Raw genomic sequence first — 72,089 nt, 5'->3', positions numbered from 1 at the left:
CCGCGAGGACCGGGCCCGTCGTCAGATCAACGCACGGCTCAAGCAAAAGACGGATGATTTTGAGCACCTGCACCGGGACTACAAACGGCTGGAAACGGAGCATAAAGAACGGATGGCCGAGCTCCAGCAGGCAGTTGATCGGGCCGCGACGGCGATCCCCGACGAACGAGCGGAAAATACAAGACGCTTGGACGAGGCGGAGAAGGTCCGGATGGAGCTCCAGAGGCAGCAGCAGAAAGACAAAGAGAGAGTGTCAACAGTATTGCAGAAATTACAAAGCACATATCAAAGGCAATTGACGCATTACAAGGCGCATGTGGAGGACAACGTCAAAATCATCAAACAACTGAAGGAGGAACGGAAAGCAGCGGAAACCAAATCGCAATTGGGAACGAGCCGGATTCAGTCCATCCTCCGGGCATGGCTGAATCAGACAAAACACTTGATTGATGAAAGCTCCGTAAAATGGTGGACAAAGTGGGCACAAAACGCGGCGGAACTCCAGTTGCTACGGGCGGATGTGGCAAACCGGCGGAAGGAAGGAGATGATTGTTATACGTTGACTTCCGAGGACTTCACCACCATACGGGACGAGCTGGCCGACGACTTCCAAGTCCTGGCAGATGAACAGTTGGCGCAGGTCAGGCAGCTCGTAGCCCAGTTGGACGATGATAGGTTGGACGCTCAAATCCAGTTTGAAAGCTACGAGCGGTCCCGGGTGCGGGAAGAAAAAGCACGGGAAGCGGCAACGGTTAACCTTAGTGATGAGGAACCATCGCCGGCTGAGGACCAGCCGGGAACCAGTCAACCGGAGACCACTACGACGCAGGGAGCAACGACGGAGACGCCGGTGTCAGAGCCACAAACGGAGGAGCAGCCGCAGCAACCACCAATGGACCCGCCGCAGCAGACAGCAACAGAGCAACAACAACAACAACAACAACAACCACTTCCAGATGAACCATTGGAGCCTCTCAAACAAAGCATTCTGGACATTTTGGACGAAGAATAGCAAGGGTCGGTTGTGGATTCGACGTACAAGGTACTGTCCCACGGGCGTGCCATGTGTTACAGGCCGGCAAAGGAGTCCGGAGTGGGAAACGGAGAGCTAATTAAGTAGTAGGAATGTGGTTGTAATTAAGCTATGAGTGTGGACGGACGGACCGGAAACGATATGCCATTCCGGATCCGGACCGATCCCGAACAGGTGCGGATGGCACCGTTTTGTAATACAGACCGGAAACCTATTTAAAGGCCCGGATACAATGTAATAGTTAGCGGTTAATTAATGAAAGCTTAAGCGTTGTTATCTCTCTGTGTTAATTGTCGTTCTGTCATAATTGTTATATCTTACGCGTGTGTTATGAAAGACGATCATAATAAGTAACTTAACCAAGTAGGATTAAGCGTTGAAGTCTAATCCGGTGGCCGTAACACCCTTTGGTGAAGTGTCTCCCGTAGACACCCTGTGTTAGGCCATTGTCCGGCCCGAAGAGTTAACATTCGCCACCATTGTCAGTTCGGATAGCCTTCAACTTCCAACCTAACTCCCGTTCAGCTCTAATACGTATGCATATTTCTTGGAGTTAGTGTCAGTCGCTCGTATGAGCATTGAAGTACATGTTAGTACTTCTGTCAATCCTTTTGAGGACTTGTATAAAAAGTGTTCTATAGGACATTTGTATACACAGAGTGTTATTATTTTTTGAATCAAGTTTATTGTTGTTGGGATTACGGTCCCTTCGGATGGGATGGTCGGATGTCGGAGATGAATGCCGACAAGCCCGGTTTCGGTTTCGGAACCGGATGATGAAGACCCCGGCTTCGGAGCCGGATGACGAATGTACCCGGAGAGAGATCCGGATGCGGGGACATATCCGTGAATATGTTTGCTAAGGGCCCTTGAGGCTATAGTTGTAAATAGCCCCAAAGTCATATGTGTATAAATATGACTTAGGGCAAACAGTTTTAATGTAGCTACTCATTTTTCTGTTTTTCCACTCAAGAGGAGTGAAGAGAGAGCAGCCGTGAGAGAGATAGAGCGTGAGAGAGGAAGAGGTCGACGCCTCTGTGTATTTCCGCCGCCTGTGGCGAGGACAGCGAGCTCAAGGTCGTCGCCTTGCAGCTCGCCATTGTATACTTCTCTGTGCATAGTTTTGGTTCGGAGTCTGGTACTCCCGTGGTTTTTCCCATACAGGGTTTTCCACGATAAATCGTGTGTCCACTGCGTCTCCCATTTTCTGCAACAACGATTCGTGTGTTTTCCTTGGTTGTGGCCGAGAGGTGAAGTTTGGAAAGTTTCGATTATTTTTCCATCAATTTGGTATCAGAGCGGGCTGCTGCAGAAAATGGAAGGCGGCGGCAGCGGGCAGCCGGGGATGATGGTGCTGAATGCGCAGAATTACGCCGACTGGAAGATCAAGATGGAGGATCTTCTGATTGTTCGGGACCTGTACGAACCGATTGACAGGTCGGAAATACCGAAGGGGGTACTTGAGTCGGAATGGAGGCTTCTGAACCGGAAAGCCGTTGCAACCATTCGGCAATACGTCGATGTGAGCGTTCTACAACATGTGGCGAACGACATCAACGCATATGAGATGTGGCGGAAGCTATCGGGCCTCTACGAGAGGAAGAATGCGTTGAACCGGACCTCCCTGATGAGGAAGATTGTGAACCTCAAGTACCGGGACAGCGAGAGTATGGTGGAACACGTAAGCACGTTCATGGGATTCGTGAACCAGCTTGCGGCGATCAAGTTCCCGCTGGAGGATGCAATGCAAGCCATCATTCTGATGTGTACGTTGCCGGAAAGCTGGGAGAACTTGGTGGTGACTCTCAGCACCTCCTGCACGGAAGATAACTTGTCCCTACAAACGGTAAAGACAAGTATTTTGAACGAAGAAGCGCGTCGGAGAGATAAAGAACCGGCCTCCGACTCGAAGGCGCTGCTTACCGAATCGGAACGGGGAAGACAATGGAACCGGAGTCCGCAAAGACGGGAGAAGTCGGGGACCCGGTCGCAGTCAAGAGGAAGACCCACATGCTTCCACTGTGGGAAGCCGGGGCACTTCCGGAAGAATTGTCGGCATTACCGAAAGGACAACGGAGCCGACGACACCGATTCGAAGAAGTCACCGGAGAGAAACGGTGCATACCGGGGAGTCACGGACCGGAGAGGTCCGGATCGGCGAGGGCAGGACCGGAAAGGAACGACGGCACTCGCGGCAAGTGAGGAAGAAATCATGCTCATCACCGAAGAAGGTGAACTAAACATTGCCGGCGATGAGACGACCTGGGTGGTCGATTCCGGAGCATCGTTCCACCTGACCCCGGAGAGAAGATACTTCTCATCCTACACAGTCGGTGAGCATGGCTGTGTTCGGATGGGAAATGAAGGTACGTGCCGGATTGCCGGCATAGGAGACGTGTGGTTGACAACCTCGACCGGATGCAAAATGCTGCTGAAGGATGTCCGACACGTTCCGGAGGTTCGATTGAACCTGATTTCGGCCGGGAGGCTAGACGATGAAGGCTACACAGGTAGCATCCGGAACGGCGTAATGAAGTTCAGCAAGGGGAGCCTGATAGTGGCTCGGGCCCGGAAAGTCAACACACTGTACCTTATGAATGCCCGGTTGTGTCCGGAAGAGTTGAACGTGGCAGCCGACACTGCCGGTGAGCTGTGGCACAAGAGACTGTGCCACATGAGTGAGAAGGGGATGAAGAGGCTTGCAGAAGACAACCTTATTCCAGTGAAGCATGTGCACCTGGAGAAGTGCACCGATTGCCTGGCCGGTAAGCAGAACCGAACCTCCTTCCACTCAAGGCCACCGACGAGACGTAGCGCACCATTGGAGTTGGTGCACACTGATGTGTGTCAGGTAGAAACGAAGTCACATGGCGGAGCCCAATACTTCGTAACATTCATAGATGATCATAGCCGAAAACTGTGGACGGCACCGCTGAAGACAAAGGACCAAGTGTTGTGCGTCTTCAAAGAACTCCACGCGAGAGTGGAAAGGGAATCCGGCAAGAAGCTGAAAGCGATACGAGCGGACAACGGAGGGGAATACCGGGGGCAATTCGCGGAGTACTGTCGCTCGAAGGGAATCCGACTCGAGTTTACTGTGCCGAAGACGCCGGAACTGAACGGGCTGGCCGAGAGGATGAACCGGACCATAATGGAGAGGGTCCGGAGTATGCTGGCACATGCGGAATTACCCAAGGGGTTTTGGGCTGAGGCGATGTCGACGGCGACATACGTGATAAACAGATCACCCTCAGTACCTTTGGACGGAGACACGCCGCAGAGAGTGTGGACCGGTAGGGAAGTATCCTACCGGCATCTGAAGGTGTTTGGGTGTCTCGCATATGTGCATGTGGCTAAGGACCGGAGAGGAAAGCTAGATCCAAAGACCCGGCCATGCATATTCCTCGGTTACGGCGATGACGAGTTCGGCTACCGAGTATGGGACCCGGTCGACAAGAAGATATTCCGGAGTCGTGATATCATCTTCATAGAGAACAAGACACTCGCCGACTGGGAGTCGGAGAAGAAGATGAAGAGCTCCAAGTCGACCGGTGAGGATAAACTCTACGAGGAGCAGTCCCGACCGGCAAGGGACCGGTTAACACTCGAAGATCCGGCCGAAGACGGTGAAGAAACAGAACCGGCCGAAGAAGATGAAAATGATACCGGAACCGGCCCCGATCCCGAAATGGATTCGGATGAAGAAGAATCGGAAGAACCGGTTACCGAAGCTCCGGAACGGAGATATCCTCTAAGAGAGAGAAGGGCCCCCCGGAGATTTCCGGAACCAGAGCACGTGCTGCTAACCGACGAGGGGGAGCCGGAGAGCTTTGAAGAAGCGAAGCATGACACCCATAGCCGCAGGTGGCTGAGTGCCATGCAGGACGAGATGGATTCCCTGCATGAGAACCACACATATGAACTTGTGGAGTTGCCGAAAGGAAAGCGGGCACTTCGAAACAAGTGGGTGTTCAAGCTGAAACCGGGAGATGCCGGAAACCCCCCGAGATACAAAGCCAGGATCGTGGTGAAGGGGTTTCAGCAGAAGAAGGGCGTCGACTTCGACGAGATATTTGCCCCGGTAGTGAAGATGACCTCCATCCGAACGGTGCTGAGCATAGCGGCAAGCATGGACCTCGAGGTAGAACAGATGGACGTGAAGACGGCATTCCTTCACGGTGACCTCGAAGAAGAGATCTACATGCAGCAACCGGAAGGATTCGAGAAGAAAGGGAAGGAGCACCTGGTATGCCGGTTGAAGAAGAGCCTTTACGGTCTGAAGCAGGCTCCCCGGCAATGGTACCGGAAGTTCGACTCCTTCATGACCGACGAAGGGTACCTCAAAACGCAGTCCGACCACTGCGTGTTTGTGAAGAAGTTCGAAGGAGGAGACTTTCTAATACTCCTCCTGTACGTAGACGACATGCTGATCGTCGGACGGGACCAGGTCAAGATACGGATGCTGAAGAAGGCTCTTCACCGAACCTTCTCAATGAAGGACTTGGGTCCGGCGAGACAAATACTAGGGATGCACATCATTTGGGACCGGAGCAAGAAGCAGTTGTGGCTGTCACAGGAGAAGTACGTGACAAAGGTGCTCAAACGGTTCAACATGTCGGAAGCAAGACCGGTCAGATCGACCCTCCCGGCAAACTGCAAGCTGTCCAGCAAGCAAAGCCCCAAGACAAAGGCTGAGAAGGAGGACATGATGAAAGTGCCATATGCCTCTGCCGTCGGAAGCTTGATGTACGCAATGGTGTGTACAAGACCGGACATTGGATATACAGTCGGAGTGGTGAGCCGGTACATGAGCAATCCCGGCAAAGAGCATTGGAACGCGGCCAAGTGGATACTCCGATACCTGAAGGGCACGGCAAACGTGTGCCTCCGATTCGGCTCCGGTAAGCCCGAACTTGACGGCTTCACCGATTCGGATATGTCGGCTGATGCAGATACCAGCCGGTCCACATCAGGGTATGTGATGACGTATGCAGGGGGGGCTGTTTCATGGCAGTCGAGGCTGCAGAAGACGGTTGCGTTGTCAACCACGGAGGCGGAGTACATGGCGGCTGTTGAAGCCGGCAAGGAAATAATATGGATGAAGGACTTCATTAGAGAGCTCGGTATCCGGCAGGAGGAGTACCGACTCTACTGCGACAGTTAGAGTGCAATCCACCTTGCGAAGAACGCGGCCTATCACTCCCGGACGAAGCACATCCAGCGAAGATATCACTGGATCCGGGAAAGAATAGAAGACAAGGAGTTCGTGCTGACGAAGGTCCACACGGACGAGAACGGGTCGGATATGCTGACCAAGGTGCTCACACCCGACAAGCTGGAAGCATGCCGGAAGAGGATCGGATTGGAAAGACATCCCATGCCGAAGTGAAGGGGGAGTTTGTTGGGATTACGGTCCCTTCGGATGGGATGGTCGGATGTCGGAGATGAATGCCGACAAGCCCGGTTTCGGTTTCGGAACCGGATGATGAAGACCCCGGCTTCGGAGCCGGATGACGAATGTACCCGGAGAGAGATCCGGATGCGGGGACATATCCGTGAATATGTTTGCTAAGGGCCCTTGAGGCTATAGTTGTAAATAGCCCCAAAGTCATATGTGTATAAATATGACTTAGGGCAAACAGTTTTAATGTAGCTACTCATTTTTCTGTTTTTCCACTCAAGAGGAGTGAAGAGAGAGCAGCCGTGAGAGAGATAGAGCGTGAGAGAGGAAGAGGTCGACGCCTCTGTGTATTTCCGCCGCCTGTGGCGAGGACAGCGAGCTCAAGGTCGTCGCCTTGCAGCTCGCCATTGTATATTTCTCTGTGCATAGTTTTGGTTCGGAGTCTGGTACTCCCGTGGTTTTTCCCGTACAGGGTTTTCCACGATAAATCGTGTGTCCACTGCGTCTCCCATTTTCTGCAACAACGATTCGTGTGTTTTCCTTGGTTGTGGCCGAGAGGTGAAGTTTGGAAAGTTTCGATTATTTTTCCATCAATTGTTCTGCTGTCTCTCTAACTCTATCTCTCCTGTGCCATGAAGGTTTCTATTAAACCTCAGTCCTGTGTTCTGCTGTTATCCGGACTAGCCGGTTTTGTCTTAGCTTCCTCACAATATCTTTTACAAGTCTTCTACTACTTTTTCTTACACTATTTCCCTAGTTATATTTATACTTATATAACTTTAGGTATATTTACAAATATGACCTCAATAGTCACATCTGAACATAATTACAAATATGTCCATCCGGATACCTTACGGATCCGTCCGGTTCGATTACTTCCTTCACCTTGTTTGCTCTGGCTCATCCAGTTCTCATCCGGATCCCGTCCGGAGGGACCCGCTTCCCAACAAAGTGAAAAGGGAATGCATATCCTTGTTTACCAGATTCTTCTTCTAGAAGTGAAAGTATACTTAGACAAGTGTGTCGATTGCCTAGTCGGAAAGCATAATAGAGTTGCATTCCACTCGAGACCGCCAAGGAGAAGAGAAGTTGGAACTAGTACACACAGATGTGTGCTATGTAGATGCTCCATCGCATCAAGGTGGACAGTACTGCATAACATTCATTGACGACTACAATCGGAAGTTGTGGGCTTTCGTACTAAAGTCAATGGACCAAATACGGTCGTTCTTTAAGGAGTTCCAAGCTAGAGCAGAACGAGAGTCGAGTCGGAAGTTGAAGGTTGTCCGAACCGACAATGGTAGTGAATATAGAGGGCAGTTTGAAGAATACTACAAGGCCCAAGGTATTCGAATCGAATACATAGTGCCGAAGACCTTGACTTGAACGGGCTTGCAAATAGGATGAATTGGACGATTATGGAGAGAGTAAGGAGCATGTTGTCGCATGCAAAGCTGTCGAAATCATATTGGGTTGAGGCGATGTATACAATTGTTTATCTAATCAATAGGTCTCCCTCAGTACCATTGAAAGGTGATGTCCCACAGAGGGTGTGGACAGGAAAGGAATTCTCCTACTGACACCTGATGATGTTTGGATGTTTGGTGTATATGCATGTGTCTAAGAATGAAAGGTCGAAGCTCAACAGTAAGTCGAAACCATGCATATTTCTTAGGTACTCGGAGGACGGGTTCGGCTACAGGTTGTGGGACTTAATCGACAAGAAAGTAGTGAGGAGTTAGGATGTAGTCTTCTTGGAAGACAAGATGATTGAGGACTGGAAGCAACAGAAGTCGAAATCAACTTCCCAGTCGATTCCCACTACCACTGACTTAAGACCAGTCGGTTGTTCGGAGATAGCCAGTCGGCACAGCCGAATCTGAGTCGGTCGACTCGGAGCAACCGACCAATACATATGAGTCGGAATTGGAAGCCCTATTGAAGTCGATCGAGGAACACGAGTCGGAATCGGCCAACCCTGAGCAACTGATCGACATGTATGAACCTGAGCCAAGAGAAGAGTCGGTAGAGACATCCGAACCAAAGTCGACTACAGGTGGATGGAGATACCCACTTATAGAAAGGAGAGCACCGACTACGTATGCCAGTCAATACATCCTCTTGACTGATGAAGGTGAGCTTGAGTGCTATGATGCGGCCATAGCTCACAAGCACAAAGAGAAATGGATGAGTGCAATGCAAGATGAGATGGACTCCTTGCATGAGAATTACACCTACAACCTAGTTCAGGTGCCAAAAGGGAAGAGAGCACTCGGAAACAAGTGGGTCTACAAGGTAAAAACTAGAGAAGTCGAGAGCACACCTAGATATAAAGCCCGCATTGTGGTGAAGGGGTTTCAACAGAAAAAGGGTGTCGATTTTGACGAAATATTTGCATCAGTCATGAAGATGACATCCATCCGAACTGTTCTGAGCATAACTGCCAATATGGATTTGGATATTGAACAATTGAATGTCAAGACAACATTCTTGCATGGGGAGTTAGACGAGGAGATTTACATGCATCAGCCCGAAGGCTTTGAGGAGAAAGGAAAAGAGAACCTGGTGTGTCGACTGAAGAAAAGTGTGTATGGTTTGAAACAAGCTCCACGCCAATGGTACAAGAAGTTCGCATACTTCATGCTGGAACACAAGTTCCACAAAACACAGGCAGATCACTTTGTGTTCGTCAAAAGATACGATGAAGGTGACTTCTTGATTCTCCTATTATATGTGGATGACATGTTGATAGTCGAACAAGACATGAAGAGGATCGTGAGCTTGAAGAAAACATTAGGCAAGTCATTTGCCATGAAAGATCTTGGGCCAGCCAAACAGATTTTGGGGATGCACATAGTTCGGGATAGAACTAAGAAAGTGCTATGGGTGTCACAAGAGAAGTATGTGACAAAGGTCCTAGAAAGATTCAACGTGTCAGAAGCAAAGCTGGTCAATTTGGCATTGCCGACAAACTACAGGCTGAATGCCAAACAATGCCCGAAGAGCGAGAAGGAGAAGACCGAGATGAGGAAAGTACCATATGCCTCAACCGTCGGCAGTTTAATGTATGCTATGGTCTGTATGAGACTAGACATAGCATTTGTTGTGGGAGCAGTAAGCCCATACATGAGTAATCTAGGAAGAGAACATTGGGCAACTATCAAATGGATACTTAGGTACTTAAAAGGCACCTCAAAGGTATGCCTTAGGTATGGTGTCGGAAAACCTATACTCGAAGGTTTTACCAACTCGGACATGTTGAGGGATGTAGACTCAAGTCAATCCACCTTAGGGTACGTGATGACCTATGCATGGGGAGTAGTGTCGTGGTAGTCAAGATTGTAGAAGTCTGTGGCTCTATTGACCACAGAGGTAGAATATATGCCAATGGTAGAGGCCAACAAAGAGCTTATTTGGATGAAGAATTTCCTCAGTGAACTAGGAATGAAGCAAGAGAGGTTCCTACTTCACTATGATAATCAGAGTGCCATACATCTAGCCAAGAACGTTGCATATCACTCTCGGACCAAGCACATACAAAGGAGGTATCACTAATTGCGGGAAAAAGTGGATGACGGGGAATTTACCCTTGTAAAGATCTATACTGATAACAATAGATCCGATATGCTCACGAAGAACCTACCGATGGACAAACTCAGAGTCTATCGACAAGAGATAGGACTAGTTGACTCCCGATTGTTTGGCTGAGCCCATTGTTTGGATGAGCAAGAGCCGACATTCGAAGACAAGGAGTAGCCGACTGGTCCAGATGAGAGTTGACAATCAAAGACATGGAGAGTCGACAGTAGATGATACAAGTCGAAGACTAGATCGACTGGCCAACCGGATGGTTGACGACAACGCCGATTAGTTAGGCTGATAGGATAGTCGACACAGGAGTCAGCTAGTCGATTTGTCAGGCTGATAGGATAGTTGACACAGGAGTCAACTAGTCAAATCGACTAGCTGACCAATCGGTTGATTAACTGCTACTGTTATTACTATAATAATAGGAATTATAATAGTAGAGGCTACATTTGTAAATAGCCCATAAAGTGTATAAGTATAAATACACTTAGGGCAAACATAATGTGTAACATAGAGAGAGAACATAGTAGTGTTGAATAGAACATTATGACGCGTTGTAGACTGTGTGTGTGAGAAGCGCACATACACACACACACACACACAGGGGCCATAACTATGACGCCAAGAGCCCTGTGAGGCTGATACGCTCTGTGTGAAGAGTGTTGTAATCTGTTTTATCTCTGTATATTCTTTAATATAATGGATCTCTGTCCCTGTGGTTTTTTTTTCCCCGTTTAGGGTTTTCCACGTAAAATTGTGTGCACTGTACTGTGTATTTGTCCATTTTGTTGTTTTCGCATTCTGTTTGTACATTTCAGCATATCTTCCTCACTGCTTTACGATCCCATCTCATCATGGACAAGAATGTATGACTTCCTTTTGCCAACTTCACCAATCAATAGGGATTACACTTGTATATAGTTGTCCTAACACTACTAAATTAATGAATAGAAGTTAAATAAATAAATAGAATAGTATGACCACAAGATACCAAGAATGGGAAGGACTTAGACTTCCAACAACATTTCATTTTACACACACAATGACCCGATCGTAACATTTTAAATTGGTAGAGTACCATTGTTAATTATGTGTGTTGATCAATTTCAAAGGTAGGTGGTAATCCAGAAGGATATTAATTAAACAATGAGGGAGTTGTTAACATGACATTTTCTACCAAAGACCAATGGAAAGCTACTTGTGCCAAATAGAATAGTGATGATTTCAAAGTATCTTACTCGAAACTTTCCCTTTCACAACTTTCTTCTCACTAAATCCTATACTCAATAGAAATTTTAAGAAAAAATATCAAAAAAAGTAATTCTTTGAACCATGGAAGAAACCAAACGATATAATTAGACCATAATACAAAACAACAAATTGAAGGAAAATAGTTTGTTGTATTGTGATTTGTGTGAGTACACAAAACAGAAGAAATCGAAATGAAGGCCATATCAGCCTAGAGACCAGAATTAGAGGAGCTACCAAAATCGGTTGAGATTAAACAAGATTTGTACAAGTATAGTCACTAGATCAAATATGCAATCTCTGATTTCAACTACATACGATGAGAAATTTGAGAACTCTAAGGAGTCTCATATTCGTCTATGCTACCTTTACATAAACACATATCCGTGTCAAGTCTACTCGGTCTTCTTCGAACCTAATAAGATTCTTCTCCATGCAGTTGTTAAGGAATCCTTCCATTAAATGTGGCGAAGTTCTGTATTGAAACATTCGAATGTCATCACAACTAAGTAACAATGATCTAAAATGTTGTCTGATCTCCTCACGTTTGCAGTCTAGATCTGCCATTATGCAGAAATTAGGATAAATTAGCATCAATCTTCAGCCAAATTATGACTCAAAATCATCAGAATTTCAAAAAGACTTCATTAGAAGAAAACATTTATGGCTCAAGTATGACTAAATAAGGTTGTATCCTGCATGACACATATCCTTATAGACTTGTATGGCTTCACATCCACAATTATAGTGTATATCCTGAAACAAATGCACTACATGAAACATTATTTTGTTTTTGCAACTTATTAAACATTATCCTTGTAGCATAGGCATCATGATATTGAGAATACATGTCAACAAGCTCAAAATTTTCCTCTCATAAATAACTAATGAAAAAGAGCTTAATCAAGAGAAAATTGGCTCCACATCAAAATTGACAAGAAGTTCCAAGCTTCAACCTATAATTCAGATTTTGGGGACATCTAGTTGTTAGTACTTCATCCAAATAACCATTGAAACAACTCAAAAAATAATTCCACTCTTCATCGCTCATGTCGGGCAACAAAGTCATTTGGAGGGTGCAACTCGTCCAAACATGCCAAATCTTGCTAAGATTGATCACTATCGTTTGAAACTAACCCTGTGCCATGCCATCAGAACAAGTGGAAACTTAACTTTATTCACATGCTTTAGTCAGAGAGATGAGCACGTCAATAAACGATTGAAATCATTACATGGGAGAAGTCTAATTAGTAAAACTTAGATTACCTGAGAGTACATTTGCACAGTACTAGTGATGGCATACATCTTAATAGAATCTGTAAATCACATGAGTGATTATTGACAGTTATATTAGGTCAAATCAAAAAGTTGTAACACCAAGGACAATGGGAGATCCAAACCCGTGTAACTAAAGAAAATCTAGATTTTGAACCCAAATATTGAGTTTCTTAAGAAGACCCCACATAACTTTGCAAGATTTAGTAACAATAGGTGTTGAAGAACAAGAACCTGAAGTAAGATTTGAACCTGTACTTGAAAGGCACAAGTATAACTGTTCAACTATACCCAACCTTTTGGCTTGTCCCAAAATTTGAGACATGACGGTCCCTTCATGTGTTGTTTCCATCAACATTGTTGACTATGTTATTACAAGAAATAGTCCTATCAGAGAAATACCTAGTAGAGAGAATCATTAGCAGCAACGTAAACCCTAAAAACTTAAACCGTTTGCTAGGGTTTCAATTTGTGTAGTCATCTTCTCTGTTTTCCATGCCCTCGCTCACCACAAAAATAAAATTTCAAATTTCTCTTCCTAGACCACAATTTATACATATGGGTCAGAGTTGGGCTCCTCAGGCTCCTGCTTCATGTGAGTCGAACTCCTCGGCCTCTTGTTTTAGGTGAGTCGGGCTCTTCGAGCTCCCCATAAAGTGAAATTTTGAGCACTCACATTTTTTTATCCACATCGGAGGATGCAAATCGCATGCGCCCTCAGCTAAGTAACTTCCCTCACTTGCCCTCTTTAATATTTGGTAGCAGTTAGACACAAGCCATACATACATACATACATACATAAATTCATAGTACATGTCTTTCTTGTGTTGTGATAGTATTATGTATGTATGTATGCATAGAACGTAATATTCGTGTTCGTGGTAGCATTCAAACGTTTGAATACATTTGGAAATGAACATGTTGGAAAGGGGAAAAATACGTGTTCCTTTTTTTTTTACTTTTTTAACTTTTTTTTACTTCTCTCTCTCTCTCTCTCCTCCTCCTCATGAATCTTCTTTTGCTACTCATGATCAGAACGCCACTCATCCGCCATATCTTGGTGACCATGATTTCTCCCACGATTCTATTGTGTCTTCGGGTATGGCTATGGCATTCTTCTTTACAACGACTCTGCCGTCAGGCCATGGATGCAGTGATCCATGGTTTCTGCTACATCTCAGCCTCCTCAGTATAATTCATGGGGAGCGATGGGGAGATCTGGGCAGTAGGTGTGGCTCATGATCGTGGAGAGGATGAGGGAGGAGATCCTTAGAGCTAGGGACATGCTCAGAGCCAACATTAATCTCAAGAACACCGTGATGATGAGCAAGAAGAACAAAAGCTTGATCCACCATGTCGACGAGAATCAGATGAATCATAGTCATGGTGATCCTCATAATCAGATGAATGATAATCATAGACCATGGTGATCCTCAAAAACAAAATCAGAATCAGAGTCATCACGATGATGGCGATGATCAGAAAAATATGAAGAATCCGAGGACGACGAAGAGAAGGAAGTGAATGGTCTTGGGAATACTGCCATAGAAGTTGAAGCTTTAGCTCATAACACTTGCCACTCTCTTGCTCTGTCCCCCTCTTTCTCTCTCTTTCTAATGTTTAGTATTTTAAGCATTTCTAAAGTATTAAAACTACCTGCCACTCTCTTGCTCTGTCTCCCTCTTTTTCTCTCTTTCTAATGTTTAGTACTTTAATAATTTCTAAAGTATTGAAACCTATTATATGTGATTCAATCAATACCATTCTTATGTATCCAATCCAACGTTAAGATGATTTACCATACACGTATTATTGAATCATTCGCGAATGCGAATGCACGTATGATAAGAATGGTTCATTCTATGTATGTATGTATATGTTTTGTGGACAATAAGAGGAGGATGTTATGTGAAATCGCCCGCCCCCTCTACCTCCTTAACTCTCTTGGAGACTAGACTAGACTAGACTAGACTAGACTGCTCTGCTCCTTCCGAAACAGGGAAGGAGAGGGGAGGGTCTCTGCTTTGATTTTTCTGTATGTGTGTCATTCACATGACGCTGGTTTAGAGCGTTGAAGAGAAAGAGCATCTTCGCAGAGAGCAGCAGAGCTCATCTCATGGACAAGCGTATGGTTGCTGGGGGCTTCATAATCCTTTGGGCCGCAGCTCTTCAGGTAGGGCATAGCCAGAGCCATGCATTCATATACAGACATACATTTTACATGCATGCAGATATACGCACGTGCATAACGCTACACACACATTACATATACATTCACATACATACTTGTGCACACGCACCATAGTCACATATACATAGATTACATAACCAGACAGTAACAATGCATATATATATATATATATATATATACACACACACACGTGCACATCTCTCAGAGTTCCTGGAAAGAGTGAATTTTTCTTTTGAATAAGAAGATAAATTTAGGTGCACTTTGATGTATGGCGTGAGAGAGAATAGTCAATTTGAATGTGTGGAAAACTTATTGCACATATGTTTATTTGTTCATTTATTAAGAATGAAATCTGGTACTTAAGATTGGTCAGACAATATTTGGGCCATTAAAAGAAAAACAAAGGACTCTGAGTACACATCAACCTTAACTGAGCCATCTAACAAAAATAAAGGACTCTGAACATAAAGCAATAAGGCCTCTGTGCGTTTGGAGTCCACTATTTCTGTTTGATGGCCCAAATATTATCTAACTATTAAACTTTCTGAGAGCTGTAATGGCTACGCCCAAAGTCAAACCTCGATCGGAACCACTCCCATGCTGCACACATAATGGAGTTTATTGATGGAGTTAAAGCCTGTTAATTGGATATTCTTGAACTCCCACGCTGCACACATGATGTGTGGAATGCCTTGTCTTCAAATGTCTCGTGATCCACCTACATAGGACATGACCCTGATCCTTCACCCGAACTTCCAAGTTCCTGGGTAATAGAATGGGCCAGGTACAATGTTCAACATGCTGTTAAAGACACAATTATTATTTATCGATGATTTCCCTATGTCATAGTTCATCATCCATTTAGGTTGGATTTTCGTAGAAAAATGGGGAAATTAAAACATGGGGAGTTGGATGCCATCATGCCTGTGCAGTGTCAACAATGATTTCTGAAAGATTTGCTATACGATTAGAGCCATTTTAAGAAAACAACACTGGGCTGTTAATACTGGACACTAGAAACAGAGAGAAAAGGATGGAGACATTGATGCAAATGAACATGGTCAATGCAAACCACGTTCAAAGAAATTTATGACTGAGAGCTGAGCTCCCAATCTATATTAGAGATGAGGTACAACAGATACAACATCAGGAGCTCCGTAAGAAACTGAGTGTACAAGTCTCTGAACTGCCAACAAGAAACCATGTGAATGGGCTGTGGGGATACAAACTGAAATGAACATACATGAGGAGTGAGAGAAGAGATGGATGAAAGACTGACAAAGGGGGGAGAAATAGTTATAAATAGGTCATAACTTGGTTTTAGGCCACCCAAGTTAAGGACAACTATATGGGTGTAGGTTTTCATCTAAACATATCGAAATGAGGGTGTTCAGTTGCAGGCCAACCTAACTCCTACTCGATTGGTCATGGAAATTGTCTTCTGGGATGTAAATACTCCTATTAAAGTATTATGTGTGGAGTAAATATCAACACCAGGTGTAATTTTATTTTGAAAATGAGGCCATGCTGAAGATGAAAACTGCATGTTAACCAATAGATTCTGTTCCATTACCCTAGACAAACAATTCAATCCTATCTGGTCAGCGGATGCTATCATATAAAAGGTTGCAAGAAAATTGCAAGTATTGGAAGCTATTAACATTGCTTACACATGTTAGCAGTCTTGACGTAGATCTAAGTAAGCATGCATGCTTGACTCGGGCCCTATGTCCCAGCCATCATGCTTATGCAACACAATTTTTGGACTCGATCACCTTTACCAACCTTCAGATAGAAGAATCAGTTATTCACATGCTTTAAATATAAATTTACAACTACCTTAATCCTAGGGGTAATCAAATCAGTAATCTTTTCCCCAGAAAATAGCAGTATATGAGTTGTGATTTTATTTGTCTTTTGTGTCTTTCCTATTCCTTTACTATTAGTAGTGTTAAATTTTCAATCTTTAAGTGCATCCAAGCTAGAGTTTATGCACGCCCCATCACTCGAGGTATGCTCTACGATTATTTACATTGGTGTGCTCATTGCACACGCCAAGGACTCAGTAAGCACAAATAATTCGGCGAATTTATATGTTAAGAACCTGTAAAGAAGGCTCCATTCATGAACTATTAAGGATGGAGTGGCCTGTGAAGAAGTGCATTGTGTTGGGGATAAAGGCCACAAGGACTCCTATTTTAGTATATTTTGACCCTTCCATGTGAAAGCTCTCTTTGAGACCTCTCTAGACATTCTAGACATACTTTTACTTTATCTTTGGTCCCCTTTTAAGGGGTTATAGACATTTACATTATTTTTATAACTTTTGGTCATTGGCCATGTGTGAACATGCGAAAATGACCTAAAAGTTACTTATGAATAATAATGAGATAGGGACTTTAGCGGCTAGAGTTTCCTCTCCATTTTTGTGAACAGTTTTCTCTACTTTCTTTCTCCGCACACAATAGCCCACTCCCTTTGTGTTTTGGATCTGACCATGCCATCACATCATCTCTCTTTCAAATGGTAATAGAGCAAGAGAGTTTCATCGTGAAGAATTTCTATCTCATCAAGTGATTGTGCACATAACATTAGATGATTTTACCTTTTTTGGTGATTTTTTTTTTAAACTGTTAAGTGCAAACATGACTACTACATCATTTAATCTCAAGAGCTTCTTTGAGATCAAGAGATTTGAAGGCAGTGGTTTTAATTTATGGAAAGAGTGTTGGGTTCTTGCTTTAAATCCCAAAAAACTTACCCACTTTAGGGTTATGAGAGTATATATAGACAGGGGGAAAAAGCCTCCTAAAGAGGGAAAAAATGCCCCTGTTGTCCGAAATGTGTTCACACATCATTGTCCTAAGTGTGTTCACACATCACTGTCCTAAGTGTGTTCACACACATCACTATCCTAAGTGTGTTCACACAGCACTGTCCTAAGTGTGTTCACACACATCACTACCGAAATATGTCAACAAATCCCCCTTGGGAGTGATGCGGTGAACATGGAGCTAGCACTCATGGCTAAGCAAGGGCCAAGCTATGTGGATAGAGATCAATCCACAAATGGAAGTAGGCCTAAAGCTTTGCGGAAAGCTTCAAACTTCTCCCTAGGCAGAGCCTTTGTGAAGGGGTTTGCAATGTTCTCTTGCGTGGGCACATAAGCCAAACTGATCTCTCTGGCGGAGAACCTTTCCCTGACATATTGATAATGCACCTCAATGTGCTTAGTGCGAGCATGGAACACAGGGTTCCTCGCAATTGCCATTGCGCTTTGACTGTCAGTGAAGATGGTGGTGGTAGAAGACTGACCAACACCCAAATCAGCTTAAAGGCATCTGAGCCACACACACTCAATTGTAGCTGTGAAAGCTGCCCTATACTCAGCCTCACAACTAGAAGTGGCCACAGTAGGCTGCTTCTTGCTCAACCAAGATATGCATGAGCTACCAAGCATGAAGCAAAAACCACTTGTGGACACACGAGTGTCATAACAACCAGCCCAATCAGAGTCAGAAAAAGCATGCGGGTCTGGCGGTAGTGTTCCCCCCTTGGGATAAAACAACCCTAGTGACCGGGTACCACTCAAGTAGTGAAAGATGCGCTTAACTTCCTGCCAATGCTTAACTCCTGGGTAATGCATAAACCTGCTCATCGGAGAGACAGCAAACTGAATATCAGGTCGGGTTATGCATAAATAAATCAAGCATCCAACTGCTTGCTGATAGAGAACAGCATCAAATGCATCTCCAGCATCATGAAGGCTCAAACGTAAACTTGTCTCCATGGGAGTGGCAATAGGTTTACAGTCTTCAAGGCCAAAACGCTGCAATGATATGTCAATGTATTTTGATTGACACAAAGCTATTCCACCATCAACTTGCATAAATTGAATGCCCAAATAATGATGCAAATGCCCCAAATCTGACATCTCAAAAGAGGCATGCAAATCAGCCTTAAAGTCAGCAATATGCTTCTCATTGGGACCAATGAGCAACATATCATCGACATACACAACCATGATCAGAAATATATCATCAACATGCTTAACATATAAGGTGCTTTCAGTTGGACTATTCTCAAACCCAAATGCAATCAAATAGGCATGTATCTTTTCATACCAAGAACGTGGTGCTTGCTTCAAACCATATAATGCCTTTCTCAACCTGCACACTTTGTGTTCATGCCCTTTCTGCACAAAACCACGGGGCTGGGATACATACACTTTCTCATGAAGATCACCATTTAGAAATGTTGTTTTAATGTCCAACTGATGTACATTCCAACCATGATGAGCTGCAATTGCACAGATGCTACGAATAGTAGTCATACGGCAGGTGGGCGCAAAGGTCTCATAAAAATCAATGCCTTTTTCTTGGGCATAACCTTTCGCAACAAGCCTAGCCTTATACCTGTCAATTGTTCCATCAAGTTTATGCTTTAGCTTATATACCCACTTAGTGCCAATAGCCTTCTTGCCAGGAGCCAAGTCACATAAAGACCATGTACCAGTCTTCATAATAGCATCATATTCTAATTGCATAGCAGCCATCCAATTTTCTGAATTTTGTGCTTCATTTCAAAAGAAACAAGCTCATTCTCATCGCAAAGACTAGAGGCAGCCATATCATAACAATCTGATGCAAAAGAAGCACTATGATAACCTGAATGAGTACGATATGAGAAAGGAAAGTCCAATTTACTGTCTTGCAAAGTCTGCAACAGCCATTTAGGCACAGTTTTTGCCTCCTCTATATCAGCCCTCTCATTAATAAGTGCGTCATGTAAGTCTGCATCAGAAATAGAATGATCTACATCAGAAATGGAATGATCTGCATCATTATGAGTAGCTTCCAAAGGCTGAGAAGGTGCCTCAAGTGGGCCAACACTTAACTGTCCACTTGTAAACAGAGGCAACAAAGTGTCATACACATCTCTGGAGCTAACTGATGTCTCCTTCGTACATGAAAGAAGTGGCTGAATTGCATCCTCCACAAAAACAACATCATGGCTAACCAAAATGCGTTTAGATTGTGGATGATATAGACAATAGCCTTTACTTTCAGAACTGTATCCTACAAAAATACATTTCACTGCTTTATCCAATTTTTCGCATTGTTGTTTAGGCACTAATGCATATGCCAAACAACCAAAAACACGCAGATGAGCAACAGATGGCTTTTGGCCATGCCAAGCTCCAATGAAGTGAAGAAATTGCGCTGCGAGGTAATATGTTTGGTTGCCCCACTATCGAAGTACCAAACATCTGATTGTACAACAGACATACATTGTTCAAGTGAAGATGGGTCAAAACTGCAAATAGTAGTAAATGCCCTTTCTTCATTCTGCACAAGATTTGCAAACTTTTTTCTTTGCCTCTTTTGCAGCCAAATTTGGACAGTTCTTTATAATTTTATTTTATTTTATTTTTCTTAGTATAGTTTATGCTCCTTTGTATATAATTCTCTCTCTCTCTCTGTGCGTTTAGGGTTTAGGCTTTGTCTCTGTCTCTGCGTTTTCTGCAATGTATGTCCTCTACATTTTCTGCAATGCCTGATCCTCTGCGTTCTTTGCCAAATCTGATTCCCTGCATTTTCCACCAAATCTATTCCTCTGTGTTTTCTGGCCAATAGAAACTCGAGTAAAAGAGCATGGAAAATGTTTAATGAGAGGCAACCCACCACACAACTGACCTCACCTCAGGTGTGGCATGAATATGCAAAGGTTCTATATGATATCCCAGGGCAACCTCCTCTTCCCCACCCGAATGCCTCACGCCCACATGAATCAACCTTCTTTACACCACAAAATGTAAGAAATGCCATTGATCAACTACAATTTGGGAAGGCCCAAGATCATGATGGATTGGTGGGTGAGCACTTTATCTATGCACACGACACCTTGCTTCCATTGCTAGCACACATCTTTAATTGAGCCATGTGTGAAGGTTTACCTACTATATGGACTCAGCATACCATTGTGCTAATTCTCAAAAGTGGAGACCCCATGATGCCAAGCAACTATAGGACAATCATGATTGGCCATTAATTGGCTAAACTATATGGGTCGATTCTAGAATCAGAATTGAGTATATGGGCAGAGCAAAATGGCTGCCGTTCAGTTGGACAGGCAGGCTTTCGGAAGGGGTTCACAACTTTGGATCACATATTCACCCTCTGGGCCCTTATTGAGGAGGGCAGAGCCCAGAATAAGAGGATTTATTGCTGCTTTGTGGATTTCCAAAAAGGTGGAATACACACGCTCCTGCACATACCTAGGAGTAACATTTACAGGACCTAGGCTCTCCTTATAGGAGGCTGCTTGTGCCCGACTTTCTCGTGGATATGCAGCCCTTGGTGCTCTCGAGAGACAATGTGCACATCTGCAGTTCCAAGAGCCACGGACTAAGCTATGGTTATTTGATACACTTGTCACACCAACTCTTCTCTATGGAGTAGAAACGTGGGGACCGAGTCTTAACAAGGCAAATCATTGGAAAGATTTAGAGAGACCTTTAGTGTCAATGATTGCTCGCATGATAAGGAGCAAAGCATCGGTGCCCCACGATATAATCCGGGCAGAGATGGGAGCAGCACCCATAATAACCGAGCCATTGTTCTGATCAGTGACATTAACGTCTTTGGGAGCTACCTAAACGAAGGTACCCAAGGTTGGCACTTATGCCATCAAGACAACTAGCTGAAAATGGAGACACTCATTGTTGGTATGCTGAAATGCAGCAATGGTTCGAGTCACATGGCATGAGTATAAATGCACTACCGCCGTTCCAATATAGTTTGGACTGTCCCCACCTAAATATGACCAAAGTGGAAAAGAATAGAGTGATCCGGACTGATATTATTAACTTGGAAAACAAGATAACATGGATCAGCCCCAAAATACCACTTGGTACAAAGATGGCCCACTATAAGACGCACTTCTTACATACATTGGAGGATGGATTCGTCATCAGGCCACCTTATATGGACATACATCTATTCTATGTGCTGCATAGTGTGATAGGGCAGCTACGAACTTCATCACATCAGCTACAGATTGAGTTAGGCAGATATACACGACTACCTCTAGAAGAGAGAATTTGCTAATTATGTCATCAAGGAGTGGAATTTGAGGAACACTATGTTTGTCATTGTAGTGTCTTTTATGAAATTAGAGGGAGATACCATTGCCTCTTTAAACAAGGCTTTGGCCCACTACGCAAGGTAATGGAATATGAAGACCAACGATGCCTAGGATTTTTCTTGCTAGAGCTCAAGAGACATCGGGAAAAGTTGTTGAAGAATACAGCCACACAAGCTCATCCACAAAGAACAATCACAACTTTCTTTAGCCCCATCACACTCCTACTATTCCTATAAGTTCATCACGGGATACACAAATGGGCTCCAGACCAGGGCATAACAAAGGGGTTACAATTGATCGGGCAATAGCAATTTGCCGTGCACGAAGGCCCCGCCCCCATGGACCACGACCTCGACACCCTTGTCATCGACAGATAAAAGCCATTATCTCCCGCCATCGTAGGTGCGTCCCTCGCTTCGGAGACATTTCCATTCTGGATCAACCTATGCTAGAGATCTTTCGAAGACAAAAGCTACAATATACCTAACTTGAGAATCTCACATGTGCCAAAAACCAGATTCCCTCATTTCTTCTCTTTTCGTCTTATTTACTTTTATATTTACTCTGTAGTACTTATTTTATTTTGATTTGTTCTCAAAGACGAGACAACACTCAAGATGTAATCTCTTATTTGGCTTATAGGCCATTTTGGCCTCTTAAAAGACGTTAATATATCTTTCTTTCTTTCTTTCTAGTTCACTTATCACATGCATACACACTAAATTCTTGATTATTTTGGTCCAGTTCTGTGAAGAAAAGATTTCTTTTTCTTTTTACTTGTTATGCTCTGCTTTGTGGGGGTATGTAGATGTACATGTATTCTTTTCTAATGTGATACTTGTATGCAGGCACATATAATGTGGTTGCAACAACAGGATAGTTTCAAGGAGAAATTTCGGATGAATGATGATGATGGAAAATAAGATATATAAAACAACTTCCTTATTTATTAACGGATATTGCATCCAATAATGTATTGTAACCATTTTTCTACAGAGTGAGAATGGGCTTATCATACATTTCAATGTCTATTTAGTACTCTTTGGATTTGACTGAACTTCGTTGATCTAAGTAATATACGACCAATCGTTTTCTTCATACTCTCCAAGGAGTACTGGTTTCAGGCTATAAATATTTTTTTGTTTTTATATTTCTTTCTGTTTTATTGTCCCTGTTCATCATATTAACATCAGATTATCCTGTTTGGCTTGTATCGAAAACTAATTCCGGGTTAGTGATGCCTAATTCTATGGTAATGTAGTGAGTTTGGAATTTATATGCCATATCATTTTTGTAGATTTAGATGCCTATAAATCAAGATGTATGTGGAAAAACATTGCAATCTTGCATGTAAGAAGATGATGTGGAGCATTAAAAAACCTGTCAGTGGTACTGTCATCTTCAATCAAATTGGAATAGTGTCAACTTCATCAAAATTGGGATACCCGAACATATGGTGAGGGGTGATAATATTTATTTGCTGACTCTGACTGTGTAACTTTAGCTTGCAACAACAAAAAAAAGACGTGGTGTGCCAAGTGATTGGGTAGAAGTTATGCTAAGGCCCTGGGGAGGAAACTGCAATCCATCTCTCAACACAAACATTGTTCATGCATTCAAACTAGTGTCTTGGGTCCTGATATGCTTTGAAATTATGTATGTTACTTGTGAGAGGTTACAAAGTAGTCCTAGCATTTGGCTGGGTGAATGCTGTGTAGACATGTTCATGCCTCAATGGTCATTTAAGAAATTGTATATGTCATTGCTGTCAATTTAGTGGTCATTAGGAAGATCTATGTATACATTGTAGATGATATTTGTCATTGGGAAATGAATAGTTGTTTTTTTGAAGATGGGTATTGAAATCCAACATGCCAATCCTCATCTATATCACATTTGAGTATTTGTATGGTGTTAGGTAAAAGAAAAATTGAAATTGGAAGTAATACATATGAGTGCTTAAGTATGTTATTGTACTATGGACTTGGTTAAACGATAGTGTTATTTCTGAATGTTGTACAATTCAAATTGCAGTCCAAGTATAGAGGTGTTGGTCATGTGGCTATATTATCCATAAACTTACTATGGTGCAAATCAGACTTATTCTTTTTTCAAAAATTTAAAGAACCTTAATAAACTTGTCTAATATAAAAACAAGCATCAACTCAATAGGGGGCACCTAAGATTAGGCATCGACAATTGATCAAGAGTACAAATACTTGCTTGCTTGCAAAGACAAAAAACAAAAACATGTCTTCTTTTATGTAGTTAAGGCTTGATCTAAGACATCCAATCTTGTCGAAGCTATGTCATACATCAAGGTGTGTTGTTGGGGATCCACTTTCAGTTTACCAAGTCAAGTTTGGTCTATTTATCTACAAGGAATCGAATTTTCATAAACTTTGAACCATTCAATGTTGGAAAGTGTGCATCCATGATGTCAAACAAAAATACAATCCCTTGTATGAGGTATGAAGGAAAAATGTTTTAGAATCTAGAAGTTCCAAACTATTGTTATCCATGATGTCAATGCCCCACTATTATCTTGACTTTGGTTTATTATGTTGATGCCTAATCTTAGATGGCCCCTATTTTGTGTTAGATAAATCAATGATCAGCCCCAAGTTGTAAATCTATCCCCATATGTGCTCTTAGAGTGCACATTTTGTGATAGCGCCCCAAATGAGGAGCGGCTAGTGTGCAATTAGACCATATGGGTCGATAAGGTGTTAATCTAGGAAATCGTAGATGCGTAGGACACAATGTATTTAGGAAAGAGAGAAATAGGTAATAGGATTAGCTAATTAAGTAAACTAGAATATTTTGTGGGCAAGTTGCGATGTACTTAGTCTTGAAGTATGTGCCATTGACTTCAAGATAAGTACTATCTAGGACTAGCCTATATCTAGGGAGTTGGGTCATATTAAATGACAAGTCAGTTGATAGAAAAGGAATATCTCCACTACTATCAACTGACTTGCACATTTAATGTTATACTCAGACCAAACATAGAATATAATCCACTTTCTTACACAGTGGTTGGATTGATCATCAGTCCCCACTAATTTTGTAGTGTGCTGGTCCAGATCCCATCTAAGCTCTAAGGTCTGAGCACATGGGTGAACTACCATTATGAGCTACTCTCATATGTAATTGAAGTTTTGTTTTCATATATCCATCTCTATGGTTGTAACTCTATACACCTATCTAATTGATTCCCAATATTTCTATTGACTTCGGTTTATTGTCTTGATGCCTAATCTTAGATGCCCCCTATTTTGGTCATATATTTTTAGTTATGTTTTGCCAAATTTTACATGCTCTATATGGAATCAACAGAAAAAAGTCACGTGGACTTTACCTTGTCATTTAGATGGATGTACATTCATTCTTCTGCCATATGCTCTAAAATAAAATGCTACTTAGATATCTTTTTCTAAGATCATCTAGTTAGGTGTTCTCCATTCATTGCAAACAAGAGAGAGGGGGGAGGATGTAGAGCTTGGTTGGAGTCAGATTTAAAATGTGGGTTTTCACCCGTTTTGGACCAGATTCATCTCAGCCACTATGTTGGACAAACGCCAAAACCATTTGGGCCATTATGTTGTAAATTAGGGCATCATTGACTACAAAAAAGTAGTCATCCTTTTAATTGGTTTTCTCTTAAGGAGCTAAAAGCCTTAGTATCTTATGGTAATTACTACCTTATATATTGGAACCTATAGTACAATTGGAGTATGCAAAATGGATTTTTATTTGATTCTTCATGGAGTAAGGTAAAAAGAAAACTGATTTGGGAGTTGAGGTTTGGGCACACCATGTCCTCAAATAGTCCCTTCTATGTCAACCAATATTAGATTGCATCAATAGGGTTTAACTTGGCATTATACTCTCATTATTATTATAGGTACATCGAGGGTTTTGTTTTAAGGCTTGCTTTAATATCAGTACTTAAAAGAGTCTTAGATTGCATTAATAGGGCTAAACTTAGCATAAGACTTTCATTATTATTATAGGTACATCAAGGGTTTTTGTGTTTGGATGCTTTAAAATACAGTACTTAAAAGAGAGAGACTCATTATTAATATAGGTACATGAAGGTTTTTGTGTTTGGATGCTTTAAAACAGGGTACTTAAAAGAGATAAACTCATTATTATTATAGGTACATCAAGGGTTTTTGTGTTTGGATGCTTTAAAATACAGTACTTAAAAGAGAGAGAGACTCGTTATTATTATAGGTACATCAAGGGTTTTTGTGTTTCGATGCTTTAAAATGCAGTACTTAAAAGAGTCTTGGATTGCATTAATAGGGTTTAAATTGGCATAAGACCCTCACTATTATTACAGGTTCGTAAGTGTATTTGCATTTCAATGCTTTAATGTACAGTACTTAAAAAGAGTTTCCACAGAACTTTTTGGCATAACTTTTTATTTATTGATTTTCTCAATCTCGATTATACACAAGTAGGATACAACAATGACATCACCAGAATTATTATGATACAACAAAATACCAAATAACAAACTTCATAAAACTATCTGCTGGTCTCATACACAGGTGTCCAGTGACATCCATAAAACTTTACAGCTTATTAGCCTGTCAACATACATTCAACTAATGGTTATTAGCCTTGACAATGAGCACGCATGTAAACAAGTTACATTATCAGCAAAGTTTTCCTAGTATTGCCCATAAAGCCCATAAAATGAGGATCTATTGCTGCATTCTGAACTTCCTCAAAGCCAGTACCAAGTTCTTGGCTCATGTTGACTCCATAGACTAGACCTTGGTTTTGGGGTCAATCAGAACTAGGATTTTTACGAGTCTAGTGTCAGTTAGAATGTGTCTCCAACCAAATGTTCCCTCTAACATAGGACAACTGGCCTGAATTCACTCTTTTGCCATTTATATTGATGTGATCTCTCATGAACCCAAACTCCTCATATAGGGATTCTCATGCCCATATTACAACCTATTGCGGATGTTATTGTGCTAATTTCATATACTGCAAAATTATACAATACAATCTGGATGCTTTTACAGAATGGCGCCTAAGCTACATCAGATAGGTAGCATTGTTCTTATAATGAGACCAATTAACTAAATCTCAAGGAGATTTATCTGTATCCAGCAGGGTGAGAAAATGCACAAAATGCACCCATGGAGACAATGATCTATACATGGATATGAAAGAATAAAAAATTAATGAAGAAAGGAATCACATTCTAGAAAGAAAGATTGGACAGTACATCTAGGTAAGGTCATGGTGTAACACCAAGCAAGCGTGGGTAATATATTAGCTTCCGTACCTTGAGCTTTTATTCTTTTCCAGCTTGTGTATTGCCCTTGATCGACCCTCCAATCCACGTTACAGGTCAATAAAAAACAGACAAGTGGAATCTCAATTATGACCAGCCAAATAGCAAATATTGTGCACAGATGCCTCCCGTTATTCTCATCACCCATGCATCTATAAATCAAGGTCATTATCACCAGACACAAAGGTGCTTTACTCGATTCAGAGACCTGTCCATCTTGCACCAGCCCAAGTTGGAGATCTTTTGAAGGCAGGGTTCAGTTCATCTAAGCTCACAACATAGCTAAGAGAAATGTACATTTTTCTCAAGAACATGGAATGTCTGTATATTGTGGATATACATTAGGCAGTTTTATATCCGGATCTATTTTAGTTTATTATCCAAGATGAAAGAACATTTTATAATGTAATATCTTGTTAGAGATGCTAACAAATCTTTCTACTACAGAGGCAACCTATTGTTTTGAGAAGCTAAATTATTTGATGATGAAAACATGTAATCTCTTGTTAGAGATGCTAACAAATCTTTCTACTACAGAGGCAACCTATTGTTTTGAGAAGCTAAATTATTTGATGATGAAAACATGTAATCTCTTGTTAGAGATGCTAACAAATCTTTCTACTACAGAGGCAACCTATTGTTTTGAGAAGCTAAATTATTTGATGATGAAAACATGTAATCTCTTGTTAGAGATGCTAACAAATCTTTCTACTACAGAGGCAACATATTGTTTTGAGAAGCTAAATTATTTGATGATGAAAAACATATTATACAATCTCAGAGTTGAAGCTCCACTCCACCTACCAATTCCAATCTATTTCACCCAATAAATAAGAGAAGATTGGTCCTACACTAGTTTAAAACCGAGAGGATAAATAATCTGAGCTAGCATTTGACATTACGAACCTGCATGCCAATCAAGCTCGTCTATTTATATGATATGCTTTTTATGTCAAGACCTTCCTGCACCAGCTACCATAGAAAAATCCAAACTGTCCCTGGTCGAATCTCTATTTTCATCTTGGTTTTTCCTATTGTTGGATCTCCCAAGAGATGACCTAGATGTCATTCCTCCTTGTGGTGTTCCCAACCCATGGACACCTGGCCTTGATGGTGACCACCAATTATCCGAGTTCACGCCTCTAGCACTCATACTTCCATCATTCCCACTGGAACCATCCAATTGAAGACTAATGGAATGAGTTCTGTTTGCAAGTATCTCTTCTTGATTTCCTTTGTATCCTTGTAGATCTCTCTTATTAATTGCAGTCTGTTCAGGCTCGCAGCTTGATGAAGGCTGGCCATGTTGCCATGCCTCTAGAGAACAAGAAGAAATTGTTTGTCGAGTGTGGTGTATTCCAACTCTAGTGTGATCATCTGTAAACATTGAACTGTCAGTTCCATCATTCACTCTATAAGGTAGATTACTTTCCTCTCCAAGTGTATTGGGCAAAGGTTCATTTCTCAAGTGGCCATGTGTGTTGGGCACCTGCTCTCTATCCAGGTAATCATCTTTATTATGTACATTTGCATGGAGGTTCCCAAAGCTTTTTTCTTGTTGCATACTTCTGCTGCTATGCTTCCTGTTAATAATCTGAGGTCCGGAAAATTCAGAATCATAAACAGGGTCATGGAGCGTGCTGAAGTCATCAGAGATGACCAATGGTGGATTTTTTGGTTCCTTGAATTCAGTCTTTGGTATTTCCTTTAGCCCTCTATTGTAATCAAATGACCTCTTTTCAGACGGGTTTTGAATTTCCTTTAAGCCTGAAGACGATTGATGAAAAACGTAATTTGACGGTTGATTTCCTGTCATTCGTGGAGTCTTGGGTTGACAATCAGAATTGATACTCCTAAATCTCGGTGAAAGTGGTTTATACTCTTGTGGAGTGTCATAGGAATCTTTGGATGCATTAAATCGATAGAATTTCTGGGCAGAAATTATTTTAGGCTGAACTGGACTTCGATGTTGATCACATGTGTCCAAACATTGATTTACATTAAATGTTCCTTCTGGACTTCTTCCTTTCTGGTCAAACTTGCTCCCTGTTCTCATAGAAGAACAATCTGTTAAGGTTCTACCTGGAATGGTACTTCTTTGTTCAAGAGAAACATTACTAGGGAAAGCATTTACAAGTAGCTTTTGGTTCTCACTGGTAATCCTCAATGCATCAGGCATGCCACCACCAGAACGCCTCCAAGTCGCTTGCAATTCTTCCTCTTCATCCTCTTCATCTTCAGAAGAGGATGTGTGAGGCTGTATTTCATTGTTTGATATCTTAGGTGATTTAGGCTTCAAGACATATGTATTTCCTCTATCTGAATGTGGCCCATAAGGGTTCTTCTCATTCGAAGGATCACATTGGAGATTTGTCGATGATTTTTTACTTGTGTAACTACAAGATACCCTCGGCGGAGAATGGTATCCTACTCCTGAAAAACTTTTCCTAAACTCAGTGCCTTGCATCATGTTATTTTGGTCATCATGAGAGTTTTTTCCATATTTTGTCAATTCAGGCATCTCTATACCTCGATTAGTAAGAGAACTGTCATCAATTGAATGCCGTACATTACAAGAGGGTCCATATTCATCGCTTTTTGGCCATTTTCTGCCTGTTTGGCTGATAGAGACCTTGTTAGATACTATCCCATCCCCATTGAGGAGCTCTCTTTCTTTCTCTCTATCCCATCGCAAATCTTTCTCTTTTGAAATCCAAGAAGTCTTGCTTTTCTTATTTTTCTCAATATTGCCCCTCTTGATATTGCCGACCATATTCTCCATTTCATCCAATGCGTTCTCAAGGTACATCATGGCTTTGGATTGCTTAGTTCTACAGCATTGAGAATAGTCAAATCTCCTTACTTCTTTGTTGTTCTCTTTCTGTTGCAGTCCAAATCTTCCTTGCCTTTGAAATGGTGCCTCATATTGTACTCCCCGAGGAGATTTGATGGTATCTGCCGTGTTCTTAATTTCACTCAAGCTTTCTAATACATCACATCTTGACTCTTGGCCATATGTTCCATCCTGATCAATTTCTCCTGAAGGTCCAGACAGTTTGCTTCCATCAAATTGGTCCTGATTTGTCATATCAGTTTGATATTCTATTTTGTTATTAGATCTTGTTTCTGGCTGCTTCTCTCCCTCTTTTCTAAGAGAATCTAACCAGTCAACTGCTTGCTTTGTATGACTAATTGAAGTTCCAAGTGCTTCCACCCATGAATGGAACTCTTCCTGTAAAAATACATAAACATGTCTTTATGGTGGCACTTAGCAGAAGCAAATTATGGACAAATAATAAAAGCACTACACACTGGGGTTTCTGGAATAAGAGACATTGTTTTTGAACCAGGTGCCAAAATCTGGAATTCTTGTTCCTCCGGTAGCATCTGCACACATCAAACAAAATCTTCACTCCAAAAGCTTATAGGAAAACTCACAATTTTCCATGAATTGATACCAACTCTTTGATAAATTTATAGAGGTACATTTCAATGATCTTAACTTACTCGAACAGTTGCTCCAAGTACTGAGGTTACATACCGCACATGTTTTCCCTTTATATTATAACTCTGAAAATCATGAACGTGATTAAAATTAGAGGAGCAGAATTGGTTTCGTTAACATTAAAAAAGGGATTATGCAAGCCTTACGGGATGCTTTAAAGCACAATTCTGAGGTTATCTTTTAATGTACTTTCTCTAATTAAGGGGTTATGCAAACCTTGAAAACGAACAGTTTTCCAGGAACAAGGATAATGTAACGCTCATCCAATCTATTTTGATTGACAGCTTTTCGCTTAACTTTCCCATGCTTGATGATGCTGTTATCCTAAAGAAAAGCAACATTTTCAGTTTGATGTGCCGATTCCAGTGAAGCTGAGAATATTAGTTGTTGATAAGTTCTTACCAGTCCAATTATGCCTTTCTCTTTACCAATTTGAACAACATCATCAACAGGTATTGATTTTATGATGCACTGTGAGAATGTAACTACTAGCTTTTAGTTCCATCATGCTACAATAGGAAATGCACATACATGCACGAGAACTAAACAGCTTTCTTCATATTGTATATGCAGGATAAATCTCTTTGACACAGATTGAAACTTTTGATTTGCTGAAATCCAAAATGCAAATTAATCGAGAGGGTAGAATATTACATCTAAAAGGTGCTGGATGCAGTACTTCTCTGCAATATTTTGAGCGACAATCTCCCAGTGATCAGAACTGGCAAAAACAAACTTTCGTAAGCAGTAAAATCCAGACTGTTTTAATCATTTTTACTTTTTGCCAATTGGATGGAAGAATTACTTGAATTTCAGTGCCAAGCTGCAACCTTCGGAACTGCCGAAATCACCATGCTTGTTGAAGGATGAAAATGTTTGTGACTGTAAAGCAGACCATCTTATGATTATACATATGCAACAAATAAAAATCCAAAGTTAAATCTACATGCTTTTCACATATAAATGTACATAGAAATACAAGCAAAACTGTTCCACCAATATAGAGAAATCCACGTTTGTTATCAATCCTAATCATATAGTTAATCAAACATTGACCTCAGTTGATTAACAAATAGAAGGTAGAGGATTAGCTCACCAGCAAACTATGAACCCTGAGCTGAGGCCACCCTGCCGGTCGGAGCATCCCATATTACACCCAAAGGCAACGAGCAAGTTCATGGGGCTTGGGATCACAATAGGATATAGCCAATCGCCACTGATGTTGTAGAAAAGGAGCATCCTTTAAAATAGAACTGAGAGAGTAGAATGATCAAGAGTAAAAATTTTGTGCTTCCAGAGAGGCTACAGGGACTAACCTTTTATATATCCAATCCCAAGTCAAGACCACATGCTAAACAGCCAATCTCTTAGCTTCTTATAATTTCATATTGCCCTCCCTTTCCACATATAATTCCATGATGAATTCACAATAGACTGTCCCAACCATATGCTGCTAAATGACCCTATCTCTAGCCTCTTAATAACTCATACGGCCTCCCTTATATGCATATGCTAAATGAGCATATCTCTTAGTAGTTCCTACAGTTTAAATATGTATATGCTCATAACAATAAAGTTCCAAAAAGAAATGCATTTAATCTTTCTTTATTATCTTTTCATCCAGAACATACAGTGAATGGCCTCTCTCTAACTTTCTTTACAAATCCTACTGCCTGGTTGTATATATTTATGTTCCTGTTCTCATTATTCAAACCTAAAAGGGAGAACTATGACAAGATAAAACAATTTTTCATTGTTCAGGTGTAAAAAGGAAGAAAATAAATGTAGCAATTTTATCCTTTTTATACAAGCTTCATATATAATAAATGAGACATAGCCATTATTTCAATGTTCACAATGTAGAAAGGAAGAAAAGACATGTCAAAAGTTTTTCATTACTCACAAGTTTAAGAAAGAAAAACAAAAGAAATGTAACAATGTTATCATCAGAATACAAGATACGTAAAAAAATTCATCATTGTCCACATGGAAAAAAAAATCAGAAGTAAAAATTATATTGTTCATATGAAGAAAGGATGAAAACAAGCATAGCATACCAGCAAAATTCTGTCTCTATCTTGAAGAAAGAACGTCTCCATTGGGAAATCCACTTCCAGGATACCATGTCTCCATTCTCCTTTATGCTAAACAAAAAGTCATGAGTCAGAAGGAACGCCAAGCAAAACCCTACTTCACAGACGAAATTACACTTTATAGTTATTTTATATGCATTTATCGATTGACTACATGTTTTCTATTAATTTCATATACATTTTACTGGACAACTATTCAAGCAAAATTTCTACAACTTTCTTATTCATGTATACACGTTTACCTCAAAAACAATTTGAAATTCTGTTAATTCTGTGTAGGAACTATTCAAACATTTCCTGTCATTTTTCTGTTCATTTCACAAACTTTATTTTCCTCACAAACTATCCAGAAACGTTTCCTTTCCATCTTATATGGAAATTACTGAAAATGATTATCTATAGTTCATATGTACAAACAATTCAAGACGTTTTGTCTACTCTTTTACATTCGCTTACATGACAAACAATTCAAACGTTTTGCTTCTGTTCGTATAAATATACAGTTAACTGGAAGTACTTTCGAAAACAAGCCTCTCTGTAATCATATATTTCATCATATTACGATAATAATCAGTGATAGATGAAAAGAATACCTTAGATCCTTCAGGGAGGAGAGAGTTGCGATAATCCGACCTGCTAGTATAAGAGACCTGAAATGAGAAGAGCTGAGGAACACTTAATACAGGAGGATCTGGAGGTACGTCCATATAGAGTAGAATATCTTCCTCTTCTTCTTCTTCTTCTTCTTCTTCTTCTTCTTCTTCTTCTTCTTCTCAATGTTTCTGAGGAGAATTTTAAGAGCAGCCTATGAACTTGCGTGTAAGAAGACGAGATACATCGCGAAAAGAAGGAAGAGAAACAGCGGGAAAGAGAAGGAGAGGGAGATGGCGATGGAGCATGTCTGAGACGGAGACAGAGACGGAAGACAACGGCAGACAATTCTGAACGCCGTTTTGCATCTCTCTATCTCCCTTACGAACAACCCCCCCCCCGTACACACATGCACATGCACACGCACACGCACACACAGTGTGTGTGTGTTGGGGGGGGGGGGGGGGGGGGGGTTCAATACATACACACCTCCGTCTTTCCCTTTCTCTTCATTTCATGTTGGAGGGTGACTGATTATGTTTTTCTTTTTCTTTTTGGGGGTGGGGGAGGGGAGAGGAGAGTCTCTCATGTCATGTTGGTAGCACAACCGAACACATATACATACATCTGTAACAAACACACCATCATGGGAAAGACACCGTGGAAGTGGCTTCCTCGCATGAATCGAGTATTAGACATGTTGCAGCATTTCATTGTACTACATACATAACATGTGTTTATGACACGTGTGTTGACCAACCAGATGCAAATATATACATAGGGGGTGTGACTATGGATGGATGGAACTTTCCAATGTGATGGACTTGTGGGCCCCCTCGTTGGCTCATCATCGTTGCCCACTTGGTGGCCTACTTTGCTCGGAGAAAGGGAAAGAGAAAGGGGGCATTTTCAGTATTAAGGGGAATCAACCTCTTTCGATAAATAAATGATCACTGTTAAATTAAAGGGCTCATTTAGTGTATCCACCTATGTAAACATCATGTAATATAATCTCTAGAGAATGAAAGTTGTCTAACTCAGTTGTGGAGTTTGAATCACGACAGTCTAACAACATCCATTATGTTCTTATTCTACGAGAAAAACAATTTATTATAGTTACCAAATGTTTTTGTGGGTTGTGAAGGAGAATGACAATCACGAGATGTAAGTTGCCATTGATTATAGGGCCACTCTTTGGTCGACCACACTTCTTATTGGTGAGAGTGGGAAGTCGATTAGGAACTAGACAAGAGAGAAAGATTGTCGTTACTTGGTGCAGTGGCATTTGGTGCTCGCTCTTGGTCACACAAGTTGCCAACATTGAGTTAACACCTCCTTACTTAATGATTACGTAATTACTTAATTAATAATACACAAGGAGGGAGCTTGACACAAATACGCAACAAATAAGCCCTCTTCTCCTCTTTTCATAGAGAAAGAAAGAGGCACCTTTTTCGGCATTAAATACTTATGTTCCATTTATGCTTTGAAATAAAAATAGGTAATAGTTCCTTAATACGAGCTAACAAATATTCAAACCCTACACCTCTTGTACATAGTCAATTAATATCTATTCATATATGTATAGTTATTTATGTTTTTGTGGCTATGGATGGGCCCCCCTTTTGCCCACCCCATCAAGACAAAGCCCGACAAAGAAAGCACAAGCATTGTGAACTCCATTTTTCTACCCCTTGAGTCATTTTTTCTGACTACCATACCACCTACAATTGTAGACTTTCACTCAATTCTCCTTCCATTCAAGCAACACTCTCATGCAAGTCATCCCCGAAGTTGAGCTTTGCGCCTTTGTATTGGTGATATGACACATTGTTTGGCATTAGTCATTTGATGCGTGATCGTGTTATGGTTGGTCTAGAATGTTTGCTAGAACGTCTTATATGTTGCCTTGAGATCTCTTAAACAAGAGTGATTTATTCTTCTACAAGGGATTGTGTGGTTTTTGCCTCCACGACAACAAAACACGCCTATAGATCGATGGAGTTCTTCCTCTCATTGATGTTATTGGGCCAGGGATTCGGACCAGCATATACCATATTGAGCTACTAACTTAACTAACCTTAGTGATTAACACATACACTCACTCCATCTCATCTTCAATCTCTTAATGAATAGAAGATAGTATCAATAAACATAGAAGAAGTTTAAAGAACATAACACCATTTCTTATTATCAAAGACGTTTTGGCACACATACAAGAGTCAAGTGATTATGGTTGATGAGCTTGACTAATAGTAGCTCATCAACCCTAATCGCTCTTAAACTCTAATGAAAGATTAAGAAGAGAGAGAGAGCGCGCACTCTATTACACTAAGTGAAAGGAGATATCCAAGAATGGAGAAAAACTATAAAGGTCACTAAAGGGTCACTTTTATAGCTTTTTACAATGGGGTTGGGTTCCTTTCACATTAGGATGCACATTATTAGAGAAACTTATATTCTCGAGATTGGGTTTACAATGGAGCATTGTTAAAGGGCTCCAAACTAGATGTCAACAAAATGCCTTACACATTGGATGATCGCAAAAATATAATATAAAAGCATATTTAAGTTGGCATCAATAGTTTGGCTAGTTCATAAGTTGAGTGACATAAAACTTGAGATAATGAAAGGAATCATGAAATGATTGGCTTAATATGAAAGAGAAATCGGTAAGTAAAAACATTGTTGCAATAAGGCAAATGCAAATGATCATATTCTTCTTGTATCTAATCAAATCCAAAGTCGCATAAGAAGCTTGTGGGATCCATAGAACTACAATTACAATCGTACATTATGTGGCAAGTTCCATAGGGCTATCTCATTGAAAGACAAACCGGCCGTTTTGCATCACATTTCCATTGTTGAGGAAGAAGAGAAAGAGGATGTTGCGCATATTGGCATGTGCCTATGTTGTAATTCCCAAGTATGATTGTTAAGGGCCATGGAAGGTAAGGCTTGAGGGCTGTCATATATGATACATAAAGGCAATATGCTAAGGTTAACATTGCTTACAACTCATATCTCTTTAGCCCATGAAATCTATGGATGTAAGAAATTACTATAATATCAAGAGGAAAACAAAAATTGATAAAAAAAATAAGAATTCAATCTCGAAGGGTTTATAACTAATAGAAAGGGTTGTGTATCCGACAAGAGGATTCCATCTTTGTCATTTCTAATCCTATTTCAGAATTTAGGGCCACTTCAAGCAAGCTAGTGGTACTAGCTATGTTTTTGGTTTGTATGTGAATATTGCTATATATCTAGCATTGACCATCCATCTTCTCATATATTTCTATTTTGTATGATACCTACTACATTTTATATGTTTCTTTTTTTTTTCCAAAAAACATTTTGTATGTTTCTTATCAATTTGGTTTCCATTCTTCATTTGTCTAAAGAAATACATCCTTATTTAGACCAACCACTCATTCTTTCCCTCAACATATTGGAAGGCTAGAAATTTATTCAAAATTTTTCCTAATCAATGAATTTTCATAAGACTACACGTTTATCCATGATGGTATTGCTCTATGAACACATAAAATGAAGTTTTTCTCCATTACTCAATAGCTGAATCACCCAATAACGCTTTTACTTAGAAATAGATACCCACAAAGAGAATCTAATTGGCATGTTCAAAATTTGAATGTCTATTCAAGTGTTTCCTCAACGGTAACCAATATCTGACAAACGAAAATGCATTTGGCATATACCTAGATTTCTGCATGAAATGAGAAAGACAAATAAAAGAAATGTTCAACTTAGTCAAATTTAATGAAAGAGACTAGTCAATAAGTGGTTTCTTATGTCCATTAGCATATCCTGCGGCTCGACCCTGGACATGTGAAGGAAACTATTGGGTTAGCGTGTGTAGGGGCAGAGGGAATTTCTAGTGGAGCAGTGAAATGCGTAGTGATCAGAAAAAAAAACCAAAGGCAGGAAGAAAAAACAAGATATAGTCTCAAGGAAAATAGATTTGAAAAAGAATATCACAATTCAGTAATGAATACAACACAAATAGCTGCTTCCTTTTTATCAACTGGCTTACAAACCTCGAAAGAGTTATTGATACTTAATTTTCCTTTACAATGAAGGGGCTTTTCTCATATGAAAAAAAAACTCTTCAAAGAAAAAAGCAACTGGTGATTTGCATCCGGTCACAACGCATAAAACCTTGTGACAGCACAAAAGTCCATATGTTACAAATATCAAATAGGCCCCTTTTTGCTAATACAAGGCAAGCCATATAATTGAGATCATCACTCCAGGAAACGCAAAAATCACCCTGCAGGATTAAACCAAACTCCCTCCAAAGACACATCAGAGAGCAGAAAATCTTCAGCTCCTGTCACACTAGTGTTTGTTAGCAAAGTTATTCCTAGCATATATATAGTTTCGTAATAGTCATCAGGAAAATTCCAAAGCAATTTTGTTTTCCAAAATACACTCAAATTTTGCTTCGTATTCTCAAATGCCCGCACAGTTTTGTTATTTTCCCAAATGCCCCTGGTTAACACCCCTTCAAGCAGTTATATGCTCTATTAGACCAGTTACACTGTCAATTCACCCACTCTCCAATTATGTGTGCAATTTTAGCAGTGTCGATTCTTCCATTGTTTTATCTCTTTAGGGACACTTGGGAGATAACAAAAACTTAGGGGCATTTATGGAAATAAAAAGAAATTTTCCCAAATAGTAATGTCAGTTATAAGTACACATACCCAGTAGATCATCATATCCCTCCGTAAATGATGATAATTCTGTAAGAAGCGGTGGAGAAAATGGCCGTACAAATTCACCACTGAGGCTTTCAGATCCAATTTCAGCTTTTGCTTCAGAGACTGATATAGCAGGAGTCTTGTTTAAAAAACCATTGGAGTTAAGTGATTTGCTGGATGGCTTGGAACTTCTTTGCTGAAGATCCTGGACATCAATACTTTTATGATCTTGTTCTCTAGCTAGTGTATCTGGTAAAGACTTGCCATGATATTCATTATACTCCTGTGGGGTCCTAGGAGACAGTTTTCTAGCAGTGCTTTTTACTGAATTTGAGGCTAAATGTCCGTTTGTAAGCATATCACCTGACAGTATTGGAGTGAAAAAATGTTCCGTGCCATGATCATTTCTTTCGGTTATTATCTCCTCAACCGGGTGCCTACTTGCTGATAAGGCAGCAATATGAACAGCTTGTCTCAAGGATGTAAGATTATCTTCCTTTTCACCTGGCATTTCAAGAAAGAAAGAAAGTTATATTAACGCCTTTTAAGAGGTAAAAATGTGAAGAAAATCTAGTAACTCTTATATCATATAGATGAAAAGGTTGTGCAACCTTGAAGGTCTACTTTGATTAACCCATGTGTAGGAACTAGGCTATCTGAACGATCACCGTTGGAGGATTCTATTCGTCTTGCACTATGCACTGTTGTGCGGGTTCTTTGTGGTTGTGAAGTCTTTGTCTTTGTAGGAGAAGAAGATGAGAAAATGTGAGGCAGCTTTGATAAGGAACTTGCTGGCGTCAACTCCAAATGGGATGTGCTAGCCTTTAAAGAAGTGTCAGTGCCATGACCAATAAAGTCATCCTGAAATCACATGATTTATTTAACCTTTTGAAAATAGTCTTCAACAATGCCGTGAACTAGATAGATGAGCTTTCGTGAAATGTTATATTAGTTTCTTCAGGCTAAATCAATTAAGGTGAATATGCCTTTATTTCAATGTTACAGCTAAAGACATACCATTCTCTCAGGAAGTGATAGTGAAGTTGGAGGAACCATGAGCGGAGTTGTCCGACTCACTTGCTCTCTAAGTGACGCAATTGATGTTTCCATGCCAGGCAGTGATTCTTTCAACTGCCTAATCAGAGTCTGTCAAGAAAATAGCAAAAGTCAGAAATATATAGATATTCTTTTTTGTACCAAATTATATCACCACTGAAACTCCAGAAAGAAAATTAAGTGATGCAGATCTCAAAAGACCTGAATGTTCGCTAGATGTTGCTTATGTTCAGCAACAGTAGCTCGCAATGCTTCAGCATGTCCACTTTCTCCAGTTTCATCAGAAGTGTCTCTTATTATATCTGGACCTGCTCCATCATTTGATTTTCCCTAATGGACACATGAAGAAACAAGTGCAACCTCATTCAAAATCACATTATGGAGGGTGTAGCGCTTTGGCAGTTTTTATTCTTAACTGATGGGGAAATTATATTTTTACAGAGTTAAAAACAAGAACAACTCAATAAGATACAATGAAGCAAATATAAAATATATCAGAAGTTCTGAGCTGGACAATCACATAATCCATAGATCAGAAACAGTCTTACATCCACAGAAAGGATACACTCTTCTATTACAGTTATCTCAAGTAAAAAACATAAACGTTTCATGCATACATCATCCATTGAATGCCATGCCAAAGCTGATTTGCAACCAAGAAACTTCACTGTAAAGAAATAAGGAACTTTGGGTTAACTATATCATTGAAGATTGGTAATTTTAGTGAGTTTACATGAATAAAGGTTACATAAATTTGATGATTTTAGAAGCATGAGAAGGAAGCCAAAAAGAAGTGAGAAAAGAACAAAACATTATACAAATGATACAAAGAATATTCTAATAAATGTGGAGGTTCATAGCTTCCTATCACATTCTGCAACACTAAGGATAGACATATGTCCATATAAAATCGCCTGATGATGAATCCATCCTCCAATGTGTGTAAACAGTGTCTTATAGTGGGCCATCTTCCTACCAAGTGATTTTTTGGGGCTGGTCCATATTAGCTTGTTTTCCAAGTTAACAATATCAGTTCGGATAACTCTATTTTTTCCCACTTTGGTCATGTTTAGATGGAGATAATCAACGCTATATTGGAATGGGGCTAGTGGATTTACGGTAATGTCATGTGACTCGAACCATTGTAGCACTTCAGCATACCAACAATGAACATCTCAATGTTCAACAAGTTGTTTTGACGACATAAGTGCCAACCTTAAGGCATTTATCCAGAAGTCATTGGATAATGTTCAACGATCGAACTAATTCCCCGATGATAATAGGGGCTGCCCCCATCTCTACCGGGATTATATCATGGGCCACTAATGCTTTGCTCCTTATCATGCAGGAAATCATTGAGAAGAAAGGTTTCTCTAAATCTTTCCAGTTATTTGCCTTGTTAAGACTCAGTTCCGACATTTCTACTACATAGAGAAGAGTTGGTGTTAGTAGTGTATCAAATAGCCACAGTTTAGTTCGTGGCTCTTGGAACTGCATATGTGCACATTGTCCTCCAAGAGTATGAAGGGCTGCATATCCACAAGAGAGTCGGGCACAAGCAGCCTCCTGTAAAGAGAACCTAGGCTCTGTAAATGTTACTCCTAGGTATGTGTAGGAGCATGTGTACACCACCTTTCCCTCTCTAAAGAAGGATTCTGGTTCTGATTTTGTTACTCATGCTTGAGTGGTGTTAAACACCATCACTTTAGTTTTATCCATGTTTATCAACAAACCTTTTTACTCCAACTGTGCTAGCCACAGCCTCTGACAACCCATTGGAAGTACCTACACGGCACTTTTAAGAGGCCAAACAAGAGATTGCATCTCAAGGGATATCTTGTCTTTGTGAACAACAAACCAAAATAAATGTTACAAAGTAAAAAAAGTAAATAAGATAAAAAGTGACTAATGAATCTTGTTATCAGTACATATTAGATTTTCAAGTTAGATATATTGTAATTTTTGTCTTCAAAAGAGCTCTAGCATAGGTTGAGCCAGAGTGGAGAGGTGTCCAAAGCAAGGTAAGCACATGTGATGGCGCCAATTGTGCTAGCCACAACCTTTGACAAATCATTGGGCGATGACACTTGAAGAGGCCAAAATGGCGTATAAGACCAAACAAGAGATTACATGTTAAGTGTTATCTCATCTTTGAGAACAAACTCAAAGAACTGCCTAATATACCCGAGAATCTCGTTAGCTAAACACTTAACATTATGAACTTATGTGGATTGACACTTTTGCTTTCGAAAGATCTCCAACACGAGCTGATCCTAGATGGAGGGGTCTCTAAAGCAAGGGATGCACCTTTAACAATCAAGAACAAGGATGAGGAGATCAAATCCAAATGAATGTGGCCTACATGCACCACATTGCTATTGTCCGATCCATGGTATCCCCATTTGGGCATTGAGTCGATACCCTACTTATGTAAACCTTGACTCATTTGTAACATGAGAAGAAGTGATGGAACTCAAGGGAGTTGGGATGGTTCTTTATTCATAAGCCATTACATTTGTATTCTTCAACTTCTCTCTATGTCACTTGGTTTTACTGAGAATAGTCCTAAGCGCCATTGGTCTTCATATTCCATTACCTTGAGTAGTGAACCAAAGCATTGTTTGATCCGATCCATGATATCCCCTTTTGGGCATTGCATCGATACCCTACTTATGTAGACCTTGACTCATTTGTTTGAAGAATTAGAATTTTTATTGTCCATAAAGAACATTGTTTGAAGAGACAAGAGTATCTCCCTCGTAATTCATAAAAAACATCACAATGGTAAACATAGATTTCTTCCAAACAATGGTTTGTGTACATGTCTGCCTATCTAAAACTCATAGCTGCCCTGTCACAATATGGAGCGCATGAGACGGGTGTGCTCCATATAAGGTCTGAAGATAAATCTATCTTGCAATGTGTATAGAAAGAATGCCTTATAAATGGGCCATCTTCCTACAAAGAGATGTGGGGCTGATCCAGGTTCTTTCCATTTAATGGTATCAATTCAGATCACTCTTTACTCTTTTCGATTTTGGTCATGTTCAGGTATGGACAATCCAAGCTACACAGAAAAGAGGTAGTGCATTTATATTTAATGTTATGTTACAGATGAATGGCAGCAAATTCTCTCTACTCATACATGCAATTCTGAATCTAGGATCAAACCATATATAGTTTGGCCCAAGTAATGGCCAATCATGAGTGTCTTCTAGTTGCTAGGTATCATGGGATCTCTGCTCTTGAAGTTCACTATAATGGTATGTTCTGTGCAGCTAGTAGGAGTCATAGGCATCGATAAAGTGCTGACATAGCAATAACTCATTAAATGCACTACCTCCATTCCAATGTAACTTGGATTCTCCCCATCTAAATATGACCAAACAAAAACGAATAGAGTCATCGAAACAGATTTTATCGACTTGGATACAGAAGAACATGGACAAGCCCCAAAGTATCTCTTGGTAAGAAGATGAACCACTATAAGGCACACTTTTTACAAACATTGGAGGATAGATTCAAAGTGTCATTAGCATCAATAAAGTTCACATAGCAATGACTCATTAAATGCACTACCCCCGTTCCCATATACTTGGATTTGAAGGCAGCACGAGGATTAGGGTTTAGGTCAAAAACAGAGAGGGAGAGTCTGAGTGAGAGAGAGAGATGCACGCTGTCTTGGGTACAAAGAGTGTACCTCTTTTTTGGTTTTTAGATATTATGTATATACAAGTCAAAAGTGTGCTACGAGTGCGTTCACACTCGTGCACTAATAAAAGGCACGATGGCCCTTTATTCCCAACAACCTCCCACCTAAAGGCAATGTGCCGTGAGAAGGAAGAAAAAAAAAAAAAGTCAGCTAAGTCCAAGTATGTACAAAGCTGAACTACATACATCTATCCAACTCCCATCATCTGTCGGCAATGAGCAAATCGCTCAGCTGGAAGACCCTTCGTGAGAAGATCTGCAGGATTATTATTTGTATGTACTTTGACAAGCTCAATGTTCTTGCTGTCAAGTACATCTCTGATGAAGTGATACTTCACCTCTATGTGCTTCGTCTTTGCATGAAAGACGGGATTCCGAGCTAGTATGATAGCACTTTGGCTGTCACAATGAAGAATAGGTAACTCTGTAATGCCAAGATCTCTCACTAGATATGAAAGGCATAAAGTCTCTTTGCATGCCTCAGTGGCAGCAACATACTCTGCCTCTGTAGTAGACAATGCAACACACTTCTGTAGTCTGGAGATCCAAGAGACCGCTCCTCCTGTGAAAGTAAACACATACCCAGAAGTAGACTTCCTGCAGTCTGCGTGACCAGCATAGCCCGCATCCGTAAAACCAACGACAGATGCCTTTTGCTTTCCAAAGCAAGTGCCCAAGTCCTTTGTGCCTTTGAGGTATCTCATAATACCTTTCACCGCTTCCCAATGCTTTTTGCCAGGATTTGCCATGTAGCTACTAACCACTCCCACTGCAAAGGCAATATCAGGGCGTGTAGCAACCATCGCATATATCAAACTGCCAACGGCTGAAGCATATGGAACCTTAGCCATTTCAGCCTTCTCATCATCAGATGTAGGGCTGTCTTCTGCACTAAGTTTCAAATATGGAGGCAATGGAACCCCAATTGTTCCCCCCCTACATATTGAAACGCTGCAAAACCTTCGAGATATACTCCTGCTGAGATAGAAAGAGTACCCCTTTCGACCGGTTTCGGAGTATTCGCATGCCAAGGATGTGATTTGCATCACCAAGATCCTTGATATCAAAGCTGCCATGAAGGCTTTGCTTCAATGAATCCAAGGCATGAATATCCTTGCCAGCAATCAACATATCATCAACATACAAAACCAAGATAATCAGGCTGCCATCTCCTGCCTTCTTGGTGTACAAGCAATGGTCCACTTGACTTCTACGAAAACCTTGAGACTGCATAAATGCATCAAATTTATGATACCATTCTCTTGGTGCTTGTTTCAACCCATACAAACTCCTTTTGAGCTTACAAACCATCTTCTCTTTGCCTTTAGCAACAAAACCTTCAGGCTGCTGCATATATATGTCGTCATGCAGATCGCCATGTAAAAAGGCGGTCTTCACATCCATCTGTATGAGCTCCATATCTTCAGCTGCAACTAAGCCCAAAATTATTCTTAATGTAGTCATCTTGACTACAGGCGGGAAGATCTCATCAAAATCAACTCCATATCCCTGGTTGTATCCTTTTGCAACCAATCTTGCTTTGTACTTTGGCGAGGAATCAAAAATGACCTGAATTTTATAAACCCATTTGCATGGAAGTGTTTTCTGCCCTTTAGGCAACTGCACCAAATCCCAAGTGTCATTTTTCTCAAGAGATTCCATCTCTAACAACATGGCTTTATACCATTTCTTATTGTCCTGTCTGTCCATTGCTTCCTTGAAGCAAGTCGGTTTGCCACAATCAGTTACCATGACATAATCAGCCACACTGTTTGCATCAGGATCAAATCTGTCAGGCCTTCTAGTAACTCTAGACGATCTCCTAACCCAATGCTCATTGTTTGGTAGCTGTTGAGCCTGCAAATCATCATTTTCAATTTGCAGTCCAGGCATTTCAGCCTGCAAATCAGCATTGACAGCTTGCTGTTCTAGCTGTTCCTGCACATTTGGTGGCTCATCATTATTGGCAAAGGCTGGCTGATCATTTCCAACCTCATTTTCTGCATTTGCAGGTAAGTTTACAGCAGGTGTTTGCTGCTGTACAGCGGGCACATTTTCCTGTCTAAAAGGTATTTCTTCTCGGAATACAACCCTACGTACTTCCTCAGTCTTTTCGGGTTGTTTATGCATGCAATTTTCCCGGAAGATAACATCATTGCTGCGTACTATTTTCCTTTTCTCGGGATCCCACAATCTATACCCCATTTCACCCTCGTCACTGTATCCTAGGAAAATACATTTGCAAGACTTTGGCTCAAGTTTGTTGCGTTCTTCTTTACGAATGTGCACAAAAGCCTCACAGCCAAGCACTCTCAAGTGAGCATATGAAGGTGGCTTACCCAACCACGCTTCTTGGGGTATTCCCCCTCCCAAAGACCTGTTAGGTGACCGATTAATCAAGTGAACAGCTGTCATAACAGCCTCTGCCCAAAAACCATGGGGTAACGCAGCATGAGACAGCATAGTACGGACCTTATCTTGAATAGTCTGATTCATACGCTCAAGGGGCAGTGAGTTCCCTCTTTATCCCTTTGCTGTCACAAAATGCTTGAAAAGCCTTGGACACATATTCCCCACCATTGTCAGAGCGAAGACACTTAAGTGTCTTATCAATTTGATTCTCAACTAATGCCAAAAATGTTCGAAACTTGTCAAGCACTTCATCCTTGCTACGAATAGTGTAAACCCATACCTTCCGTGTAGCATCATCGACAAAAGTGACTAAGTATTTCTTTCCCCCTAATGACAGCCCTAGCATCTGACATACATCTGAATGTACTAACTCAAGCGGGGACGACTTCAGCGAAAGAGACTTTTTATGAGATGTTTGTACATGTTTACCATAAATGCAATGATCACAATGTTCAAAATCAGCATAATGAAGACATGGCAAGTAACCCAAACGAGACAATACTTTCATACCAGTTTCACTCATGTGTCCCAACCAGCCATGCCACAAAGAAACACTAGGCTGCTCAGTTATGGCAACAACATGGTCACTCACACTAGATACATGGAGAGGATACAAAGTATCACTTATACTACCCTTGGCAATAACTCTAGATCCCTTACAAATCTTCCATTTCCCATCACCAAAGGTTGTGTGAAATCCATCATTATCTAGCTGTCCTGTGCTAATCAAGCTCTTCTTAAGCTGAGGTACATGCCGTACATGCTGAAGTGTGAAACCAGAACCATGCTGAAACTGTAATTGCACAATGCCAATACCTGCAATTTCACATGCATAGTTGTCCCCAAGATGGACAACACCATGTCGACCCCCTATGTAATTTGAAAACCACTCACGATGAGGGGTGACATGAAAAGAAGCACCACAATTGAGTATCCAAGTGTGCATGTCACCATCGGTATCTGCAAGTAAAGCATGTTCTCTATGGCATGATGAAACCAAGAGTACATCATTTCCACTATCACTATCATGAGTGACTACATTCACCTCTTCAATTTTAGTATTTCCTTTCCTCGGTTGAATGTCTCTTTTTTCTTCTATGAAATCATCTATCTTCTTGCCCTTTCCTTTCTCTCTCTTCCATTTGAAACAATCACGTTTAAAATGACCCTTTTTGCCACAATGATGGCATTCTACATCTTTACCATGTGATTTACTACGGCCATAACTATCAGATTTGCCTCTTTGTTGTGACCTACCCCTCATATGCAACGCACTAGAGGACTTATTGGATGCATTGTTTCACCGGCTCATCTCTTCCATGAGTAGAGAACTCTCTACATCGGCATAAAGAAGCATCGCATTTAAATTGCTCATAGCAGTCCTGAAAGTATCCCAACATTCTAGCAAGGTGCAAAGGAAAAACGTGGCCTTAAACTCACCATCAATGATGAATTTCAAGGCAACCAGCTGGTTGAAAATGGATTTGAACTTACTGAGGTGAGTTGACATGGGTGTACCCTCTGTCATGCGCAAATCCATAAGGTTCTTAAGTCAATAAACTTTGCTAGCTGCCGTCTTTTGGGCATACAGTTCCTCTAGTCTAGTCCATATAGAATAGGCGGGGTCCAAACCTTCGATATTAAAAAGCAAGGCATCAGAGATTGACAACTCAATAGTCGAGCGTGCAAGCTCGTTTAACTCTTGCCAATCATCTTGGTCCATATCTATAAGCTTTACCCCTTTGACTTTTATAGGCTTTGCATGCTTCTTTTGCAATAGGATGTTGTAGCATTGCTTTTTCCATACTGCAAAGTTATGTGCACCCTCAAGCTTCTTGATGTGCATAAGGTGGCTACTATCACTGCTACTAGTCATGATTTCTTAGCCCAAACAAAGGACCAAACCTGCACTACAAAAAACGTGACCTGCTCTGCAGAAAACCCTAAACCCAGCATTGATACCAGTTTGAAGGTAGCACGAGTATTATGGTTTAGGCCAAAAACAGAGAGGGAGAGAGTCTGAGTGAGAGAGAGAGATGCACGATGTCTTGGGTACAAAGAGTGTACCTCTTTTTCGGTTTTTAGATATTATGTATATACAAGTCGAAAGTGTGCTACGAGTGTGTTCACACTCGTGCACTAATAAAAGGCACGATGGCCCTTTATTCTCAACACGATTTTCCCCATCTAAACATGACCAAGCAGAAACAAATACAGTGATCCAAACTGATATTATCAACTTGGATAAACTTATATTATCAACTTGGCCCCACATCTCTTGGTAAGAAGACGAACCACTATATTAAGGCACAATGTTTACAGACATTGGAGGATAGATTCATCATCAGGCCCTCTTATGTGCACATACATCTAAAGTACGTTGTGCAATGCGATAGGGTGGTTGCAGACCTCTTCATATCAATTAGAGATTGAGGTAGGGAGAGATATGCATGTACACCTTTGGAAGAAAGAATCTACCACTTGTGTCATCAGGGTATGAAATCTTAAGGATACTATATTTGGTGCTATATTGCTTTTTATGAACTAAGACGGAGATACCATTACCTATTTAACCACAATTGTACAAGGTAATGGAATATGAGTACCAACAGTGCCTGGGCTGTTCTTGTTAGAACTCAAGAGATACAAGGAGAAGTTGAAGGACAACAATACAACCACACAAGCTCATGAACAGGGAATAACCACAACTTTCTTTAGTCCCATCACTCCTATTCTTGCTACAACCAATCAAGGGCTACATATAATATGCCTCATAATCTCAAATCCACTAGATACCAGCCACTGATCAGAATAATGCCTTGGTCACCATTGGGGATGCTCCCATGTTTGCATAGGTCATATCCTGGGCTCCTCAAACGATCTCCATCAGGGGCCGATAAAAATGGAGATGGCTCTCGCATTCAAGAAGAACCTTTAGTGACAAAGGCGATGGAGACAAATTGTTGCTGCTAAATATACATATTGTAACACCTTCCAAATGTTTCAATCAAGACTCCACTTCTGTGGCCCTTGATTGAATTGTATATGTGCACAAATTGTTGCTGCTAAATCTACATATTGTAACACCTTCCAAATGTTTCGGTCAAGACTCCACTTCTGTGGCCCTTGATTGAATTGTAGAATGAGAAAAAGCAATGGTGTTGAGGAAAGTTGTGACATGAAAGAAAGAACCATTGCTTTTCATATTCTATTACCTTACGTAGGTAGTGGGCGAAAGCCATCTTTGAAGAAGCGTTGGTATCTCATAAAATGGTTTGCGAAATGGTATCTCATATTATAGTGGGGCAATGGTATCTCATATTGTAGCTCTTTTAGAGTGTCTTGGTCAAGAATTCACTTGTGTGGTCCACCATTGACTTGTAGTATGATAAGTAGTGATGTGGCTAAAGAAAGTTGTGATTATTCTTTGTTGATGACATGTTGTGGTTGTATTGCTGTCCCTCAACAACTTTTCTGTCGCTTGAGTTTTAGCAAGAATAGTCCCAAGCATTGCTGGTCTTTATATTCCATGATCTTGCATAGTGAACCAAAGCCTTGTAAGACCATGATCTTACATCTTACTATTTTCTCATCTTTGAGAACAAAAAATCTAAATAAATACTACTAATAATATGGTACTAAAGAATCCACTCTTATCTGAGAACATGATTCTAAACTTATAATAAAACTTGTCTTTGAAAAATCTCTAACATGGGCCACTCCAAGAGAACAAAAAGCCAAATTAAATACAATCAAATAGATAATTATAAAGGATCAGCATATCTGAGAACTAGAAATCAACATAAACCGCTCCAAGATGGAGAGATCTCCAAAGCAAGGGAAGCACCTTCACTGTTGCGAGATAATGGCCTTTAATTGTGATGACAAGGGCAATGAGACTATGACCCAGATGGTCATGGCCTACATTCAAAAGATAAAAGGATAGAAAATAGAAATTCCAATCATTCACTAAGAATATAAACTGTGCCTTATGGGAACCCTTTAGGAAGGTTAAAATAGAAAATCTAAAGAGAGAACCTGCACTGATCTCTACTGATGTTTTATGTCAATATTATTTGTACGAGGATTATAGTAGATTTAATGAAAACAGGAAAGCAAGATGATGCATATAAGAATAAAAACATTTCACTGGCGGACATTATTAACTCTTAAACCAGACAAGAAAAACATGTGTTAATTATAAATTCAACCCTACAGAACCAGTACCAGTCTAAGAGATTGTTTGTGAATTCGCTGCAAAGAATGTGTCCAACGCCTCAAAACTTCAGCAACATCAAGAGATGCAACACCCTTAAGTGATTTGTCATCAAGTATGCTAACAGTCATTTCGAACTCTCCATTAGCATGAGTATCATTTTCTCCTGATGTCATCTGATCAATTTTACTACCAGCAACTTCATCTGATCTAAAGGATAACACGTCATTTGAAGAGATACTAGAACTTCTCTCCATTGCTGCTCGAAGAGCTGGTCCAGATACACGATATCTGTGCCATCAATTACCCAACATATTAAATTATTAGTGGGCATGTTATTACTTACTACATTTGGAGGTTTGTATAACAGTTATGCATTTTAGAGTTGTTCACTTCTGAGTTTTTATTCTGAGTAGTTTTATACCTGTGTTCACGGTGCGCTAACAGATCCTCAATAGGTCCAGATGCTAATTTCTCATGCTGAGCTGCATATATGATATAACTCAGAAAAATGTACTCGATAACAAAAAGCTACTTAAAAGTACAAACCCTACAAGGCCATAATTCACACTGGGGCCAAGCACCTGTATGATTGAGTAAAGAATCCCAATGATGAGTTGCTCTGCTTACAGAAAGCAACCTACGCTCTTCGGTAGAATTTTCAGAGCTATTTTGCGAATCTCTATCTCTCAGTTTTTTAGGTTCCTCAAGTTTATCCAACTCTTGATGCAAATATGCCTGACAAAGAGGATCCGTTAAAAAAGCATTTTAAACAATGGAAGAGCAGCTGGTGTATGAGTATTTGCATGAGAATGACACCTCTTCTGCACATAATGCTCGATATTCAGCAGTCATATCGTGTGCAAGACTTGACCATACTGCTTGTCTGCGAACAACTGCTGCAGCATCATCAAGAAAACGTCGACGCTCCAGTGCAATTCTAGCCTGCAATATTATATACTGACTGAATAAAACTAAAACTCAGATATCCCATGTTAAAATCAAGATATTTATCTATAATCCAGTATTCAAATACTAAAGTACCAACAAAACATAGAATATTTTTACTGAACCTCTACTTTAATATACAAGAGAATTATTTCCTAGATAAATACAAAGCAAACCCAGTTCTACACTTCATAATTTTAGTATCTGTAGGTGGAGGATGGGTAGTACACATTTTGTTTTCAACATATGAAATGGCCTATACAAACCATTACCAGCTTCATATTGTGTTATCTTTGATTCATGTTTAATACTTTAGCATGCTAGGATCTATGACTGCCTTCATGTCATTTAAGTAGTTTACTGGTCCGATGCTCACCATCTCCCACTCTCTTCGGTCTCTATGTAGATAAGGTATTGCATTACCTAGAAAGCTTTGGCCATTCAGGAGCATGCTTAGTGATATTACTACATGCTAATGACATTGTGTTGATCTCCGACTCTCTGCAGGGACTACAAAGACATCTATAAGCTTTAAAGCATTTTGCACCAACAAAGGTTCATTGATAAACCTGGATAAAACTGAAGTGATGGTGTTAACACAATGACATCAGAACCAGAATTCTTCTTGGGAGACGAAAAGATGGCGCACAGATGAAATTACATATACCTAGGAGTAAGCATAAATGCACTACCCCCATTCCAACATAGCTTGGATTGTCCCCATCTGACATAACCAAAGTGGAAAAGAATAGAGTGATCCAAATTGATATAATGAAATTGGATAACTGGGGACCTTGGATCAGCCCCCTAACATCCCTTGGTAGGAATATGGCCCACTATAAGGCAACCTTTTTACACATCAGAGGATGGGTTCATCATCACAACCTCTTATATGGATACAAATCTTCTTTTTATTTGTTTAAAATCATCTTATCAACAATCTGGAATTTGGCCAGTTTTATTTCTGAACCTGCGGAAGAACCTTTTCTTGAAAAATACCAAAAAAAAGAAAGACACGTGCATCAAATCTCAGTGAAAATGAGAATTACTCATGAAATCAAAGTTTGCAATTATACTATCTCCCGAGTAGAATATATCTTCGTCAACTTTTTTTAAATAATTGCCATAGACTCATAATCCTTTTCCTTCTAAACAATCTCTTGTGGTGCACCTTTGTCACAGTCAGCAATGCTGAAGCATGGTTACACTGAGCAACTTCAGTCAATGATGTTGGCAAAGGATTTGCTGACACGTCCGATGGAAAACTTCGTTTATGAACTTCACGTAAGGCATGAGCAGATAATTGCCACAAGAGCTCCACAAATCTGCAACAGCCATCATGATTCATATATAAATCCATTCTCAAACCCAGAAATTAATGGTAAAAAAACTGAATTTAACAGATTAAATTGATCAAGTCACATATTTCTAAGGATTTAAATTATAAACCATAATTGAAATTTGAATATAATTCTCGTTACTGGCCATGATCATATTTTGACAGCAGAACGACAAACTCCCTTGACAAAGAATCCCTGCCCGACTAGTACATACTCCAAGTCAAAATAATATCAATATGGCATCTTAATGTGCAAAGATTTTAAGGCAAAAGAATGTGCTGCAAGTATTGAAAATAATCAAGCACATCTCGCTGATCACCCAATGCAGTCATTTGATAAAATCTGTCTGTATTCCCTATCTCCATGTCTAACCTAATTCTTTTGCACCTGAAAAGATACACGTCTACGCTTCATAATGGCGGTTGCTGTATGGATCATAAATATTCTTCAGTTCTTGACATGTGAAATGGAGAATAGGAAACTCTCCCATATGCAGATGTCAGGGACAGATATTTCTTGTAGGAGATTGTATCTGCTAATTGTTCCAGCAAAGGATGGAATCAGCGGAACACCATGCATAGCATTGCACTGGAATGTACTATGACATAAGTGGCATGGCATGATTGTCTCTTTAAATAGGGCTTTGGGCCTCTCAGCAAAGTTAAGAAATATAACGCCTCTCAGCAAAGTTAAATAGGGCTTTGGGCCAAACATATCTGTGAATATTATTATTATTATTACTATAGCAGCATTGAGAGAATTTCCTAGAAGTCATGAGCAAAACCAAATTCTCCAAGCCTTCATCAGCATACCAAACATAATACAAACTCCATGGATTGTGTGATACATGCAGAAAGGATTATGTCATATATACAAACCATATCAACCTGAAAATGGCCTCATCATCCTCATTAATCCTTCTAAGTCATCAGTTCTTTTCTATCAACGGAACAAAGAGTATCACAAGTGGCTCACTTATAAGGAGCCCTCAAAAAGACAAAAGAAATACACTTATAAGGAGCTTGCAACCACAGAAGTGGCTCACTGTAGAGTCAGACGCTACACATACTTGAGGCAAGGAAACAGAGGAAGTGGACAATCTACAGACAAAGGGGAAGGTTCCGATGACAGTGTATGGCCTATGAGACCTTGCAGTTTAACTGACCTATGGAATTGCAATTCAGAACAGATGTAGAATAGTTTGAGGAGACCCTCAGAAATACTCAAATCATTATGTCATTGGGACACACCAATTTCTAGGCAAGAGACTACAGAAGAATGAGGTTAATGATGGGAGTAAGTGTATTAACCACAGGCAAACACGTTAGATTATCTAGTGGAGTAGCTACATCACATTGATGAGATTTGTCAAACCAAATTCAGGTCATATATAAAGATGCAGGATCATATTATATGTGAATGCAAATAATTAGAAATAATGCGAAGTGTCATATTAGCATCTTCAAACAGCAAAAGTATCCTATGGGACCAAAAGTTACAACCATGTGAATCTTATATAAGTCAGGTAGAAAAAACAATATTCTATGCCTTAACTATGCAACTAGGCAGGCACTACTTTTTACTTGCATACTTGAGGTTTGCACCAAGTGGGGAATCTCCCTACCAACTAATTTTTATCATAAATTTTGAGATTTGCAAGCATGGAAGGTATCATGCTAGTTCGATGTTTTAATGCACACACATGTGGCGCACAAAGTATACTATATGATCGAAGTGAGGCCATGTATGCAGAGTATACTGTATGATCTGAAAACATGGATACCATGAACAAGCCTATATTTTTATTTCAAGAATAGCTGAAGTATGTAATTCAACAGTGTATGAAGTTTTATTCACATTGGATGACTGGTTCACTGTCCTAGCACACACATTGATGCCACAAATACTTCCACAAATACTTGTAAGATATGGTCAATGATCACCCCCAAGTTGTCAGTTTATCGCCAAATGTATTCTTAGAGTCAACATTTTGTGATAACAGCCCAAATGAGTAGCTATTGTGCAACCTGACCATATGAGGTGTCAATGTGAGAAACTGTAAATGAGTAGAACAAAATGTATTTACGAAAGAGGGAAGTAGGGTAATGAGATTGACTAGTCAGGTTGACTAGAAGAATATTCTCTATTGGTAGGTTAAGATATACTTAGTCTTGAAGTATGTGCCATTGACTTTAAGATAATTACTAACTAGAACTAGCTTGCATCCATGGAGCTAGGTCATATTAAACCACAAGTCAGTTGACAGAAAAAAGGAATATCCTCACTTCCATCAATTGACTTGCACATTTAATTTGACAATACGATCAAACATACCATAAGTATACGCCCTATTTCTCTTGCACGGCTGCTGCGACTATTATCTGTGTCAACTAACTATGTAGTCGATTAGTCTAGATCCCATCTATGCTCTAGGGTGTGAGCGCATGGGAGGACTACCATTGTGAGCTACTCTCATATGTAATAGAAACTTTCTATTGACACATATACATCTCTATGAGTGTAACTCTATATGCCTATCAAGCCAATTCTCAATATTTCTAGCATTTCACACAGTGCCATAGCATAAAAAAGGGATGCATTGTGAGTCTACCAATCATGAAATAATCCCCAATATCAAAGATAATCAAATTAAAAAATAGTACTGATGACACGCTATTGATGAATTCAGTTGAGCAAAATCCCCACTAAAATAGAGATAAAGAAACTCAAGTAATTAAAAAGCATCCACAAATGATGGTTAATTGGAAAATGAACAATGTGTGAATACTATCTTGGGTGACATTGTACAGAGAAAACAAAAAAAGAAACCACAATGTAATGTAAGAATCAACTCCATACAAAGAGTTTGGCCTTATAGGATGGGCATGCCATCTGGAATCACTTCTCATCCCCATCTCTCTGATTTTCAAACTTTCTTATTTTCCAATCCCTCAAAACTTTTCAAACAAATATAACTGGTCATCAATCAAAGTATTTGTTCTCAGTTCAAAAAAAGGTTTTTGGTTCACAAAGAACCAAGCATCCATGGTCCATCCCAATCAACCTTCTTGAAGTGGTGAAAAGGAAACGTTCATGCTCTCTAATTGCCTCCAGATAATCCAGTTAAATCTATCTTCTTCATTCTTTCATTTGCTTTGTTGTTCTCAAAGATGAGACAATATTTTACAATGTATTGATTGGTATCCTAGACCATTTTGGACATTTAAAAGAAGTTACATTTTCTTTCATACTTAAGATGTAACCTCTTGTTCGCTTATAGGCCCTTTTTGCCTCTTAAAAGATGTTAATTTTTCTTTCTTTCTTCTTTCAGAAGAGATTCACAAAATTCAATCATGTATTGACCCTCCAAGCCCTTATTGAGGAGGGCAAAGCCCATAATAAGAGTATTTATTGCTGCTTCATGGATTTCCAAAAAGCCTGACATAATACCACGTGCTCAACCTGTGCAACGACTAGAAGCCCTTGGAGTTCCTATCAATATGCAATGAGGAATATATGCACTGTATGAATCCGTGTCAGGAATTTTGTGGTCTCCCAAGGGTTGATGGAGGCTGTGGCTAGCCCAATCACCCACTCTCTATGGTCTGTATATAGATGAGGTGTCACATTACATAGAGAGATTTGGCGGTTCAAGAGCATATTGCCATACAAATATGATTATATGCTGATGATATTGTGATTATCTTTGACACTTTGGAAGGACTACAAAGAAATCTCAATGCCTTTAAACTATTTTATACAATGGTTTGTAGGTAGATAAAAGTAAAACGATGGTGTTTTAACACCACGCAAGCATGGGCAACAATATCAGAACCAGAATTCTTCTTGGGAGAAGGAAAGCACACAATCCTTCACATACCTAGGAGTAACATTCAAAGGGCCTCAGTTCTCCTTGAGGGAGAGGGCTTTTGCTCAACTCTCTGATGGATATGCAGCTGCTGGTTGCTCTTGAAAGACAACATGCACATTTGCAGTTCCAAGAGTCACAAACTAAGTTGTGGCTATTCAGATACACTTGTCAAAGAATAGTGTGATCCGAACTGATCTGAACAGAATAAAATAGATCAGCCCCACAACATCTCTTTGTAGGAAAATGACCCACTATAAGGCTCACTTTGTACACGCGTCAGAGGATGGATTCATCGTCAGGTCCTCTAATATGCACATACATCTATCCTATGTGCTGCACAGTGTGATAGGGCAGCTGCGAACTTCATCGCATAAGTTAGAGATTGAGGTAGGCATATATGCACAAATACCTCTAGAAGAAAGAATTTGCTAATTGTGTCATCTGGGAGTGGAATCTGAAGAACATTATGTTTGTCACGGTGCTGTTTCTTATGAAATAACAGGAAGATATCATTGCCTTTTTAAGATATCATCTGGCCCAGTATGCAAGGTAACGGAATATGAGGACCAACAATACTTGGGGCTTTTCTTGCTATAGCTCAAGGGGTACAAGGAAAAGTTGTTGAGAAACAGCCACACAAGCTCAGAGAACAATCACTTCCTTCTTTGGCCCATCACTCCAACTCATGCTACAAGTGAATCAAGGTATACATAAATGGGCGCCCAACCAGGACATTGCAAAGGGGTTACAAAAGATTGGGCAATAGCAATTTTTCATGCACATAGGTAGGCTATGGCATCGTGGATCATGATCTCATCCCCATTGTCATCAACAAATAAAGGCCATTATCTCCCGTCATCACAAGTGCTTCCCTAAATTTTGGAGACTCTCCATTCTGGATCAACCTATGCTAGAGATCTTTCGAAGACAAAAAATACAATATATCTGGCTTGAGAATATTACATATATAGATGAAGAGATTCTTTAGTCACATCTTAATTCTATTTGAATTTACTTTTTTACTTAGGTATGTTTATTTGGTGCTGTTCTCAAAGATGAGACAATATTTTAAGATGTAATCTCCTGTTTGGTTTTAGAGTCCATATTAGCCTCTTAAAATAAATTAATGGATCTTCCTTTCCTTCTTTCTTAAAAGATGTTAAGAGGGAGATGCCCCCGCCTCTTCAAACACAATTTTGGCCCATTACACAAGGTAAGGGAATACGACGACTAATGGTGTCTGGGACTGCTCTTGCTAGAACTCAAGCGACATAGAGACAAGTGGTAGAATGATGACAATACAACCACAATAACTCACCAACATAAAACCATCACAGATTGCTTTAGGTCCATCACTTCTAATGCTTAAAGTCAATCAAGGGCTACACACCTAGGGTCTTGATCACAACACTTGCAAGGTAACGTATCTTTTCTTCTTTCTTAAAAGACATAAAGAAGGAGATACCATCATCTCTTCCCAACAAGGCTGTAATGGAATACAAAGTCCAACAGTGTTTGGGACTACTGTATTGCTAGAACAGTAGAAGTCCAGAGATATTGAGAGAAGTTGTTGAAAGTCAAGTTCAGCATGACCACAACAACTTGTCAAGAAAAAACCATCACAACTTTCTTTAGCTCCATCACTCCTGCTACACAACTAGGGTCTTGACCACAACACTCAAAAGGGGGATACAATAGATTGGGCAATAGCAATTTGTAGTACACATAGGCCGCACCCATTTCGATCACGACCCAATCATCCTTGTCATTGATAAATAAAGATCATTATTACCCAACATTAAAGCCATTTCCCTCTCTTTAGAAACCTCTCGATCTTGGATCAGCCCATGTTGGAGGTCTTTCGAAGGCAAAAGTTTCAGTTCACCAAGTTTAGAATGTTAACTGTTTAGCCAATGAGATTCTCTGGTACCTTACGAAGTTATGCTAATTATGTTATAATTATTTAGGTTCGTTGTTCTCAACGGCAACACAACATTTTAAGATGTAATCTCTTGTTCTGTCTCATAGGCCAATTCTAGCCTCTTGAAGACATTAATACATAGACATGCACATTAATACATCACCATCATCATTGTTATTTCTCACATCTCATTCCATTAAAATTTTAGTTATACTTATATTTCACATCTCATTCCATTTAAATTTTAGTTATACTTATATTTCACATCTCATTCCATTTAAATTTTAGTTATGCTTATATTTTGAAGGAGTATATAGTGCATATCCATTTAAATTTTATACCTTGGTCCGCAACAAGTTGCAAGTGACGATACCCGAGAGTTGCTTCTTGGCAATGCCCCTTGTGCTTCAAGTTCGTTTATAAGATTTTGTACAATCTACAAACAAAACGACGTAAATTATCTACAAGTGATTAAGTCAACATAAAAATATGAATGATGAACATACCCTCCTGTTTGTATGTAAATATATTCTGGACTATATAAGTTAAAATTAAACTAGCATGAACTTTAATAATGAAAATAAAAGTTAGTAGACTTTACCTTCCTAAAATCTCTAGATTGGCCTGCATCAAAAATAGGCCACACACCAGCAAAATCCTGTACACAACACCAATTATAACAGAAAAATTATCAGAATGAGAGAGAGAAATTGTACGTAGTTTGCTGAAAGAACAAGAAAAACTTTTCACTCACTTTGGCAGACTGGGCAGGACCTCGAAGAGCACTGAGCAAGAAATGCAAGAGAGTTTCACCCATTCGAGGGTTCGAATGTCTGAATAATCCTGATCTCGGCATACCACCTTGCCCTAGGATAGACACATCTAACCCTAAAAGAAGACAATTGGTGTATAGTGCTGCTTCCATCTCTAGTTCCCTTTCTCTTTCCTTATCCTTTTCCTTGTCCTTTTCCTTCTCCCTTTCCCTCTCCTTCTCCTTGGAGGCCACGTAAAGAGGATCCATAGCAAAAGAAGTGTCTTTTACTTGGAGAATTGTTCTAATCGTGTAATGGTTCTTTAAAATTTGTTATGTTTTTGTCCAGATTTCCTCTGATCTAAGCCTTAAATCATGGGGTCCTTTACTTTAGAATCGCTCTGATTTTAACAATGGCTCTTTCAAAATCACTCAGTTTAATTGAGAGTTTCTATTATCTGGGACTTAATCCATCCACAAATTAGTCCCTCACTTTGAGGTACTTCTATGTTTAGCAATGGTTCTTTAGTAATGGTAGGGGTTGTCCAGGAATTCCTGTTATGCAATCCTTATTTGTACTCACATTCACTCTTGTAGACATCTCATTTTTATACTGTTAAAACCTCTTCTTTGATCTTGCTTCTGTTATGGAAGATAACATTTCTTATTTCATTTTCAATCTCTATGTGTGATCACATTCTTTCTTGTATACATGATCCAAAGAGCCTTGTCTTCTGGTACAGAAGGAAGCATTTCCCATGACATTTTCACTGTTACAACTATTATGCTCCGAAATCAGCATGATCCATGGCTCCACCAGCTGTTGGAAAGCTCTGATTTTCGTTCAAAAACAATATTTCTATGGAGATTTGGCAAACATGGAAATGCAACAATTATGTAATTCTGAGATCAGTACAATTCTCATGAAATCCATGGCCTCTTGAAAATATCCGAGTTTATGTCTGGCCATGAAGGAACTTGGAAATGAACAGTGATTCTATGGAATGCTTGCAAACCTGAAAAATGGAAGATTATGTACCATTGAGATCTGTATGACTCGCATGACATCATGGATCCATCTTCTTCACGGAAATCTCTGATGTTTTCACTGAAAAACAATGAGTCTATGAAACGACTGCAAACACAGACATGCAATAATTATGAGATCTACATGATTTTTCATGAAAACCATGGCTGGCTGAAAAGCTCTGATTTTCCTTGAGAAACGATGAACCTATGGAACAAGGAAATGCAACAATTATAGAGCACTGAGATTGGGAAATGATTCTCGTGAAATACATGGATACGTGAAAACCGATTATTTGACTGAGAAACGATGACAGCACAACAATTATGAGGAACCACTGACATCCGCATAGAATATAATGTGATTTTCAGAAGAAGCAATACTATCCATTAAGGGCAAGGTAAGCAATAAATGAGATCATGATCTAGTTTCTTCTGCCAATAATAAGAGAAACATTTCACTGTTGCTACAACTACAATATTGTAATACATGCTTCTGAGTAAATAAATCCATCGTTCGTCTTCTTCCTATAAGAAAGCTCAGAGGCTTTATGCAAACGTGATGAACCAATGAAGGAAAAGTAAAGGAGCAGCGAAATCATGAAAAATCTAGAAATCAGATTTGCGAACCTGGGAAATGGAATGAAGATTCGAAAATGCGGATCCGGAAAGGCAGCAGGAAGCAAGGGAGGGAGGAAGAAGGAACAGGGAGCCCGAGAGGAAAGACGAGGCGTGATGTGATGGAAGCAAGCAAGCTCGACAATGGCGACGGAAGGAACCCCGACGTATGTATGTATTGCGCGCACGCACACACGCACAGAGAGAGAGAGAGACGCACACACGCAGAGAGAGAGAGAGAGAGAGAGAGAGAGAGAGAGAGAGGGGAGCCAATAGCAATGTATGTATGTACCCAAAAAAGCTCAGATCCATCGATGGTTCTTCTTCTGCTCTCTCCGTTTGCTCGGAGACTGACCGACCGATTGTACCCAAAAAAGCTCACATCCATCGATGGGTCTTCTGCTCTCTCTGTTTGCTCGGAGATTCACCGACCGGCCGATTGTACACACTAGCCTCCGTAGGGATCAATGTTTGTTGAATCATACGCAAGGTCCATGTTGTTAAGAGACGTCAACAACCTTTTGACTTCCTCTAGCCTGCATTCCCTTCATTAATGGCATCTAGTCATCTCTCGAAAAGCTTCGCCCTGCTGCTAAGATTAGAAGCTCACCCATTCCACCCCAACATTGTCGTGTGGCATCTCATCTCGTTTGCAACATTGTTCGATGGAGATTATAACCGTCATGTGTGTGCCAGTGTATTCCACAATGGCATCAAGTAAACTAGTGTCATTAGTGAGATTTGATCCCTTGTAATGTGTTGGCATGATCTAATCTAGTAACCTACATGTAAGGTTGTTTAACAAAGAGTAAAGGATCATGCATTCCACGACAACATCTAGTAAAGTAGTGCAATTAATGTTCTCGCCACCAGTACCATTCTTATGGCAAACAACATGAGATAACAGAGAGGAGACAGTGGCGGCATGTAGGAAGCTTATTTTAATGTAGGTATATATGCTAGAAGAAGATATGAGGAAATGGGATGATGTTCTGGATGCTGAATCAGACTAGTATAAGAAGATTTTAGTGGTATGAGGCAGATTTCGTGTGATAATCAGAGACATCGACATGGTGGATGTGGACAGGTTGAAATAGGTTAAAGTTGTTTTGTGATTAGGATGACTGATGTTGGTGGGGGTTGTCGAAGATTACTAGGAGAAGGTGAGGATTTCTGTTTGTTTTCTACTCGTTTGTTGGTTGTTAGTGTAACAGGATTGTCGAATCAGAGATAGCGAGATGGTAGATGGGGACATGACGAAGCCGTTTTTCTGTTTTTTGTGGTTAGGATGAGTGATGTTGGAGTGGGGGCTGAAGCAGATTATTATGAGAAGGCGAGGAATGGTTTTCCCTCATTTTTTGTTGTGATTACAGGGCCGCGTTAATCGGTGAGATGGAATAGGGGAAGCAAGATACCCCAGATATGGGCTGACTTAAGACAGATATTATGGTTCTCATAGGTTGCGGGATGATGGCAGTGGGATTTGAAGCAACTTTGTCATGGTGTGAGGATGAGTGGTGTTGGTGCGAGGGCTGAAGCAAATCAGGAGGGGAGAGGAATCATTGTTCACTTATTTTGTTGTTAATTGCACAAGATATTGGCGGTACTCGACGAGATGTTGGATGTGGATTGATTGAAGCAATTTGTTTGTTTTTAGGAGTGATGATGGTGGGGAGGACAGAAGCAAATCATGAGGGGATGAGGAACCATTATTCACTTGTTTTTGTTGTTATTGGTATAGGTCAGAGGTGGTATTCAGCGAGATGGTGGATGTGGTTTGATTGAAGCAATTTCTTTGTTTTTAGGAGTGACGATGGTGCGGGGGAACGAAGCAAATCATGAGGGGATGAGGAACAATTTCTCATTTTTGTTGATTCATTGCACAGGACATTGGTGGTATTCGGCGAGATGGTGGATGTGGACTAAAGGAAGCAATGTGTCTGTTTTAGGAGTGATGATGGTGGGGGGGATCGAAGCAATTCATGAGGGGATGAGGATTTTTTTTACTTATTTTGTTGTTAATTCCACAGGACATTGGTGGCATTCGGCGAGATGGTGGAGGTGGATTGAATGAAGCAATTTGGTTGTTTTTAGGAATGATGATGGTGAGGGGGCCGAAGCACATCATGAAGGGAGTGAATAAGTTGTGGGGATCGAAGCAAATGGGGTGAGAGGTGGAGATTAGTATAGTACATTTCATTTTCATGGTTTGTTTGTTTCTCCCCAACAGTTTTTACAAATGCTGGAATCAGTTCAGATCTGTTTGCAACTCCACACCTGACACATATGATTGGAAAGACGGAGGACATGGAATATCATGTGAAATATAAGTTTTCTATGGAGTTCTGTTCTAAGAGCCCGAATTTTTGTTTTCTGCAGCAGATCACTGGAATCAATGCTGTGTTTTATGGCTGTTTTTTTTCCCAACAGTTTTTACAAATGCTAGAATCAGTTCACATATACTGGTGGAGATGAAACAATATTATGTACTATTTGTATATTGCCTTCGGGCTTTTTATTAATACCAATGGAGCATATGTTTTATGGTAAAAAAAGTAGTGCAATTAATGAAATCTCAACCCAAATCAGAATTAATAGAAACATAAGTTACAACTGTAGTTCAATTCTAATACGAAAAAAGTGAGACATTAGTAACATCCCATGGTTTACCATTGCACTATAATTCTAAATTCTAATACAAAAAAGCCAAGAGATCAAGCTTAGAGAAATGTAAATTTTTGTTTTGTTTAGAGAGACAAAAGTGAAAATTAAGGATATGTAGGTTGGGATAAGGTCTTAGTTATTTGGATCCCAAACAAATCTAAAATTTGCCATAAATTAGTCTTGCTGATCTTTTTTCTTTCATAATGAAAACTATTATTTATGGAGAGAGAGAGAGAGAGAGATTCTCTTATCATCTTCCGAGGTCAAATATGACCTATGAGACCAAAAACATTACATTTCACGTAATACATGTGAAAGTGAGTAGCGATTCTCGATGTTCAAAATCTTTATTAATGAATGTTGAAACTGAGCGTGCACATTGTGATTGTGTGAGAAATTCGTGCAAGGATTGGGTTTGGTCAAAGATCTGTGGAAAGGAAAGCATAGTAAAATATTATCAAACATAGAGCATTGTATCAAACTGTGATACTCAAGCTCCCCAACTTGTTTCGAACAAAGTGTGCATAGTCAATCACTCTCATCACTTGCGTCCCAACGCCCCGTCTCACATCACAATGTGTGTGAACTAATTTGCATGGAAGCAATGGTTTGGATGGCAGGGGGTGGGCTCTAACATGTATCGATGTGTATGGTTTCCCCATTCGGCAAAGACTATGGTTTTGTAGTTGGGTGCAACATGTAGAGTATAATGTGTGAAGCGTGAGCCTCCAAAATTTCCACATGTCACAATACATTGGCGTTGCAAAAAACCCTCATTTATAGAGGAATGTAGTGATGCATCTTGAAGCGAGTGTGTTGCATCCCATCTACAAAGCCATTTTTCCATACATTGCATCCAACCAAAGCAAAAATCTAGAGACAAAGAGAAAGATAGAGAACAAATCCTTATGCAATTCTTGAACAAGTAGCTAATACATTTATGCATATGCTTGATCGTAAAGAGAAAGTTCTTACTAAAGGTGTTAAATGGAAGTGGTATAATGGAGTGTGTAGGGGGCATCTTCGACTCATAAGAAATATGTAAAAGTTAATATGTGGAAGCTTAGATAAACCAGCTTAGTCGGATAACAACAGTAAAACATAAATGAAGGTTTAATGGAAGCTTGAGAATACACTGTATGTGGGAGAGACAAAGAGAGCAGAATAGCATAAACTCAATTCAAAATAATAACACTCTACACATACAATGTGCTCAGTGAGCACTTTTATACAAGTCCATAAAAGGACCGACAAAAGTACTGACATGTACTTCAATGCTTATACGAGCGATTGACACTGACTCCAAAGAAAATGCCTACGTACTAGGCTAGGATTGTAGGCCTCTAACGGCCTACCAGTTACAATCTGATCCGTCTCTCTGGTCTATCTCTTGGTTCTGGATACCGATCCGGTTCTCAGTTCCGGATACCGATCCGGCTCTAGCTTATTTAGCCGATTCGGATCCGGTTGAGCTTGTCCGCTCAACACTCCCCTTCAAGCTCAACTTAAGGTCAGATTGTGGTATTAGTGTCTACCGAACCTTGCAGTCAACTTCTTCTAGCGTCTTCTCTCCTTGCTCGCGCTCTTCTGCTTCCCACGGCTCATCCAGTTCCACGTTGCTCGACCTCCTCGGTCGGCTTGTCTGCTCAACATGCCCATCTCAGCTCCTTCATTGTTGCAACTTTGACACTTCTTGACCCATTGATTCCTCTGTGTCGGTGTCAACTTACGTTGTCCTGAGGATTTTCGGCCATGGTAGGAAAACCCGAGCGGAACGAATAAAACGAGATGTGCAACGTAGCACATATACTTATTAAATTCGTAACCTAGGAGTAAATAAGCAAATGTAAAGTGTAAGGTGTTCTACGAAATTCGTTGAGTGTAAATATGATGATGTGAACTTGTGTGCACATGGGCACGTAGGAAAGGGGAGTACGTGGGGGTACAAATATGATGGGCAATGGCATTGAAAGCATGAGGGGAGAGAGTTAAGGGCCCACCGATTTAAGATAATGGGAGATATTCCCCATTAAAGGAAAGGGGATTTGACTCCTCCTTATGTAATGTGCCTCGCCCCTTACTACTATAAAAGGGAGTGAGGGGTCACTTTTGAGGGGCTTCCACTTTTGGGGGTTTTCTTTGGGGAGTCCCCATTTTGAGGGTTTCGATTTAGGGTTTCGTATAGGGTTTCATTCTTCTTCTTCTTTAGCTATCCGGTTAGGGTTTCTTCTAGGGTTTTGATTTGGCCTACGCGGCCATGGTTGTAATCGTATAATGGATTCTTAATATAGTTTGTTGATGTATCTTGTCTCTATTTTCTCTACCATGCTAACCTCTTATTCTTTCTTCTTTCCTCTTGAGCTCAAAGGTCGAAGGTTAAGATCTCATTCCCCCTCTACTCCCTAGTCCAAGACCCCCGTGATCCCGCCTAAGATCCTACACGTACCCGCGGAATTCCGCGACATATTTGGTGAACCCAACGTGAAGAGGCGGCAAGGGAGGATGAGGATGGAAGCTTCATTAGAGGCATACGGGTACAAGAAACTGGAGGGGCGAAGTTGGCATGAGTTTGATCAATGGGTGGCGTCGATGAAGCCCCATCAGAGCGCAATGGAAGCATTCCGAGAGTTCGAGCATTGTTTCACTCAACTCTTGGAGCAGGATCGGAGATCGGTGGGGGCGGACAAAGTCCTCCTATTTTTTAAGACGGTCCATCGGGAGGAAAGGATGGACATTTTATTCGAGTTGGAAAATGATTATGGAACACATGGCCTCACCGAGGATTGGATCGAAGTGGAGTGGGTATGCCAGCAACACAATGAGAAGCGATTGGCCACGACACGACCCGCGAGCAGCAGAGAAGAGAGGGTGGTGAGTGACTATGCACCACCATCGGAAGGGAGCTCAATGCGTAATGGTTCGGAGGAGTTCGACCTAGAAGCTTTGGTGCGGGAGGCATGCGAGCTATTGAGGACAAAGATCGAAGCCGAAGAAGGGTCTATTGCATAGTTGGGTCCGAGAGGATCGGAGGACGTGGAGAAAGACGCCTCCCTACTCGTGAAGGACGGGGCCTATGTGGAGGCTGAAAGAGCGTGCAATGGCAACATGGAAGAGGGTGCGGAGCGAGCGACCCTCTCGTCTTGCGGAAAAGGGACGGTCATGGAGAAGGCCCGGGACTACGGAGCGACGAGCGCCACTTCGAGAGTGGGCGGAAGTTTTGGGACACGGTGTCGTGAAGATCCGTCACTACACATGGATCGTGAGGCAGAACCACCGGGGTTCTGGATTGGAATGACTCAAAGTTTGCACTAGCTTTAGCGAGAAAGGAATTAAGATAGATTGAAAGAGAGAGAGATTGAGATAAGATAGAACACTTGACTTTAGATTGAAGAACAAGATTGATACATAAATTGGATAACAAATTTCTTACTTTTAATTTCTTGATTAATACATCACTCTCGTTTTTCTTCTTCATCCACTCTTTTATAGATGCCCCCTATGCATATGATGCATGTGAGGGTACAAGACATACATACAATACATGGAATGCATGTTTGCCATTTGACGCTCATGCATTACATGTGATGCATGATAACCATGTCACTCAATCAAGCTCTAATATGAGAATTTACATGTTAAAGTATAATGATAGAAAGAACATTTCTAAGGAAATGACTAAGCCTAGTGGGAAGTCTATTGCCTCCTATCTTGGAGGTGCAAGGTTCAAGCTTTGCTTGCATCCTTTTAGATACAAACTTTTACTAGGTTTTTTAGTCTAGATATTTTGTTCGTTTCACATCGAAATCGTCAACCTATCAGATCGATTCGTTTATCCGGCCTGGTTCCAATTCCGTCGCCGTTCGTCCGGTTCTGGCTCCGTCCAAAACATTATTTGAATAACTTGGCCACATCCATTCATCGAAGTTATACAACCTAACCCTTATGTGCTCCTAACACTTAGATAAAATGTAAGGAGATATGGTTCTACGTATATACTCTTACATCTTGATGTTGTCCTATCTATGTGGGATATCTCACAATTTTGTTTTTCTCTTCTTCTTCTCAAACTTCACATTCACATAACTTGACACTAATTTGTCCATTTCATATGTAGTAAAATGTATTTGGAAGCTCTTGAAGACATCCATCTTTTCGTACCAAGATATAAAATAAAATGCTTCATTATTGTTGTTCTATATTGTGTGTGAAGAACCACACTCGATTTTGTATATTCCATGCAATTTTCACACCGTGGGCGAAAATCTTTATGACAATGGTTGCTAGAAACGTCGAGCGAGGAGGAGGCAAGCATAATCGGAGACGGGGTAGCCACGGACGATGATGTCCAGATAAAGGTGGCTACGGACATGATGACTAGTGGTGTCGGGATCTTGCCCGCAGTAGTTCTAGAGACTTTGGCGGTCGGCCACGAGGGCCCACCTGAGACCGAAGAGATGGATGGTGGCAACGGCAAGACGGGCGACCGAGACGCAGACAAGGACAATGAGGAAGATTGTAGCGGACGGAGGCGAGATCCCTCGACACCGGTGCTGGAGACTATGGTGGTTGCGCCTGAGTGCCAACATAAGACCGAAGAGATGGAGGGTGGTGGTGAGGAGTCGGAGATCGAAGCGAATGTGGATGCCAAAACGGGTATCCGGTACGGAAAGACGGATGAGTGGGGCCAAGAGTGCCAATCGAAGTTGGAAAGGACTACGACAACGAAAGGAGGAGGGGCCGACGCGGAGGTTGAGTCTACGATGGGTGAAGCACGTAATACGAAGCATGCACTACGACCGACAGAGGGCCAAGAAACAAGCATGCACCCGAAAGAGTGGCAATGAGTGACCGAAGATAGCGGTTGGGTTGAGCCTTTTGACGAGAACTCCAACGCTCCTTATACACAACGCTCGGCCACAACCGAGCTTAGAATCATACACAGAAAAACGGGAAATAAAACATGACACGAAGAAGAAACGAGTGCACAAGATGTTTACGTGGAAAACCCAAATAGGGAAAAAACCACGGCAGCCCACAGGCTGCAAACTATCACTATGCTAGAATGTACAATCAGTGAGTTCACGGAGGCAACGACCTCGTGCTCACGATCCTCGCCACAGGCGGCGGTTACAACAGAGGCAACGACCTCTTTCTCTCTCTCTCTCTCTCTGTACACTGTTACACGCTCACTCTATTCTTACACCAACAAGAATGACAACCACTCTATATCTAAAAGTTTGCCCTAAGTCATATTTATACTAATATGACTTTTCGGCTATTTACAAATATAGCCTCGATGGACTCTTAGAAACATATTTACGAGTATGTCTCTTCATCCGGTTCTCACCGGGTCTGTACCATCCGGTTCTCCGTAGCCGGGTACTCCTCATCCGGTTCATACCGGGTCTGCACCATCCGGCTCTCCGTAGCCGGGTACTCCTCATCCGGTTTATACCGGGTTTGCACCATCCGGCTCTCTGTAGCCGGGTACTCCTCATCCGGTTCATACCGGGTCTGCACCATCCGGCTCTCCGTAGCTGGGTACTCCTCATCCGGTTTCGGCCTCGGCCTAGTTTGTTCATCGACACTGTTCTTCTCCCTTCCCATCCGGAGGGACCTGTCTCCCAACACCTTTGAGAGGCAAGTACGAGACGAAAGACGGAGCGGTGAGGTGCCGGGATCGACGGATGATCAGCGTGAGCGGAGGAATGTGCCTAGGGAAACGGAGGACATGCACGGTGGACGAAGAAAGAGCGATTGGATCTGGGACATCGTCCGGGAGGTCTACTATGACCGTTCTCGGCCGTGTGGATCTTCATCAGCGCGAACTCTTGGTCATCTACTCTTTCCCGGATCCAGTGATACCTTCGCTGTATATGCTTCGTCCGGGAATGGTAGGCCGCATTCTTAGCAAGATGGATGACACTTTGACTATCGCAATAGAGTCGGTATTCGTCTTGCCGGATATGGAGCTCTCCGATGAAGTCCTTCATCCATAATATTTCCTTGCCGGCTTCCACAGTTGCCATGTACTCCGCCTCCGTGGTTGACAATGCAACCGTCTTCTGCAGCCTCGACTGCCACGAAACAGCTCCCCCTGCATATGTCATTACATACCCGGATGTAGACCGGCTGGTATCCACATCAGCCGACATGTCCGAATCGGTGAAACCGTCCAGTTGAGGTTTTCCGGAGCCGAATCGGAGACACATATTTGAAGTGCCCTTCAAATACCGGAGTATCCATTTGACCGCGTTCCAGTGCTCCTTGTTGGGATTACTCATGAACCGGCTCACCACTCCGACTGCGTATCCTATATCCGGTCGGGTACAAACCATTGCGTACATTAAGCTCCCGACGGCAGAGGCATATGGAATCTTTATCATATCCGCCTTCTCTGCTTTCATCTTCGGGCTTTGCTTGCCGGATAGCCTACAGTTTGCCGGAAGTGTTGATCCGACCGGTTTCGCATCTGACATGTTGAACCGGTGAAGCACCTTTGTCACGTACTTCTCTTGTGACAGCCATAATTGCTTCTTTGACCAGTTCCGGATAATATGCATCCCCACCATCTGTCTTGCCGGACCCAAGTCTTTCATTGAGAAGGTCCGGTTGAGAGCCTTCTTCAGCATCCGTATTTTGACTTGGTCCCATCCGACGATCAACATGTCGTCCACGTACAGGAGGAGTATCAGGAAGTCGCCTCCTTCGAACTTCTTCACAAACACGCAGTGATCAGCCTGCGTCTTGTGGTACCCTTGATCAGTCATGAAGGAGTCGAACTTCCGGTACCATTGTCGGGGAGCCTGCTTCAGTCCGTACAGGCTCTTCTTCAACCGGCATACCAGGTGCTCCTTCCCTTTCTCCACGAATCCTTCTAGTTGCTGCATGTAGATCTCCTCTTCGAGGTCGCCGTGAAGGAATGCCGTCTTCACGTCTAGCTGCTCTACCTCGAGGTCCATGCTTGCTGCTATACTCAGCACCGTCCGGATGGAGGTCATCTTTACTACCGGGGCAAATATCTCGTCGAAGTCCACGCCCTTCTTCTGCTGGAACCCCTTCACCATGATCCTGGCTTTGTATCTCGGGGGGTTGCCGGCATCTCCCGGTTTCAACTTGTACACCCACTTGTTTCGGAGTGCCCGCTTTCCTTTCGGCAACTCCACCAATTCGTACGTATGGTTCTCATGCAGGGAATCCATCTCGTCCTGCATGACACTTAACCATTTTCGGCTGTGGGTGTCATCCTTCACTTCTTCGAAGCTTTCCGGCTCCCCCTCATCAGTCAACAGAACATGCTCTGCATCCGGAAATCTCCGGGGGGGCCTTCTCTCTCAGAGAGGATATCTTCGTCTTCGGGCTTCGGTAACCGGCTCCTCCATTTGCTCTTCATCCGAATCTGTTTCGGGGTCTTGGCCGGTTCTAGTTTCAGCTTCCTCTACTTCTTCTTCTGCCGGTCCGGTATCATCACCGTAACCAGCTGGTTCCTCGAGTGCTAACCGATCTCTTGCCGGTTGGGTCTGCTCATCATAGAGTCTATCCTTACCGGTCGACTCAGAGTTCATTATCTTTTTCTCCGACTCCCAATCGGCGAGCGTCTTGTCCTCCATGAAGATAATATCTCGACTCCGGAATACCTTCTTGTCGACCAGGTCCCACACTCGGTAGCCGAACTCATCGTCACCGTAACCGAGGAATATGCATGGCCGGGTCTTTGGATCTAACTTTCCTCTCCAGTCCTTAGCTACATGCACGTACGCGAGACACCCGAACACCTTCAGATGCCGGTAAGATACTTCCTTACCGGTCCATACTCTCTGTGGTGTTGGGATTACGGTCCCTTCGGATGGGATGGTCGGATATCGGAGATGAATGCCGACCAGCCCGGTTTCGGTTTCGGAACCGGATGATGAAGACCCCGACTTCGGAGTCGGATGACGAATGTACCCGGAGAGAGATCCGGATGCAGGGACATATCCGTGAATATGTCTGCTAAGGGCCCCTGAGGCTATAGTTGTAAATAGCCCCAAAGTCATATATGTATAAATATGACTTAGGGCAAACAGTTTTGTAGTTGCTATTCATTTTTCTGTTTTTCCACTCTAGAGGAGTGAAGAGAGAGCAGCCGTGAGAGAGATAGAGCGCAAGAGAGAGAGGAAGAGGTCGACGCCTCTGTGTATTTCCGCCGCCTGTGGCGAGGACAGCGAACTCAAGGTCGTCGCCTTGCAGCTCGCCATTGTATACTTCTCTTTGTATAGTGTTGGTTTGGAGTCTTGTACTCCCGTGGTTTTTCCCGTACAGGGTTTTCCACGATAAATCGTGTGTCCTCTCTATTTTTCGCATTTCCCATTTTCTGCAACAACGATTCGTGTGTTTCCTTGGTTGTGGCCGAGAGGTGAAGTTTGGAAAGTTTCGTTTATTTCCATCAATTTGGTATCAGAGCGAACTGCTGCAGAAAATGGAAGGCGGCGGCAGCGGGCAGCCGGGGATGATGGTGCTGAATGCGCAGAATTACGCCGACTGGAAGATCAAGATGGAGGATCTTCTGATTGTTCGGGACCTGTACAAACCGATTGACAGGTCGGAAATACCGAAAGGGGTACTTGAGTCGGAATGGAGGCTTCTGAACCGGAAAGCCGTTGCAACCATTCGGCAATACGTAGACGTGAGCGTTCTACAACATGTGGCGAACGACATCAACGCATATGAGATGTGGCGGAAGCTGTCGGGCCTCTACGAGAGGAAGAATGCGTTGAACCGGACCTCCCTAATGAGGAAGATAGTGAATCTCAAGTACCGGGATGGCGAGAGTATGGTGGAACACGTAAGCACGTTCATGGGATTCGTGAATCAGCTTGCGGCGATCAAGTTCCCGTTGGAGGATGCAATGCAAGCCATCATCCTGATGTGTACATTGCCGGAAAGCTGGGAGAACTTGGTGGTGACTCTCAGCACCTCCTGCACCGAAGATAACTTGTCCTTACAAACGGTAAAGACAAGTATTTTGAACGAAGAAGCGCGTCGGAGAGACAAAGAACCGGCCTCCGACTCGAAGGCGCTGCTTACCGAATCGGATCGGGGAAGACAATGGAACCGGAGTCCGCAAAGACGGGAGAAGTCGGGGACCCGGTCGCAGTCAAGAGGAAGGCCCACATGCTTCCACTGTCGGAAGCCGGGGCACTTCCGAAAGAATTGTCGGCATTACCGAAAAGACAACGGAGCCGACGACACCGATTCGAAGAAGTCACCGGAGAGAAACGGTGCATACCGGGGAGCCACGGACCGGAGAGGTTCGGATCGGCGAGGGCAGGACCGGAAAGGAACGACGACACTCGCGGCAAGTGAGGAAGAAATCATGCTCATCACCGAAGAAGGTGAACTAAACATTGCCGGCGATGAGACGACCTGGGTGGTCGATTCCGGAGCATCATTCCACCTGA

At 41.3% G+C, this 72,089-nt stretch overlaps 3 protein-coding genes and 1 pseudogene across 10 annotated transcripts; 1 reads left to right on the top strand and 3 right to left on the bottom strand.

Moving 5' to 3' along the window:
* Nucleotides 1-14,504: 14,504 nt before the first annotated feature.
* Nucleotides 14,505-22,980, top strand: LOC147866308 (hexose transporter). The gene is made up of 2 exons (XM_087316680.1): nt 14,505-14,718; nt 22,731-22,980. The coding sequence occupies exons 1-2, from the start codon at nt 14,662-14,664 to the stop codon at nt 22,803-22,805; spliced, it is 132 nt and encodes a 43-aa protein (XP_087172806.1). The 5' UTR covers nt 14,505-14,661; the 3' UTR covers nt 22,806-22,980.
* On the bottom strand, nt 17,795-18,526 carry LOC147866309 (secreted RxLR effector protein 161 pseudogene; annotated as a pseudogene).
* Nucleotides 22,981-26,868: 3,888 nt separating the features above from the next.
* LOC147866307 (uncharacterized) lies at nt 26,869-33,711 on the bottom strand. Of its 3 annotated transcripts, none has more exons than XM_087316678.1 (10): nt 33,394-33,711; nt 32,765-32,851; nt 31,513-31,589; nt 31,362-31,428; nt 31,110-31,178; nt 30,924-31,031; nt 30,710-30,772; nt 30,515-30,589; nt 28,109-30,434; nt 26,869-27,410 (listed from the first exon to the last, which is right to left on the bottom strand). In XM_087316678.1, exons 1-9 carry the CDS (start codon nt 33,505-33,507, stop codon nt 28,155-28,157), a joined length of 2,940 nt encoding a protein of 979 aa, XP_087172804.1. In that variant the 5' UTR covers nt 33,508-33,711; the 3' UTR covers nt 26,869-27,410; nt 28,109-28,154. The 3 variants fall into 3 exon arrangements, 2 of the variants coding, with proteins under 2 accessions (XP_087172804.1, XP_087172803.1); XR_015529476.1 differs by lacking the exons at nt 26,869-27,410; nt 33,394-33,711 and adding exons at nt 27,786-27,884; nt 31,804-31,947 and having other exon boundaries at nt 27,976-30,434; nt 32,765-32,848; XM_087316677.1 differs by lacking the exons at nt 26,869-27,410; nt 33,394-33,711 and adding an exon at nt 31,804-31,923 and having other exon boundaries at nt 27,874-30,434; nt 32,765-32,848.
* Nucleotides 33,712-37,353: 3,642 nt separating this feature from the next.
* On the bottom strand, nt 37,354-60,109 carry AUG6 (HAUS augmin-like complex subunit). Of its 6 annotated transcripts, none has more exons than XM_087316675.1 (15): nt 59,998-60,098; nt 59,381-59,449; nt 58,345-59,161; nt 58,192-58,248; nt 57,932-58,026; nt 51,630-51,783; nt 50,330-50,455; nt 50,095-50,248; nt 49,935-49,995; nt 49,522-49,801; nt 39,373-39,501; nt 39,133-39,261; nt 38,727-38,976; nt 38,119-38,619; nt 37,354-37,742 (listed from the first exon to the last, which is right to left on the bottom strand). In XM_087316675.1, exons 3-15 carry the CDS (start codon nt 58,609-58,611, stop codon nt 37,678-37,680), a joined length of 2,268 nt encoding a protein of 755 aa, XP_087172801.1. In that variant the 5' UTR covers nt 58,612-59,161; nt 59,381-59,449; nt 59,998-60,098; the 3' UTR covers nt 37,354-37,677. The 6 variants fall into 6 exon arrangements, with proteins under 6 accessions (XP_087172801.1, XP_087172800.1, XP_087172799.1 ...); XM_087316674.1 differs by having other exon boundaries at nt 59,381-59,476; nt 59,998-60,069; XM_087316673.1 differs by having other exon boundaries at nt 59,381-59,575; nt 59,998-60,013.
* Nucleotides 60,110-72,089: the final 11,980 nt, after the last annotated feature.

Source organism: Azolla caroliniana, unplaced genomic scaffold (genome assembly GCF_043228905.1).
Source record: "Azolla caroliniana isolate FFs.n. ecotype wild unplaced genomic scaffold, voAzoCaro1.0.p SCAF_3, whole genome shotgun sequence".
Lineage (NCBI taxonomy): Eukaryota > Viridiplantae > Streptophyta > Polypodiopsida > Salviniales > Salviniaceae > Azolla > Azolla caroliniana.
Note: the sequence above shows the minus strand (reverse complement) of the source record. Positions and strands in the feature narration are given on the sequence as shown.

Coding starts and splice junctions, on each gene's coding strand:
- LOC147866308 (XM_087316680.1), top strand. CDS start 14,662: ATGGACAAGCGTATGGTTGCTGGGGGCTTCATAATCCTTTGGGCCGCA. Junction 14,719..22,730: donor TTTGGGCCGCAGCTCTTCAG/GTAGGGCATAGC, acceptor ACTTGTATGCAG/GCACATATAATGTGGTTGCA.
- AUG6 (XM_087316676.1), bottom strand. CDS start 58,611: ATGGATCCTCTTTACGTGGCCTCCAAGGAGAAGGAGAGGGAAAGGGAG. Junction 58,249..58,344: donor GTCCTGCCCAGTCTGCCAAA/GTGAGTGAAAAG, acceptor TGTTGTGTACAG/GATTTTGCTGGTGTGTGGCC. Junction 50,249..50,329: donor GAGCATTATGTGCAGAAGAG/GTGTCATTCTCA, acceptor CCTCTTTGTCAG/GCATATTTGCATCAAGAGTT.
- LOC147866307 (XM_087316678.1), bottom strand. CDS start 33,507: ATGGACGTACCTCCAGATCCTCCTGTATTAAGTGTTCCTCAGCTCTTC. Junction 31,590..32,764: donor ATAGAGACAGAATTTTGCTG/GTATGCTATGCT, acceptor TCTGCTTTACAG/TCACAAACATTTTCATCCTT. Junction 30,590..30,709: donor TACTTGGAGCAACTGTTCGA/GTAAGTTAAGAT, acceptor TGATGTGTGCAG/ATGCTACCGGAGGAACAAGA.